Raw genomic sequence first — 72,089 nt, forward strand, 5'->3', positions numbered from 1 at the left:
GTCTTTTTAACAAGTTCGGGAAAAGAATTTTCTAGGAACAGACGCGGTAATGTACCGATATTTTTACAGCCAATTGGGGGGAGTGGGTTACGTCCCAAGGACGCCGTAGTGGAGGTCTACGGAGAATTTTGCCCAACTGGGGATCTTTAACGTGCGCTACGATGCACACGGGCGCCTTCGCAGCTTGCCTCCATTCAAACTGAAATCTCCGGAGCCGGGGATTAGCCCGCAATTTCGAGCCGAGTATACTAGCGCCTTAGCTACTCGGCTACCCCGAAGGGTGATAAGAGTAAGGTTATACAGGCATATGAATGTGATGAGTCCAAGTAGGTGTGCTGCGATTATCCAGCACTGCAGGTTGAAAGTGTATTTGACCCAGGTTGTCGAGCTAGTAGCTGGATATATGGGGGTCGTAATGATAGCGACGGTTTGACATCATTATGGCAGTTTGAGGACTTTGTCAACTTTCTCGCCCACATGTACCATCGGGTCGTCCACTATCCCCTCACTATATCAATGATGAGGGGCTGTCTTTATGGCGAAACGGCATTACTAGCCGATAGGCTGAACAGGTTGTGTCCTAGGTATGTGGCATCACATGTAGAGCTCTCCTCAGCTGACCCATTAGACGCGAACCTGTTTTACTGGCTATATTTCGCTGATTACATGTGGACAATTCGTAAAATCAATGTAACCGCACTTTAAATGCGTTGCCGAGGCTGGGTGTTTGCCACAATTCAATGAAAGTATATAACGGGAATCAGTGTAACTGAAACGGAGACAGTTTTCATGTGGTTTTCTTCAACAAAACGGGTTCCGCCAGACTTGCATGACTGAATAGCTGAAAGCAGGCTAGTGCGAGATTCAATGTACATCTTTGACGTGAATGTCGGTCACATCATAGGTGCCACTGCCATGCGCTTTTCTTCAAACAACCTAACTCACTAAAACTTTCATAAGTGGGCACACCAAACTAGTTGTGTACAAATCTGCAAGGAACTTCCGTGACGAGCATTTGCGTCACTGGAGATGGGCCAAGAGGTATGTGGCCCTCTTCAATAAAGCTTGCTGGCCCCAACATGTACCGCTACGTACGAGCCGCACTTCAATGTAGTGAAATTGGAGGATCAGTCAAGTAGTCAGTTATACAAAAAAGAAAGGCATTCGTGCAACCTTGACAATTTGACTATTCTGTCTGCTCTCAATGGTACGTAAGATAATTGTTAGCCACATGGGCCGATCGCTGTGGCAAAAAATACGCGTCTTTTTAACAAGTTCGGGAAAAGAATTTTCTAGGAACAGACGCGGTAATGTAACGATAGTTTTACAGCCAATTGGGGGGAGTGGGTTACGTCCCAAGGACGCCGTAGTGGAGGTCTACGGACAAATTGCCCAACTGGGGATCTTTAACGTGCGCTAGGATGCACACGGGCGCCTTCGCAGCTTGCCTCCATTCAAACTGAAATCTCCGGAGCCGGGGATTAGCCCGCAATTTCGAGCCGAGTATACTAGCGCCTTAGCTACTCGGCTACCCCGAAGGGTGATAGAGTAAGGTTATACAGGCATATGAATGTGATGAGTCCAGGTAGGTGTTCTGCGATTTTCCAGCACTGCAGGTTGAAAGTGTATTTGACCCAGGTTGTCGAGCTAGTAGCTGGATATATGGGGGTCGTAATGATAGCGACGGTTTGACATCATTATGGCAGTTTGAGGACTTTGTCAACTTTCTCGCCTACATGTACCATCGGGTCGTCCACTCTCCCCTCACTATATCAATGATGAGGGACTGTCTTTATGGCGACACGGCATTACTAGCCGATAGGCTGAACAGGTTGTGTCCTAGGTATGTGGCATTACATGTGCAGCTCTCCTCAGCTGACCCATATGACGCGAACCTGTTTTACTAGCTATATTTCGCTGATTACATGTGGACCTTTCGTAAAATCAATGTAACCGCACTTTAAATGCGTTGCCGAGGCTGGGTGTGCGCCACATTTCAATGAAAGTATATAACGGGAATCAGTGTAACTGAAAAGGAGACAGTTTTCATGTGGTTTTCTTCAACAAAACGGGTTCCGCCAGACTTGCATGACTGAATAGCTGAAAGCAGGCTAGTGCGAGATTCAATGTACATCTTTGACGTGATGTCGGTCACATCATAGGTGCCACTGCCATGTGCTTTTCTTCAAACAACCTAACTCACTAAAACTTGCATAAGTGGGCATACCAAACTAGTTGTGTACCAATCTGCAAGGAACTTCCGTGACGAGCATTTACGTCACTGGAGATGGGCCAAGAGGTATGTGGCCCTCTTCAATAAAGCTTGCTGGCCCCAACATGTACCGCTACGTACGAGCCGCACTTCAATGTAGTGAAATTGGAAGATCAGTCAAGTAGTCAGTTATACAAAAAAGAAAGGCATTCGTTGAAACTTGATAATTTGACTATTCTGTCTGCTCTCACTGGTACGTAAGATAATTGTTAGCCACATGGGCCGATCGGTGTGGCAAAAAATAGGCGTCTTTTTAACAAGTTCGGGAAAAGAATTTTCTAGGAACAGACGCGGTAAACTAAATATAGTTTTATAGCCAATTGGGGGAGTGGGTTACGTCCCAAGGACGCCGTAGTGGAGGTCTACGGAGAATTTTGCCCAACTGGGGATCTTTAACGTGCGCTACGATGCACACGGGCGCCTTCGCAGCTTGCCTCCATTCAAACTCAAATCACCGGAGCCGGGGATTAGCCCGCAATTTCGAGCCGAGTATACTAGCGCCTTAGGTACTCGGCTACCCCGAAGGGTGATAGAGTAAGGTTATACAGGCATATGAATGTGATGAGTCCAGGTAGGTGTGCATCGATTCTCAAGCACTGCAAGTTGAAAGTGTATTTGACCCAGGTTGTCGAGCTAGTAGCTGGATATATAGGGGTCGTAATGATAGCGACGGTTTGACATCATTATGGCAGTTTGAGGACTTTGTCAACTTTCTCGCCTACATGTAACATCGGGTCGTCCACTATCCCCTCACTATATCAATGATGAAGGGCTGTTTTCATGGCGAAACGGCATTACTAGCCGATAGGAGGAACAGGTTGTGTCCTAGGTATGTGGCATTGCATGTGCACCTCTCCTCAGCTGACCCATTTGACGCGAACCTGTTTTACTGGCTATATTTCGCTGATTACATGTGGACCTTTCGTAAAATCAATGTAACCGCACTTTAAATGCGTTGCCGAGGCTGGGTGTTTGCCACAATTCAATGAAAGTACATAACGGGAATCAGTGTAACGGAAAAGAAGACAGTTTTGATGTGGTTTTCTTCAACAAAATGGGTTCCGCCAACTTGCATGACTCAATAGATGAAAGCAGGCTAGTGCCAGATTCAATGTACATCTTTGACGTGAATGTCGGTCACATCATAGGTGCCACTGCCATGTGCTTTTCTTCAAACAACCTAACTCACTAAAACTTTCATAAGTGGGCATACCAAACTAGTTGTGTACCAATCTGCAAGGAACTTCCGTGACGAGCATTTGCGTCACTGGAGATGGGCCAAGAGGTATGTGGCCCTCTTCAATAAAGCTTGCTGGCCCCAACATGTACGGTTATGAGCGAGCCGCACTTAAATGTAGTGAAATTGGAAGATCAGTCAAGTAGTCAGTTTTACAAAAAAGAAAGGCCTTCGTGCAACCTTGACAATTTGACTATTCTGTCTGCTCTCACTGGTACGTAAGATAATTGTTAGCCACATGGGCCGATCGCTGTGGCCAAAAATAGGCGTCTTTTTAACAAGTTCGGGAAAAGAATTTTCTAGGAACAGACGCGGTAATGTACCGATATTTTTACAGCCAATAGGGGGGAGTGGGTTACGTCCCAAGGACGCCGTAGTGGAGGTCTACGGAGAATTTTGCCCAACTGGGGATCTTTAACGTGCGCTACGATGCACACGGGCGCCTTCGCAGCTTGCCTCCATTCAAACTGAAATCTCCGGAGCCGGGGATTAGCCCGCAATTTCGAGCCGAGTATACTAGCGCCTTAGCTACTCGGCTACCCCGAAGGGTGATAAGAGTAAGGTTATACAGGCATATGAATGTGATGAGTCCAAGTAGGTGTGCTGCGATTATCCAGCACTGCAGGTTGAAAGTGTATTTGACCCAGGTTGTCGAGCTAGTAGCTGGATATATGGGGGTCGTAATGATAGCGACGGTTTGACATCATTATGGCAGTTTGAGGACTTTGTCAACTTTCTCGCCCACATGTACCATCGGGTCGTCCACTATCCCCTCACTATATCAATGATGAGGGGCTGTCTTTATGGCGAAACGGCATTACTAGCCGATAGGCTGAACAGGTTGTGTCCTAGGTATGTGGCATCACATGTAGAGCTCTCCTCAGCTGACCCATTAGACGCGAACCTGTTTTACTGGCTATATTTCGCTGATTACATGTGGACAATTCGTAAAATCAATGTAACCGCACTTTAAATGCGTTGCCGAGGCTGGGTGTTTGCCACAATTCAATGAAAGTATATAACGGGAATCAGTGTAACTGAAACGGAGACAGTTTTCATGTGGTTTTCTTCAACAAAACGGGTTCCGCCAGACTTGCATGACTGAATAGCTGAAAGCAGGCTAGTGCGAGATTCAATGTACATCTTTGACGTGAATGTCGGTCACATCATAGGTGCCACTGCCATGCGCTTTTCTTCAAAGAACCTAACTCACTAAAACTTTCATAAGTGGGCACACCAAACTAGTTGTGTACAAATCTGCAAGGAACTTCCGTGACGAGCATTTGCGTCACTGGAGATGGGCCAAGAGGTATGTGGCCCTCTTCAATAAAGCTTGCTGGCCCCAACATGTACCGCTACGTACGAGCCGCACTTCAATGTAGTGAAATTGGAGGATCAGTCAAGTAGTCAGTTATACAAAAAAGAAAGGCATTCGTGCAACCTTGACAATTTGACTATTCTGTCTGCTCTCAATGGTACGTAAGATAATTGTTAGCCACATGGGCCGATCGCTGTGGCAAAAAATACGCGTCTTTTTAACAAGTTCGGGAAAAGAATTTTCTAGGAACAGACGCGGTAATGTAACGATAGTTTTACAGCCAATTGGGGGGAGTGGGTTACGTCCCAAGGACGCCGTAGTGGAGGTCTACGGAGAATTTTGCCCAACTGGGGATCTTTAACGTGCGCTAGGATGCACACGGGTGCCTTCGCAGCTTGCCTCCATTCAAACTGAAATCTCCGGAGCCGGGGATTAGCCCGCAATTTCGAGCCGAGTATACTAGCGCCTTAGCTACTTGGCTACCCCGAAGGGTGATAGAGTAAGGTTATACAGGCATATGAATGTGATGAGTCCAGGTGGGTGTTCTGCGATTCTCCAGCACTGCAGGTTGAAAGTGTATTTGACCCAGGTTGTCGAGCTAGTAGCTGGATATATGGGGGTCGTAATGATTGCGACGGTTTGACATCATTATGGCAGTTTGAGGACTTTGTCAACTTTCTCGCCTACATGTACCATCGGGTCGTCCACTCTCCCCTCACTATATCAATGATGAGGGACTGTCTTTATGGCGACACGGCATTACTAGCCGATACGCTGAACAGGTTGTGTCCTAGGTATGTGGCATTACATGTGCAGCTCTCCTCAGCTGACCCATATGACGCGAACCTGTTTTACTAGCTATATTTCGCTGATTACATGTGGACCTTTCGTAAAATCAATGTAACCGCACTCTAAATGCGTTGCCGAGGCTGGGTGTTTGCCACAATTCAATGAAAGTATATAACGGGAATCAGTGTAACGGAAAAGAAGACAGTTTTCATGTGTTTTTCTTCAACAAAACGGGTTCCGCCAGACTTGCATGACTGAATAGCTGAAAGCAGGCTAGTGCAAGATTCAATGTACATCTTTGACGTGAATGTCGGTCACATCATAGGTGCCACTGCCATGCGCTTTTCTTCAAACAACCTAACTCACTAAAACTTTCATAAGTGGGCACACCAAACTAGTTGTGTACCAATCTGCAAGGAACTTCCGTGACGAGCATTTGCGTCACTGGAGATGGGCCAAGAGGTATGTGGCCCTCTTCAATAAAGCTTGCTGGCCCCAACATGTACCGCTACGTACGAGCCGCACTTCAATGTAGTGAAATTGGAAGATCAGTCAAGTAGTCAGTTATACAAAAAAGAAAGGCATTCGTGCAACCTTGACAATTTGACTATTCTGTCTGCTCTCACTGGTACGTAAGATAATTGTTAGCCACATGGGCCGATCGGTGTGGCAAAAAATAGGCGTCTTTTTAACAAGTTCGGGAAAAGAATTTTCTAGGAAGAGACGCGGTAAACTAAAGATAGTTTTATAGCCAATTGGGGGAGTGGGTTACGTCCCAAGGACGCCGTAGTGGAGGTCTACGGAGAATTTTGCCCAACTGGGGATCTTTAACGTGCGCTAGGATGCACACGGGCGCCTTCGCAGCTTGCCTCCATTCAAACTGAAATCTCCGGAGCCGGGGATTAGCCCGCAATTTCGAGCCGTGTATACTAGCGCCTTAGCTACTCGGCTAACCCGAAGGGTGATAAGAGTAAGGTTATACAGGCATATGAATGTGATGAGTCCAGGTAGGTGTGCTGCGATTCTCCAGCACTGCAGGTTGAAAGTGTATTTGACCCAGGTTGTCGAGCTAGTAGCTGGATATCTGGGGGCCGTAATGATAGCGACGGTTTCACATCATTATGGCAGTTTGAGGACTTTGTCAACTTTCTCGCCTACATGTACCATCGCGTCGTCCACTATCCCCTCACTATATCAATGATGAGGGGCTGTTTTTATGGCGAAACGGCATTACTAGCCGATAGGCTGAACAGGTTGTGTCCTAGGTATGTGGCATTACATGTACAGCTCTCCTCAGCTGACCCATTTGACGCGAACCTGTTTTACTGGCTATATTTCGCTTATTACATGTGGACCTTTCGTAAAATCAATGTAACCGCACTTTAAATGCGTTGCCGAGGCTGGGTGTGCGCCACATTTCAAAGAAAGTATATAACGGGAATCAGTGTAACTGAAAAGGAGACAGTTTTCATGTGGTTTTCTTCAAGAAAACGGGTTCCGCCAGACTTGCATGACTGAATAGCTGAAAGCAGGCTAGTGCGAGATTGAATGTACATCTTTGACGTGAATGTCGGTCACATCATAGGTGCCACTGCCATGTGCTTTTCTTCAAACAACCTAACTCACTAAAACTTGCATAAGTGGGCATACCAAACTAGTTGTGTACCAATCTGCAAGGAACTTCCGTGACGAGCATTTGCGTCACTGGAGATGGGCCAAGAGGTATGTGGCCCTCTTCAATAAAGCTTGCTGGCCCCAACATGTACCGCTACGTACGAGCAGCACTTCAATGTAGTGAAATTGGAAGATCAGTCAAGTAGTCAGTTATACAAAAAAGAAAGGCATTCGTTCAAACTTGATAATTTGACTATTCTGTCTGCTCTCACTGGTACGTAAGATAATTGGTAGCCACATGGGCCGATCGGTGTGGCAAAAAATAGGCGTCTTTTTAACAAGTTCGGGAAAAGAATTTTCTAGGAACAGACGCGGTAAACTAAAGATAGTTTTATAGCCAATTGGGGGAGTGGGTTACGTCCCAAGAACGCCGTAGTGGAGGTCTATGGAGAATTTTGCCCAACTGGGGATCTTTAACGTGCGCTACGATGCAAACGGGCGCCTTCGCAGGTTGCCTCCATTCAAACTCAAATCTCCGGAGCCGGGGATTAGCCCGCAATTTCGAGCCGAGTATACTAGCGCCTTAGCTACTCGGCTACCCCGAAGGGTGATAAGAGTAAGGTTATACAGGCATATGAATGTGATGAGTCCAGGTAGGTGTGCTGCGATTCTCCAGCACTGCAGGTTGAAAGTGTATTTGACCCAGGTTGTCGAGCTAGTAGCTGGATATATAGGGGTCGTAATGATAGCGACGGTTTGACATCATTATGGCAGTTTGAGGACTTTGTCAACTTTCTCGCCTACATGTAACATCGGGTCGTCCACTATCCCCTCACTATATCAATGATGAAGGGCTGTTTTCATGGCGAAACGGCATTACTAGCCGATAGGAGGAACAGGTTGTGTCCTAGGTATGTGGCATTGCATGTGCACCTCTCCTCAGCTGACCCATTTGACGCGAACCTGTTTTACTGGCTATATTTCGCTGATTACATGTGGACCTTTCGTAAAATCAATGTAACCGCACTTTAAATGCGTTGCCGAGGCTGGGTGTTTGCCACAATTCAATGAAAGTACATAACGGGAATCAGTGTAACGGAAAAGAAGACAGTTTTGATGTGGTTTTCTTCAACAAAATGGGTTCCGCCAACTTGCATGACTCAATAGATGAAAGCAGGCTAGTGCCAGATTCAATGTACATCTTTGACGTGAATGTCGGTCACATCATAGGTGCCACTGCCATGTGCTTTTCTTCAAACAACCTAACTCACTAAAACTTTCATAAGTGGGCATACCAAACTAGTTGTGTACCAATCTGCAAGGAACTTCCGTGACGAGCATTTGCGTCACTGGAGATGGGCCAAGAGGTATGTGGCCCTCTTCAATAAAGCTTGCTGGCCCCAACATGTACGGTTATGAGCGAGCCGCACTTAAATGTAGTGAAATTGGAAGATCAGTCAAGTAGTCAGTTTTACAAAAAAGAAAGGCCTTCGTGCAACCTTGACAATTTGACTATTCTGTCTGCTCTCACTGGTACGTAAGATAATTGTTAGCCACATGGGCCGATCGCTGTGGCCAAAAATAGGCGTCTTTTTAACAAGTTCGGGAAAAGAATTTTCTAGGAACAGACGCGGTAATGTACCGATATTTTTACAGCCAATAGGGGGGAGTGGGTTACGTCCCAAGGACGCCGTAGTGGAGGTCTACGGAGAATTTTGCCCAACTGGGGATCTTTAACGTGCGCTACGATGCACACGGGCGCCTTCGCAGCTTGCCTCCATTCAAACTGAAATCTCCGGAGCCGGGGATTAGCCCGCAATTTCGAGCCGAGTATACTAGCGCCTTAGCTACTCGGCTACCCCGAAGGGTGATAAGAGTAAGGTTATACAGGCATATGAATGTGATGAGTCCAAGTAGGTGTGCTGCGATTATCCAGCACTGCAGGTTGAAAGTGTATTTGACCCAGGTTGTCGAGCTAGTAGCTGGATATATGGGGGTCGTAATGATAGCGACGGTTTGACATCATTATGGCAGTTTGAGGACTTTGTCAACTTTCTCGCCCACATGTACCATCGGGTCGTCCACTATCCCCTCACTATATCAATGATGAGGGGCTGTCTTTATGGCGAAACGGCATTACTAGCCGATAGGCTGAACAGGTTGTGTCCTAGGTATGTGGCATCACATGTAGAGCTCTCCTCAGCTGACCCATTAGACGCGAACCTGTTTTACTGGCTATATTTCGCTGATTACATGTGGACAATTCGTAAAATCAATGTAACCGCACTTTAAATGCGTTGCCGAGGCTGGGTGTTTGCCACAATTCAATGAAAGTATATAACGGGAATCAGTGTAACTGAAACGGAGACAGTTTTCATGTGGTTTTCTTCAACAAAACGGGTTCCGCCAGACTTGCATGACTGAATAGCTGAAAGCAGGCTAGTGCGAGATTCAATGTACATCTTTGACGTGAATGTCGGTCACATCATAGTTGCCACTGCCATGCGCTTTTCTTCAAAGAACCTAACTCACTAAAACTTTCATAAGTGGGCACACCAAACTAGTTGTGTACAAATCTGCAAGGAACTTCCGTGACGAGCATTTGCGTCACTGGAGATGGGCCAAGAGGTATGTGGCCCTCTTCAATAAAGCTTGCTGGCCCCAACATGTACCGCTACGTACGAGCCGCACTTCAATGTAGTGAAATTGGAGGATCAGTCAAGTAGTCAGTTATACAAAAAAGAAAGGCATTCGTGCAACCTTGACAATTTGACTATTCTGTCTGCTCTCAATGGTACGTAAGATAATTGTTAGCCACATGGGCCGATCGCTGTGGCAAAAAATACGCGTCTTTTTAACAAGTTCGGGAAAAGAATTTTCTAGGAACAGACGCGGTAATGTAACGATAGTTTTACAGCCAATTGGGGGGAGTGGGTTACGTCCCAAGGACGCCGTAGTGGAGGTCTACGGAGAATTTTGCCCAACTGGGGATCTTTAACGTGCGCTAGGATGCACACGGGTGCCTTCGCAGCTTGCCTCCATTCAAACTGAAATCTCCGGAGCCGGGGATTAGCCCGCAATTTCGAGCCGAGTATACTAGCGCCTTAGCTACTTGGCTACCCCGAAGGGTGATAGAGTAAGGTTATACAGGCATATGAATGTGATGAGTCCAGGTGGGTGTTCTGCGATTCTCCAGCACTGCAGGTTGAAAGTGTATTTGACCCAGGTTGTCGAGCTAGTAGCTGGATATATGGGGGTCGTAATGATTGCGACGGTTTGACATCATTATGGCAGTTTGAGGACTTTGTCAACTTTCTCGCCTACATGTACCATCGGGTCGTCCACTCTCCCCTCACTATATCAATGATGAGGGACTGTCTTTATGGCGACACGGCATTACTAGCCGATACGCTGAACAGGTTGTGTCCTAGGTATGTGGCATTACATGTGCAGCTCTCCTCAGCTGACCCATATGACGCGAACCTGTTTTACTAGCTATATTTCGCTGATTACATGTGGACCTTTCGTAAAATCAATGTAACCGCACTCTAAATGCGTTGCCGAGGCTGGGTGTTTGCCACAATTCAATGAAAGTATATAACGGGAATCAGTGTAACGGAAAAGAAGACAGTTTTCATGTGTTTTTCTTCAACAAAACGGGTTCCGCCAGACTTGCATGACTGAATAGCTGAAAGCAGGCTAGTGCAAGATTCAATGTACATCTTTGACGTGAATGTCGGTCACATCATAGGTGCCACTGCCATGCGCTTTTCTTCAAACAACCTAACTCACTAAAACTTTCATAAGTGGGCACACCAAACTAGTTGTGTACCAATCTGCAAGGAACTTCCGTGACGAGCATTTGCGTCACTGGAGATGGGCCAAGAGGTATGTGGCCCTCTTCAATAAAGCTTGCTGGCCCCAACATGTACCGCTACGTACGAGCCGCACTTCAATGTAGTGAAATTGGAAGATCAGTCAAGTAGTCAGTTATACAAAAAAGAAAGGCATTCGTGCAACCTTGACAATTTGACTATTCTGTCTGCTCTCACTGGTACGTAAGATAATTGTTAGCCACATGGGCCGATCGGTGTGGCAAAAAATAGGCGTCTTTTTAACAAGTTCGGGAAAAGAATTTTCTAGGAAGAGACGCGGTAAACTAAAGATAGTTTTATAGCCAATTGGGGGAGTGGGTTACGTCCCAAGGACGCCGTAGTGGAGGTCTACGGAGAATTTTGCCCAACTGGGGATCTTTAACGTGCGCTAGGATGCACACGGGCGCCTTCGCAGCTTGCCTCCATTCAAACTGAAATCTCCGGAGCCGGGGATTAGCCCGCAATTTCGAGCCGTGTATACTAGCGCCTTAGCTACTCGGCTAACCCGAAGGGTGATAAGAGTAAGGTTATACAGGCATATGAATGTGATGAGTCCAGGTAGGTGTGCTGCGATTCTCCAGCACTGCAGGTTGAAAGTGTATTTGACCCAGGTTGTCGAGCTAGTAGCTGGATATATGGGGGTCGTAATGATAGCGACGATTTGACATCATTATGGCAGTTTGAGGTCTTTGTCAACTTTCTCGCCTACATGTACCATCGGGTCGTCCACTATCCCCTCACTATATCAATGATGAGGGGCTGCTTTTGTGGCGAAACGGCATTACTAGCCGATAGGCTGAACAGGTTGTGTCCTAGGTATGTGGCATTACATGTGCAGCTCTCCTCAGCTGACCCATTTGACGCGAACCTGTTTTACTGGCTATATTTCGCTGATTACATGTGGACCTTTCGTAAAATCAATGTAACCGCACTTTACATGCGTTGCCGAGGCTGGGTGTGCGCCACAATTCAATGAAAGTATATAACGGGAATCAGTGTAACGGAAAAGAAGACAGTTTTCATGTGGTTTTCTTCAACAAAACGGGTTCCGCCAGACTTGCATGACTGAATAGCTGAAAGCAGGCTAGTGCGAGATTCAATGTACATCTTTGACGTGAATGTCGGTCGCATCATAGGTGCCACTGCCATGCGCTTTTCTTCAAACAACCTAACTCACTAAAACTTTCATAAGTGGGCACACCAAACTAGTTGTGTACAAATCTGCAAGGAACTTCCGTGACGAGCATTTGCGTCAATGGAGATGGGCCAAGAGGTATGTGGCCCTCTTCAATAAAGCTTGCTGGCCCCAACATGTACCGCTACGTACGAGCCGCACTTCAATGTAGTGAAATTGGAAGATCAGTCAAGTAGTCAGTTATACAAAAAAGAAAGGCATTCGTGCAACCTTGATAATTTGACTATTCTGTCTGCTCTCACTGGTTCGTAAGATAATTGTTAGCCACATGGGCCGATCGCTGTGGCAAAAAATAGGCGTCTTTTTAACAAGTTCGGGAAAAGTATTTTCTAGGAACAGACGCGGTAATGTAACGATAGTTTTACAGCCAATTGGGGGGAGTGGGTTACGTCCCAAGGACGCCGTAGTGGAGGTCTACGGAGAATTTTGCCCAACTGGGGATCTTTAACGTGCGCTACGATGCAAACGGGCGCCTTCGCAGGTTGCCTCCATTCAAACTCAAATCTCCGGAGCCGGGGATTAGCCCGCAATTTCGAGCCGAGTATACTAGCGCCTTAGCTACTCGGCTACCCCGAAGGGTGATAAGAGTAATGTTATACAGGCATATGAATGTGATGAGTCCAGGTAGGTGTGCTGCGATTCTCCAGCACTGCAGGTTGAAAGTGTATTTGACCCAGGTTGTCGAGCTAGTAGCTGGATATATGGGGGTCGTAATGATAGCGACGGTTTGACATCATTAAGGCAGTTTGAGGACTTTGTCAACTTTCTCGCCTACATGTACCATCGGGTCGTCCACTCTCCCCTCACTATATCAATGATGAGGGACTGTCTTTATGGCGACACGGCCTTACTAGCCGATAGGCTGAACAGGTTGTGTCCTAGGTATGTGGCATTACATGTGCAGCTCTCCTCAGCTGAACCATATGACGCGAACCTGTTTTACTAGCTATATTTCGCTGATTACATGTGGACCTTTCGTAAAATCAATGTAACCGCGCTTTAAATGCGTTGCCGAGGCTGGGTGTGCGCCACATTTCAATGAAAGTATATAACGGGAATCAGTGTAACTGAAAAGGAGACAGTTTTCATGTGGTTTTCTTCAACAAAACGGGTTCCGCCAGACTTGCATGACTGAATAGCTGAAAGCAGGCTAGTGCGAGATTCAATGTACATCTTTGACGTGAATGTCGGTCACATCATAGGTGCCACTGCCATGTGCTTTTCTTCAAACAACCTAACTCACTAAAACTTGCATAAGTGGGCATACCAAACTAGTTGTGTACCAATCTGCAAGGAACTTCCGTGACGAGCATTTGCGTCAATGGAGATGGGCCAAGAGGTATGTGGCCCTCTTCAATAAAGCTTGCTGGCCCCAACATGTACCGCTACGTACGAGCCGCACTTCAATGTAGTGAAATTGGAAGATCAGTCAAGTAGTCAGTTATACAAAAAAGAAAGGCATTCGTTCAAACTTGATAATTTGACTATTCTGTCTGCTCTCACTGGTACGTAAGATAATTGTTAGCCACATGGGCCGATCGGTGTGGCAAAAAATAGGCGTCTTTTTAACAAGTTCGGGAAAAGAATTTTCTAGGAACAGACGCGGTAAACTAAAGATAGTTTTATAGCCAATTGGGGGAGTGGGTTACGTCCCAAGGACGCCGTAGTGGAGGTCTACGGAGAATTTTGCCCAACTGCGGATCTTTAACGTGCGCTACGATGCAAACGGGCGCCTTCGCAGGTTGCCTCCATTCAAACTCAAATCTCCGGAGCCGGGGATTAGCCCGCAATTTCGAGCCGAGTATACTAGCGCCTTAGCTACTCGGCTACCCCGAAGGGTGATAAGTGTAAGGTTATACAGGCATATGAATGTGATGAGTCCAGGTAGGTGTGCTGCGATTCTCCAGCACTGCAGGTTGAAAGTGTATTTGACCCAGGTTGTCGAGCTAGTAGCTGGATATATGGGGGTCGTAATGATAGCGACGGTTTGACATCATTAAGGCAGTTTGAGGACTTTGTCAACTTTCTCGCCTACATGTACCATCGGGTCGTCCACTCTCCCCTCACTATATCAATGATGAGGGACTGTCTTTATGGCGACACGGCCTTACTAGCCGATAGGCTGAACAGGTTGTGTCCTAGGTATGTGGCATTACATGTGCAGCTCTCCTCAGCTGACCCATATGACGCGAACCTGTTTTACTAGCTATATTTCGCTGATTACATGTGGACCTTTCGTAAAATCAATGTAACCGCGCTTTAAATGCGTTGCCGAGGCTGGGTGTGCGCCACATTTCAATGAAAGTATATAACGGGAATCAGTGTAACTGAAAAGGAGACAGTTTTCATGTGGTTTTCTTCAACAAAACGGGTTCCGCCAGACTTGCATGACTGAATAGCTGAAAGCAGGCTAGTGCGAGATTCAATGTACATCTTTGACGTGAATGTCGGTCACATCATAAGTGCCACTGCCATGTGCTTTTCTTCAAACAACCTAACTCACTAAAACTTGCATAAGTGGGCATACCAAACTAGTTGTGTACCAATCTGCAAGGAACTTCCGTGACGAGCATTTGCGTCACTGGAGATGGGCCAAGAGGTATGTGGCCCTCTTCAATAAAGCCTGCTGCCCCAACATGTACCGCTACGAAAGATCCGCACTTCAATGTAGTGAAATTGGAAGATCAGTCAAGTAGTCAGTTATACAAAAAAGAAAGGCATTCGTGCAACCTTGACAATTTGACTATTCTGTCTGCTCTCACTGGTACGTAATATAATTGCTAGCCACATGGGCCGATCGCTGTGGCGAAAAATAGGCGTCTTTTTAACAAGTTCGGGAAAAGAATTTTCTAGGAACAGACGCGTTAATGTAACGATAGTTTTACAGCCAATTGGGGGGAGTGGGTTACGTCCCAAGGACGCCGTAGTGGAGGTCTACGGAGAATTTTGCCCAACTGGGGATCTTTAACGTGCGCTACGATGCACACGGGCGCCTTCGCAGCTTGCCTCCATTCAAACTGAAATCTCCGGAGCCGGGGATTAGCCCGCAATTTCGAGCCGTGTATACTAGCGCCTTAGCTACTCGGCTACCCCGAAGGGTGATAAGAGTAAGGTTATACAGGCATATGAATGTGATGAGTCCAGGTAAGTGTGCTGCGATTCTCCAGCACTGCAGGTTGAAAGTGTATTTGACCCAGGTTGTCGAGCTAGTAGCTGGATATATGGGGGTCGTAATGATAGCGACGGTTTGACATCATTAAGGCAGTTTGAGGACTTTGTCAACTTTCTCGCCTACATGTACCATCGGGTCGTCCACTCTCCCCTCACTATATCAATGATGAGGGACTGTCTTTATGGCGACACGGCCTTACTAGCCGATAGGCTGAACAGGTTGTGTCCTAGGTATGTGGCATTACATGTGCAGCTCTCCTCAGCTGACCCATATGACGCGAACCTGTTTTACTAGCTATATTTCGCTGATTACATGTGGACCTTTCGTAAAATCAATGTAACCGCGCTTTAAATGCGTTGCCGAGGCTGGGTGTGCGCCACATTTCAATGAAAGTATATAACGGGAATCAGTGTAACTGAAAAGGAGACAGTTTTCATGTGGTTTTCTTCAACAAAACGGGTTCCGCCAGACTTGCATGACTGAATAGCTGAAAGCAGGCTAGTGCGAGATTCAATGTACATCTTTGACGTGAATGTCGGTCACATCATAGGTGCCACTGCCATGCGCTTTTCTTCAAACAACCTAACTCACTAAAACTTTCATAAGTGGGCACACCAAACTAGTTGTGTACCAATCTGCAAGGAACTTCCGTGACGAGCATTTGCGTCACTGGAGATGGGCCAAGAGGTATGTGGCCCTCTTCAATAAAGCTTGCTGGCCCCAACATGTACCGCTACGTACGAGCCGCACTTCAATGTAGTGAAATTGGAAGATCAGTCAAGTAGTCAGTTATACAAAAAAGAAAGGCATTCGTGCAACCTTGACAATTTGACTATTCTGTCTGCTCTCACTGGTACGTAAGATAATTGTTAGCCACATGGGCCGATCGGTGTGGCAAAAAATAGGCGTCTTTTTAACAAGTTCGGGAAAAGAATTTTCTAGGAAGAGACGCGGTAAACTAAAGATAGTTTTATAGCCAATTGGGGGAGTGGGTTACGTCCCAAGGACGCCGTAGTGGAGGTCTACGGAGAATTTTGCCCAACTGGGGATCTTTAACGTGCGCTAGGATGCACACGGGCGCCTTCGCAGCTTGCCTCCATTCAAACTGAAATCTCCGGAGCCGGGGATTAGCCCGCAATTTCGAGCCGTGTATACTAGCGCCTTAGCTACTCGGCTAACCCGAAGGGTGATAAGAGTAAGGTTATACAGGCATATGAATGTGATGAGTCCAGGTAGGTGTGCTGCGATTCTCCAGCACTGCAGGTTGAAAGTGTATTTGACCCAGGTTGTCGAGCTAGTAGCTGGATATCTGGGGGCCGTAATGATAGCGACGGTTTCACATCATTATGGCAGTTTGAGGACTTTGTCAACTTTCTCGCCTACATGTACCATCGCGTCGTCCACTATCCCCTCACTATATCAATGATGAGGGGCTGTTTTTATGGCGAAACGGCATTACTAGCCGATAGGCTGAACAGGTTGTGTCCTAGGTATGTGGCATTACATGTAGAGCTCTCCTCAGCTGACCCATTAGACGCGAACCTGTTTTACTGGCTATATTTCGCTGATTACATGTGGACAATTCGTAAAATCAATGTAACCGCACTTTAAATGCGTTGCCGAGGCTGGGTGTTTGCCACAATTCAATGAAAGTATATAACGGGAATCAGTGTAACTGAAACGGAGACAGTTTTCATGTGGTTTTCTTCAACAAAACGGGTTCCGCCAGACTTGCATGACTGAATAGCTGAAAGCAGGCTAGTGCGAGATTCAATGTACATCTTTGACGTGAATGTCGGTCACATCATAGGTGCCACTGCCATGCGCTTTTCTTCAAAGAACCTAACTCACTAAAACTTTCATAAGTGGGCACACCAAACTAGTTGTGTACAAATCTGCAAGGAACTTCCGTGACGAGCATTTGCGTCACTGGAGATGGGCCAAGAGGTATGTGGCCCTCTTCAACAAAGCTTGCTGGCCCCAACATGTACCGCTACGTACGAGCCGCACTTCAATGTAGTGAAATTGGAGGATCAGTCAAGTAGTCAGTTATACAAAAAAGAAAGGCATTCGTGCAACCTTGACAATTTGACTATTCTGTATGCTCTCAATGGTACGTAAGATAATTGTTAGCCACATGGGCCGATCGCTGTGGCAAAAAATACGCGTCTTTTTAACAAGTTCGGGAAAAGAATTTTCTAGGAACAGACGCGGTAATGTAACGATAGTTTTACAGCCAATTGGGGGGAGTGGGTTACGTCCCAAGGACGCCGTAGTGGAGGTCTACGGAGAATTTTGCCCAACTGGGGATCTTTAACGTGCGCTAGGATGCACACGGGTGCCTTCGCAGCTTGCCTCCATTCAAACTGAAATCTCCGGAGCCGGGGATTAGCCCGCAATTTCGAGCCGAGTATACTAGCGCCTTAGCTACTTGGCTACCCCGAAGGGTGATAGAGTAAGGTTATACAGGCATATGAATGTGATGAGTCCAGGTGGGTGTTCTGCGATTCTCCAGCACTGCAGGTTGAAAGTGTATTTGACCCAGGTTGTCGAGCTAGTAGCTGGATATATGGGGGTCGTAATGATTGCGACGGTTTGACATCATTATGGCAGTTTGAGGACTTTGTCAACTTTCTCGCCTACATGTACCATCGGGTCGTCCACTCTCCCCTCACTATATCAATGATGAGGGACTGTCTTTATGGCGACACGGCATTACTAGCCGATACGCTGAACAGGTTGTGTCCTAGGTATGTGGCATTACATGTGCAGCTCTCCTCAGCTGACCCATATGACGCGAACCTGTTTTACTAGCTATATTTCGCTGATTACATGTGGACCTTTCGTAAAATCAATGTAACCGCACTCTAAATGCGTTGCCGAGGCTGGGTGTTTGCCACAATTCAATGAAAGTATATAACGGGAATCAGTGTAACGGAAAAGAAGACAGTTTTCATGTGTTTTTCTTCAACAAAACGGGTTCCGCCAGACTTGCATGACTGAATAGCTGAAAGCAGGCTAGTGCAAGATTCAATGTACATCTTTGACGTGAATGTCGGTCACATCATAGGTGCCACTGCCATGCGCTTTTCTTCAAACGACCTAACTCACTAAAACTTTCATAAGTGGGCACACCAAACTAGTTGTGTACCAATCTGCAAGGAACTTCCGTGACGAGCATTTGCGTCACTGGAGATGGGCCAAGAGGTATGTGGCCCTCTTCAATAAAGCTTGCTGGCCCCAACATGTACCGCTACGTACGAGCCGCACTTCAATGTAGTGAAATTGGAAGATCAGTCAAGTAGTCAGTTATACAAAAAAGAAAGGCATTCGTGCAACCTTGACAATTTGACTATTCTGTCTGCTCTCACTGGTACGTAAGATAATTGTTAGCCACATGGGCCGATCGGTGTGGCAAAAAATAGGCGTCTTTTTAACAAGTTCGGGAAAAGAATTTTCTAGGAAGAGACGCGGTAAACTAAAGATAGTTTTATAGCCAATTGGGGGAGTGGGTTACGTCCCAAGGACGCCGTAGTGGAGGTCTACGGAGAATTTTGCCCAACTGGGGATCTTTAACGTGCGCTAGGATGCACACGGGCGCCTTCGCAGCTTGCCTCCATTCAAACTGAAATCTCCGGAGCCGGGGATTAGCCCGCAATTTCGAGCCGTGTATACTAGCGCCTTAGCTACTCGGCTAACCCGAAGGGTGATAAGAGTAAGGTTATACAGGCATATGAATGTGATGAGTCCAGGTAGGTGTGCTGCGATTCTCCAGCACTGCAGGTTGAAAGTGTATTTGACCCAGGTTGTCGAGCTAGTAGCTGGATATCTGGGGGCCGTAATGATAGCGACGGTTTCACATCATTATGGCAGTTTGAGGACTTTGTCAACTTTCTCGCCTACATGTACCATCGCGTCGTCCACTATCCCCTCACTATATCAATGATGAGGGGCTGTTTTTATGGCGAAACGGCATTACTAGCCGATAGGCTGAACAGGTTGTGTCCTAGGTATGTGGCATTACATGTACAGCTCTCCTCAGCTGACCCATTTGACGCGAACCTGTTTTACTGGCTATATTTCGCTTATTACATGTGGACCTTTCGTAAAATCAATGTAACCGCACTTTAAATGCGTTGCCGAGGCTGGGTGTGCGCCACATTTCAAAGAAAGTATATAACGGGAATCAGTGTAACTGAAAAGGAGACAGTTTTCATGTGGTTTTCTTCAAGAAAACGGGTTCCGCCAGACTTGCATGACTGAATAGCTGAAAGCAGGCTAGTGCGAGATTGAATGTACATCTTTGACGTGAATGTCGGTCACATCATAGGTGCCACTGCCATGTGCTTTTCTTCAAACAACCTAACTCACTAAAACTTGCATAAGTGGGCATACCAAACTAGTTGTGTACCAATCTGCAAGGAACTTCCGTGACGAGCATTTGCGTCACTGGAGATGGGCCAAGAGGTATGTGGCCCTCTTCAATAAAGCTTGCTGGCCCCAACATGTACCGCTACGTACGAGCAGCACTTCAATGTAGTGAAATTGGAAGATCAGTCAAGTAGTCAGTTATACAAAAAAGAAAGGCATTCGTTCAAACTTGATAATTTGACTATTCTGTCTGCTCTCACTGGTACGTAAGATAATTGGTAGCCACATGGGCCGATCGGTGTGGCAAAAAATAGGCGTCTTTTTAACAAGTTCGGGAAAATAATTTTCTAGGAACAGACGCGGTAAACTAAAGATAGTTTTATAGCCAATTGGGGGAGTGGGTTACGTCCCAAGGACGCCGTAGTGGAGGTCTATGGAGAATTTTGCCCAACTGGGGATCTTTAACGTGCGCTACGATGCAAACGGGCGCCTTCGCAGGTTGCCTCCATTCAAACTCAAATCTCCGGAGCCGGGGATTAGCCCGCAATTTCGAGCCGAGTATACTAGCGCCTTAGCTACTCGGCTACCCCGAAGGGTGATAAGAGTAAGGTTATACAGGCATATGAATGTGATGAGTCCAGGTAGGTGTGCTGCGATTCTCCAGCACTGCAGGTTGAAAGTGTATTTGACCCAGGTTGTCGAGCTAGTAGCTGGATATATGGGGGTCGTAATGATAGCGACGATTTGACATCATTATGGCAGTTTGAGGTCTTTGTCAACTTTCTCGCCTACATGTACCATCGGGTCGTCCACTATCCCCTCACTATATCAATGATGAGGGGCTGCTTTTGTGGCGAAACGGCATTACTAGCCGATAGGCTGAACAGGTTGTGTCCTAGGTATGTGGCATTACATGTGCAGCTCTCCTCAGCTGACCCATTTGACGCGAACCTGTTTTACTGGCTATATTTCGCTGATTACATGTGGACCTTTCGTAAAATCAATGTAACCGCACTTTACATGCGTTGCCGAGGCTGGGTGTGCGCCACAATTCAATGAAAGTATATAACGGGAATCAGTGTAACGGAAAAGAAGACAGTTTTCATGTGGTTTTCTTCAACAAAACGGGTTCCGCCAGACTTGCATGACTGAATAGCTGAAAGCAGGCTAGTGCGAGATTCAATGTACATCTTTGACGTGAATGTCGGTCGCATCATAGGTGCCACTGCCATGCGCTTTTCTTCAAACAACCTAACTCACTAAAACTTTCATAAGTGGGCACACCAAACTAGTTGTGTACAAATCTGCAAGGAACTTCCGTGACGAGCATTTGCGTCAATGGAGATGGGCCAAGAGGTATGTGGCCCTCTTCAATAAAGCTTGCTGGCCCCAACATGTACCGCTACGTACGAGCCGCACTTCAATGTAGTGAAATTGGAAGATCAGTCAAGTAGTCAGTTATACAAAAAAGAAAGGCATTCGTGCAACCTTGATAATTTGACTATTCTGTCTGCTCTCACTGGTTCGTAAGATAATTGTTAGCCACATGGGCCGATCGCTGTGGCAAAAAATAGGCGTCTTTTTAACAAGTTCGGGAAAAGTATTTTCTAGGAACAGACGCGGTAATGTAACGATAGTTTTACAGCCAATTGGGGGGAGTGGGTTACGTCCCAAGGACGCCGTAGTGGAGGTCTACGGAGAATTTTGCCCAACTGGGGATCTTTAACGTGCGCTACGATGCAAACGGGCGCCTTCGCAGGTTGCCTCCATTCAAACTCAAATCTCCGGAGCCGGGGATTAGCCCGCAATTTCGAGCCGAGTATACTAGCGCCTTAGCTACTCGGCTACCCCGAAGGGTGATAAGAGTAATGTTATACAGGCATATGAATGTGATGAGTCCAGGTAGGTGTGCTGCGATTCTCCAGCACTGCAGGTTGAAAGTGTATTTGACCCAGGTTGTCGAGCTAGTAGCTGGATATATGGGGGTCGTAATGATAGCGACGGTTTGACATCATTAAGGCAGTTTGAGGACTTTGTCAACTTTCTCGCCTACATGTACCATCGGGTCGTCCACTCTCCCCTCACTATATCAATGATGAGGGACTGTCTTTATGGCGACACGGCCTTACTAGCCGATAGGCTGAACAGGTTGTGTCCTAGGTATGTGGCATTACATGTGCAGCTCTCCTCAGCTGACCCATATGACGCGAACCTGTTTTACTAGCTATATTTCGCTGATTACATGTGGACCTTTCGTAAAATCAATGTAACCGCGCTTTAAATGCGTTGCCGAGGCTGGGTGTGCGCCACATTTCAATGAAAGTATATAACGGGAATCAGTGTAACTGAAAAGGAGACAGTTTTCATGTGGTTTTCTTCAACAAAACGGGTTCCGCCAGACTTGCATGACTGAATAGCTGAAAGCAGGCTAGTGCGAGATTCAATGTACATCTTTGACGTGAATGTCGGTCACATCATAGGTGCCACTGCCATGTGCTTTTCTTCAAACAACCTAACTCACTAAAACTTGCATAAGTGGGCATACCAAACTAGTTGTGTACCAATCTGCAAGGAACTTCCGTGACGAGCATTTGCGTCAATGGAGATGGGCCAAGAGGTATGTGGCCCTCTTCAATAAAGCTTGCTGGCCCCAACATGTACCGCTACGTACGAGCCGCACTTCAATGTAGTGAAATTGGAAGATCAGTCAAGTAGTCAGTTATACAAAAAAGAAAGGCATTCGTTCAAACTTGATAATTTGACTATTCTGTCTGCTCTCACTGGTACGTAAGATAATTGTTAGCCACATGGGCCGATCGGTGTGGCAAAAAATAGGCGTCTTTTTAACAAGTTCGGGAAAAGAATTTTCTAGGAACAGACGCGGTAAACTAAAGATAGTTTTATAGCCAATTGGGGGAGTGGGTTACGTCCCAAGGACGCCGTAGTGGAGGTCTACGGAGAATTTTGCCCAACTGCGGATCTTTAACGTGCGCTACGATGCAAACGGGCGCCTTCGCAGGTTGCCTCCATTCAAACTCAAATCTCCGGAGCCGGGGATTAGCCCGCAATTTCGAGCCGAGTATACTAGCGCCTTAGCTACTCGGCTACCCCGAAGGGTGATAAGTGTAAGGTTATACAGGCATATGAATGTGATGAGTCCAGGTAGGTGTGCTGCGATTCTCCAGCACTGCAGGTTGAAAGTGTATTTGACCCAGGTTGTCGAGCTAGTAGCTGGATATATGGGGGTCGTAATGATAGCGACGGTTTGACATCATTAAGGCAGTTTGAGGACTTTGTCAACTTTCTCGCCTACATGTACCATCGGGTCGTCCACTCTCCCCTCACTATATCAATGATGAGGGACAGTCTTTATGGCGACACGGCCTTACTAGCCGATAGGCTGAACAGGTTGTGTCCTAGGTATGTGGCATTACATGTGCAGCTCTCCTCAGCTGACCCATATGACGCGAACCTGTTTTACTAGCTATATTTCGCTGATTACATGTGGACCTTTCGTAAAATCAATGTAACCGCGCTTTAAATGCGTTGCCGAGGCTGGGTGTGCGCCACATTTCAATGAAAGTATATAACGGGAATCAGTGTAACTGAAAAGGAGACAGTTTTCATGTGGTTTTCTTCAACAAAACGGGTTCCGCCAGACTTGCATGACTGAATAGCTGAAAGCAGGCTAGTGCGAGATTCAATGTACATCTTTGACGTGAATGTCGGTCACATCATAAGTGCCACTGCCATGTGCTTTTCTTCAAACAACCTAACTCACTAAAACTTGCATAAGTGGGCATACCAAACTAGTTGTGTACCAATCTGCAAGGAACTTCCGTGACGAGCATTTGCGTCACTGGAGATGGGCCAAGAGGTATGTGGCCCTCTTCAATAAAGCCTGCTGCCCCAACATGTACCGCTACGAAAGATCCGCACTTCAATGTAGTGAAATTGGAAGATCAGTCAAGTAGTCAGTTATACAAAAAAGAAAGGCATTCGTGCAACCTTGACAATTTGACTATTCTGTCTGCTCTCACTGGTACGTAAGATAATTGTTAGCCACATGGGCCGATCGGTGTGGCAAAAAATAGGCGTCTTTTTAACAAGTTCGGGAAAAGAATTTTCTAGGAACAGACGCGGTAAACTAAAGATAGTTTTATAGCCAATTGGGGGAGTGGGTTACGTCCCAAGGACGCTGTAGTGGAGGTCTACGGAGAATTTTGCCCAACTGGGGATCTTTAACGTGCGCTACGATGCAAACGGGCGCCTTCGCAGGTTGCCTCCATTCAAACTCAAATCTCCGGAGCCGGGGATTAGCCCGCAATTTCGAGCCGAGTATACTAGCGCCTTAGCTACTCGGCTACCCCGAAGGGTGATAAGAGTAAGGTTATACAGGCATATGAATGTGATGAGTCCAGGTAGGTGTGCTGCGATTCTCCACCACTGCAGGTTGAAAGTGTATTTGACCCAGGTTGTCGAGCTAGTAGCTGGATATCTGGGGGTCGTAATGATAGCGACGGTTTCACATCATTATGGCAGTTTCAGGACTTTGTCAACTTTCTCGCCTACATGTACCATCGCGTCGTCCACTATCCCCTCACTATATCAATGATGAGGGGCTGTTTTTATGGCGAAACGGCATTACTAGCCGATAGGCTGAACAGGTTGTGTCCTAGGTATGTGGCATTACATGTACAGCTCTCCTCAGCTGACCCATTTGACGCGAACCTGTTTTACTGGCTATATTTCGCTTATTACATGTGGACCTTTCGTAAAATCAATGTAACCGCACTTTAAATGCGTTGCCGAGGCTGGGTGTGCGCCACATTTCAATGAAAGTATATAACGGGAATCAGTGTAACTGAAAAGGAGACAGTTTTCATGTGGTTTTCTTCAACAAAACGGGTTCCGCCAGACTTGCATGACTGAATAGCTGAAAGCAGGCTAGAGCGAGATTCAATGTACATCTTTGACGGGAATGTCGGTCACATCATAGGTGCCACTGCCATGTGCTTTTCTTCAAACAACCTAACTCACTAAAACTTGCATAAGTGGGCATACCAAACTAGTTGTGTACCAATCTGCAAGGAACTTCCGTGACGAGCATTTGCGTCACTGGAGATGGGCCAAGAGGTATGTGGCCCTCTTCAATAAAGCTTGCTGGCCCCAACATGTACCGCTACGTACGAGCAGCACTTCAATGTAGTGAAATTGGAAGATCAGTCAAGTAGTCAGTTATACAAAAAAGAAAGGCATTCGTTCAAACTTGATAATTTGACTATTCTGTCTGCTCTCACTGGTACGTAAGATAATTGTTAGCCACATGGGCCGATCGGTGTGGCAAAAAATAGGCGTCTTTTTAACAAGTTCAGGAAAAGAATTTTCTAGGAACAGACGCGGTAAACTAAAGATAGTTTTATAGCCAATTGGGGGAGTGGGTTTCGTCCCAAGGACGCCGTAGTGGAGGTCTATGGAGAATTTTGCCCAACTGGGGATCTTTAACGTGCGCTACGATGCAAACGGGCGCCTTCGCAGGTTGCCTCCATTCAAACTCAAATCTCCGGAGCCGGGGATTAGCCCGCAATTTCGAGCCGAGTATACTAGCGCCTTAGCTACTCGGCTACCCCGAAGGGTGATAAGAGTAAGGTTATACAGGCATATGAATGTGATGAGTCCAGGTAGGTGTGCTGCGATTCTCCAGTACTGCAGGTTGAAAGTGTATTTGACCCAGGTTGTCGAGCTAGTAGCTGGATATATGGGGGTCGTAATGATAGCGACGATTTGACATCATTATGGCAGTTTGAGGTCTTTGTCAACTTTCTCGCCTACATGTACCATCGGGTCGTCCACTATCCCCTCACTATATCAATGATGAGGGGCTGTTTTTGTGGCGAAACGGCATTACTAGCCGATAGGCTGAACAGGTTGTGTCCTAGGTATGTGGCATTACATGTGCAGCTGTCCTCAGCTGACCCATTTGACGCGAACCTGTTTTACTGGCTATATTTCGCTGATTACATGTGGACCTTTCGTAAAATCAATGTAACCGCACTTTACATGCGTTGCCGAGGCTGGGTGTGCGCCACAATTCAATGAAAGTATATAACGGGAATCAGTGTAACGGAAAAGAAGACAGTTTTCATGTGGTTTTCTTCAACAAAACGGGTTCCGCCAGACTTGCATGACTGAATAGCTGAAAGCAGGCTAGTGCAAGATTCAATGTACATCTTTGACGTGAATGTCGGTCGCATCATAGGTGCCACTGCCATGCGCTTTTCTTCAAACAACCTAACCCACTAAAACTTTCATAAGTGGGCACACCAAACTAGTTGTGTACAAATCTGCAAGGAACTTCCGTGACGAGCATTTGCGTCACTGGAGATGGGCCAAGAGGTATGTGGCCCTCTTCAATAAAGCTTGCTGGCCCCAACATGTACCGCTACGTACGAGCCGCACTTTCATGTAGTGAAATTGGAAGATCAGCCAAGTAGTCAGTTATACAAAAAAGAAAGGCGTTCGTGCAACCTTGAGAATTTGACTATTCTGTCTGCTCTCACTGGTACGTAAGATAATTGTTAGCCACATGGGCCGATCGCTGTGGCAAAAAATAGGCGTCTGTTTAACAAGTTCGGGAAAAGAATTTTCTAGGAACAGACGCGGTAATGTAACGATAGTTTTACAGCCAATTGGGGGGAGTGGGTTACGTCCCAAGGACGCCGTAGTGGAGGTCTACGGAGAATTTTGCCCAACTGGGGATCTTTAACGTGCGCTAGGATGCACACGGGCGCCTTCGCAGCTTGCCTCCATTCAAACTGAAATCTCCGGAGCCGGGGATTAGCCCGCAATTTCGAGCCGAGTATACTAGCGCCTTAGCTACTCGGCTACCCCGAAGGGTGAGAGAGTAAGGTTATACAGGCATATGAATGTGATGAGTCCAGGTAGGTGTTCTGCGATTCTCCAGCACTGCAGGTTGAAAGTGTATTTGACCCAGGTTGTCGAGCTAGTAGCTGGATATATGGGGGTCGTAATGATAGCGACGGTTTGACATCATTATGGCAGTTTGAGGACTTTGTCAACTTTCTCGCCTACATGTACCATCGGGTCGTCCACTCTCCCCTCACTATATCAATGATGAGGGACTGTCTTTATGGCGACACGGCATTACTAGCCGATAGCCTGAACAGGTTGTGTCCTAGGTATGTGGCATTACATGTGCAGCTCTCCCCAGCTGACCCATATGACGCGAACCTGTTTTACTAGCTATATTTCGCTGATTACATGTGGACCTTTCGTAAAATCAATGTAACCGCACTTTACATGCGTTGCCGAGACTGGGTGTGCGCCACAATTCAATGAAAGTATATAACGGGAATCAGTGTAACGGAAAAGAAGACAGTTTTCATGTGGTTTTCTTCAACAAAACGGGTTCCGCCAGACTTGCATGACTGAATAGCTGAAAGCAGGCTAGTGCGAGATTCAATGTACATCTTTGACGTGAATGTCAGTCGCATCATAGGTGCCACTGCCATGCGCTTTTCTTCAAACAACCTAACTCACTAAAACTTTCATAAGTGGGCACACCAAACTAGTTGTGTACAAATCTGCAAGGAACTTCCGTGACGAGCATTTGCGTCACTGGAGATGGGCCAAGAGGTATGTGGCCCTCTTCAATAAAGCTTGCTGGCCCCAACATGTACCGCTACGTACGAGCCGCACTTCAATGTAGTGAAATTGGAAGATCAGTCAAGTAGTCAGTTATACAAAAAAGAAAGGCATTCGTGCAACCTTGAGAATTTGACTATTCTGTCTGCTCTCACTGGTACGTAAGATAATTGTTAGCCACATGGGCCGATCGCTGTGGCAAAAAATAGGCGTCTTTTTAACAAGTTCGGGAAAAGAATTTTCTAGGAACAGACGTGGTATTGTAACGATAGTTTTACAGCCAATTGGGGGGAGTGGGTTACGTCCCAAGGACGCCGTAGTGGAGGTCTACGGAGAATTTTGCCCAACTGGGGATCTTTAACGTGCGCTAGGATGCACACGGGCGCCTTCGCAGCTTGCCTCCATTCAAACTGAAATCTCCGGAGCCGGGGATTAGCCCGCAATTTCGAGCCGAGTATACTAGCGCCTTAGCTACTCGGCTACCCCGAAGGGTGAGAGAGTAAGGTTATACAGGCATATGAATGTGATGAGTCCAGGTAGGTGTTCTGCGATTCTCCAGCACTGCAGGTTGAAAGTGTATTTGACCCAGGTTGTCGAGCTAGTAGCTGGATATATGGGGGTCGTAATGATAGCGACGGTTTGACATCATTATGGCAGTTTGAGGACTTTGTCAACTTTCTCGCCTACATGTACCATCGGGTCGTCCACTCTCCCCTCACTATATCAATGATGAGGGACTGTCTTTATGGCGACACGGCATTACTAGCCGATAGGCTGAACAGGTTGTGTCCTAGGTATGTGGCATTACATGTGCAGCTCTCCTCAGCTGACCCATATGACGCGAACCTGTTTTACTAGCTATATTTCGCTGATTACATGTGGACCTTTCGTAAAATCAATGTAACCGCACTTTAAATGCGTTGCCGAGGCTGGGTGTGCGCCACATTTCAATGAAAGTATATAACGGGAATCAGTGTAACTGAAAAGGAGACAGTTTTCATTTGGTTTTCTTCAACAAAACGGGTTCCGCCAGACTTGCACGACTGAATAGCTGAAAGCAGGCTAGTGCGAGATTCAATGTACATCTTTGACGTGAATGTCGGTCACATCATAGGTGCCACTGCCATGCGCTTTTCTTCAAACAACCTAACTCACTAAAACTTTCATAAGTGGGCACACCAAACAAGTTGTGTACAAATCTGTAAGGAACTTCCGTGACGAGTATTTGCGTCACTGGAGATGGGCCAAGAGGTATGTGGCCCTCTTCAATAAAGCTTGCTGGCCCCAACATGTACCGCTACGTACGAGCCGCACTTCAATGTAGTGAAATTGGAAGATCAGTCAAGTAGTCAGTTATACAAAAAAGAAAGGCATTCGTGCAACCTTGACAATTTGACTATTCTGTCTGCTCTCACTGGTACGTAATATAATTGTTAGCCACATGGGCCGATCGCTGTGGCAAAAAATAGGCGTCTTTTTAACAAGTTCGGGAAAAGAATTTTCTAGGAACTGACGCGTTAATGTAACGATAGTTTTACAGCCAATTGGGGGGAGTGGGTTACGTCCCAAGGACGCCGTAGTGGAGGTCTACGGAGAATTTTGCCCAACTGGGGATCTTTAACGTGCGCTACGATGCACACGGGCGCCTTCGCAGCTTGCCTCCATTCAAACTGAAATCTCCGGAGCCGGGGATTAGCCCGCAATTTCGAGCCGTGTATACTAGCGCCTTAGCTACTCGGCTACCCCGAAGGGTGATAAGAGTAAGGTTATACAGGCATATGAATGTGATGAGTCCAGGTAGGTGTGCTGCGATTCTCCAGCACTGCAGGTTGAAAGTGTATTTGACCCAGGTTGTCGAGCTAGTAGCTGGATATATGGGGGTCGTAATGATAGCGACGGTTTGACATCATTAAGGCAGTTTGAGGACTTTGTCAACTTTCTCGCCTACATGTACCATCGGGTCGTCCACTCTCCCCTCACTATATCAATGATGAGGGACTGTCTTTATGGCGACACGGCATTACTAGCCGATAGGCTGAACAGGTTGTGTCCTAGGTATGTGGCATTACATGTGCAGCTCTCCTCAGCTGACCCATATGACGCGAACCTGTTTTACTAGCTATATTTCGCTGATTACATGTGGACCTTTCGTAAAATCAATGTAACCGCACTTTAAATGCGTTGCCGAGGCTGGGTGTGCGCCACATTTCAATGAAAGTATATAACGGGAATCAGTGTAACTGAAAAGGAGACAGTTTTCATGTGGTTTTCTTCAACAAAACGGGTTCCGCCAGACTTGCATGACTGAATAGCTGAAAGCAGGCTAGTGCGAGATTCAATGTACATCTTTGACGTGAATGTCGGTCACATCATAGGTGCCACTGCCATGTGCTTTTCTTCAAACAACCTAACTCACTAAAACTTGCATAAGTGCGCATACCAAACTAGTTGTGTACCAATCTGCAAGGAACTTCCGTGACGAGCATTTGCGTCACTGGAGATGGGCCAAGAAGTATGTGGCCCTCTTCAATAAAGCTTGCTGGCCCCAACATGTACGGTTATGAGCGAGCCGCACTTCAATGTAGTGAAATTGGAAGATCAGTCAAGTAGTCAGTTATACAAAAAAGAAAGGCATTCGTTCAAACTTGATAATTTGACTATTCTGTCTGCTCTCACTGGTACGTAAGATAATTGTTAGCCACATGGGCCGATCGGTGTGGCAAAAAATAGGCGTCTTTTTAACAAGTTCGGGAAAAGAATTTTCTAGGAACAGACGCGGTAAACTAAAGATAGTTTTATAGCCAATTGGGGGAGTGGGTTACGTCCCAAGGACGCCGTAGTGGAGGTCTACGGAGAATTTTGCCCAACTGGGGATCTTTAACGTGCGCTACGATGCAAACGGGCGCCTTCGCAGGTTGCCTCCATTCAAACTCAAATCTCCGGAGCCGGGGATTAGCCCGCAATTTCGAGCCGAGTATACTAGCGCCTTAGCTACTCGGCTACCCCGAAGGGTGATAAGAGTAAGGTTATACAGGCATATGAATGTGATGAGTCCAGGTAGGTGTGCTGCGATTCTCCAGCACTGCAGGTTGAAAGTGTATTTGACCCAGGTTGTCGAGCTAGTAGCTGGATATATGGGGGTCGTAATGATAGCGACGGTTTGACATCATTATGGCAGTTTGAGGTCTTTGTCAACTTTCTCGCCTACATGTACCATCGGGTCGTCCACTATCCCCTCACTATATCAATGATGAGGAGCTGTTTTTATGGCGAAACGGCATTACTAGCCGATAGGCTGAACAAGTTGTGTCCTAGGTATGTGGCATCACATGTGCAGCTCTCCTCAGCTGACCCATTTGACGCGAACCTGTTTTACTAGCTATATTTCGCTGATTACATGTGGACCTTTCGTAAAATCAATGTAACCGCGCTTTAAATGCGTTGCCGAGGCTGGGTGTGCGCCACATTTCAATGAAAGTATATAACGGGAATCAGTGTAACTGAAAAGGAGACAGTTTTCATGTGGTTTTCTTCAACAAAACGGGTTCCGCCAGACTTGCATGACTGAATAGCTGAAAGCAGGCTAGTGCGAGATTCAATGTACATCTTTGACGTGAATGTCGGTCACATCATAGGTGCCACTGCCATGTGCTTTTCTTCAAACAACCTAACTCACTAAAACTTGCATAAGTGGGCATACCAAACTAGTTGTGTACCAATCTGCAAGGAACTTCCGTGACGAGCATTTGCGTCACTGGAGATGGGCCAAGAGGTATGTGGCCCTCTTCAATAAAGCTTGCTGGCCCCAACATGTACCGCTACGTACGAGCAGCACTTCAATGTAGTGAAATTGGAAGATCAGTCAAGTAGTCAGTTATACAAAAAAGAAAGGCATTCGTTCAAACTTGATAATTTGACTATTCTGTCTGCTCTCACTGGTACGTAAGATAATTGTTAGCCACATGGGCCGATCGGTGTGGCAAAAAATAGGCGTCTTTTTAACAAGTTCAGGAAAAGAATTTTCTAGGAACAGACGCGGTAAACTAAAGATAGTTTTATAGCCAATTGGGGGAGTGGGTTACGTCCCAAGGACGCCGTAGTGGAGGTCTATGGAGAATTTTGCCCAACTGGGGATCTTTAACGTGCGCTACGATGCAAACGGGCGCCTTCGCAGGTTGCCTCCATTCAAACTCAAATCTCCGGAGCCGGGGATTAGCCCGCAATTTCGAGCCGAGTATACTAGCGCCTTAGCTACTCGGCTACCCCGAAGGGTGATAAGAGTAAGGTTATACAGGCATATGAATGTGATGAGTCCAGGTAGGTGTGCTGCGATTCTCCAGCACTGCAGGTTGAAAGTGTATTTGACCCAGGTTGTCGAGCTAGTAGCTGGATATATGGGGGTCGTAATGATAGCGACGGTTTGACATCATTATGGCAGTTTGAGGTCTTTGTCAACTTTCTCGCCTACATGTACCATCGGGTCGTCCACTATCCCCTCACTATATCAATGATGAGGAGCTGTTTTTATGGCGAAACGGCATTACTAGCCGATAGGCTGAACAAGTTGTGTCCTAGGTATGTGGCATCACATGTGCAGCTCTCCTCAGCTGACCCATTTGACGCGAACCTGTTTTACTAGCTATATTTCGCTGATTACATGTGGACCTTTCGTAAAATCAATGTAACCGCGCTTTAAATGCGTTGCCGAGGCTGGGTGTGCGCCACATTTCAATGAAAGTATATAACGGGAATCAGTGTAACTGAAAAGGAGACAGTTTTCATGTGGTTTTCTTCAACAAAACGGGTTCCGCCAGACTTGCATGACTGAATAGCTGAAAGCAGGCTAGTGCGAGATTCAATGTACATCTTTGACGTGAATGTCGGTCACATCATAGGTGCCACTGCCATGTGCTTTTCTTCAAACAACCTAACTCACTAAAACTTGCATAAGTGGGCATACCAAACTAGTTGTGTACCAATCTGCAAGGAACTTCCGTGACGAGCATTTGCGTCACTGGAGATGGGCCAAGAGGTATGTGGCCCTCTTCAATAAAGCTTGCTGGCCCCAACATGTACCGCTACGTACGAGCAGCACTTCAATGTAGTGAAATTGGAAGATCAGTCAAGTAGTCAGTTATACAAAAAAGAAAGGCATTCGTTCAAACTTGATAATTTGACTATTCTGTCTGCTCTCACTGGTACGTAAGATAATTGTTAGCCACATGGGCCGATCGGTGTGGCAAAAAATAGGCGTCTTTTTAACAAGTTCAGGAAAAGAATTTTCTGGGAACAGACGCGGTAAACTAAAGATAGTTTTATAGCCAATTGGGGGAGTGGGTTACGTCCCAAGGACGCCGTAGTGGAGGTCTATGGAGAATTTTGCCCAACTGGGGATCTTTAACGTGCGCTACGATGCAAACGGGCGCCTTCGCAGGTTGCCTCCATTCAAACTCAAAACTCCGGAGCCGGGGATTAGCCCGCAATTTCGAGCCGAGTATACTAGCGCCTTAGCTACTCGGCTACCCCGAAGGGTGATAAGAGTAAGGTTATACAGGCATATGAATGTGATGAGTCCAGGTAGGTGTGCTGCGATTCTCCAGTACTGCAGGTTGAAAGTGTATTTGACCCAGGTTGTCGAGCTAGTAGCTGGATATATGGGGGTCGTAATGATAGCGACGATTTGACATCATTATGGCAGTTTGAGGTCTTTGTCAACTTTCTCGCCTACATGTACCATCGGGTCGTCCACTATCCCCTCACTATATCAATGATGAGGGGCTGTTTTTGTGGCGAAACGGCATTACTAGCCGATAGGCTGAACAGGTTGTGTCCTAGGTATGTGGCATTACATGTGCAGCTCTCCTCAGCTGACCCATATGACGCGAACCTGTTTTACTAGCTATATTTCGCTGATTACATGTGGACCTTTCGTAAAATCAATGTAACCGCGCTTTAAATGCGTTGCCGAGGCTGGGTGTGCGCCACATTTCAATGAAAGTATATAACGGGAATCAGTGTAACTGAAAAGGAGACAGTTTTCATGTGGTTTTCTTCAACAAAGCGGGTTCCGCCAGACTTGCATGACTGAATAGCTGAAAGCAGGCTAGTGCAAGATTCAATGTACATCTTTGACGTGAATGTCGGTCACATCATAGGTGCCACTGCCATGCGCTTTTCTTCAAACAACCTAACTCACTAAAACTTTCATAAGTGGGCACACCAAACTAGTTGTGTACCAATGTGCAAGGAACTTCCGTGACGAGCATTTGCGTCACTGGAGATGGGCCAAGAGGTATGTGGCCCTCTTCAATAAAGCTTGCTGGCCCCAACATGTACCGCTACGTACGAGCCGCACTTCAATGTAGTGAAATTGGAAGATCAGTCAAGTAGTCAGTTATACAAAAAAGAAAGGCATTCGTGCAACCTTGACAATTTGACTATTCTGTCTGCTCTCACTGGTACGTAAGATAATTGTTAGCCACATGGGCCGATCGGTGTGGCAAAAAATAGGCGTCTTTTTAACAAGTTCGGGAAAAGAATTTTCTAGGAACAGACGCGGTAAACTAAAGATAGTTTTATAGCCAATTGGGGGAGTGGGTTACGTCCCAAGGACGCCGTAGTGGAGGTCTACGGAGAATTTTGCCCAACTGGGGATCTTTAACGTGCGCTAGGATGCACACGGGCGCCTTCGCAGCTTGCCTCCATTCAAACTGAAATCTCCGGAGCCGGGGATTAGCCCGCAATTTCGAGCCGTGTATACTAGCGCCTTAGCTACTCGGCTACCCCGAAGGGTGATAAGAGTAAGGTTATACAGGCATATGAATGTGATGAGTCCAGGTAGGTGTGCTGCGATTCTCCAGCACTGCAGGTTGAAAGTGTATTTGACCCAGGTTGTCGAGCTAGTAGCTGGATATCTGGGGGTCGTAATGATAGCGACGGTTTCACATCATTATGGCAGTTTCAGGACTTTGTCAACTTTCTCGCCTACATGTACCATCGCGTCGTCCACTATCCCCTCACTATATCAATGATGAGGGGCTGTTTTTATGGCGAAACGGCATTACTAGCCGATAGGCTGAACAGGTTGTGTCCTAGGTATGTGGCATTACATGTACAGCTCTCCTCAGCTGACCCATTTGACGCGAACCTGTTTTACTGGCTATATTTCGCTTAATACATGTGGACCTTTCGTAAAATCAATGTAACCGCACTTTAAATGCGTTGCCGAGGCTGGGTGTGCGCCACATTTCAATGAAAGTATATAACGGGAATCAGTGTAACTGAAAAGGAGACAGTTTTCATGTGGTTTTCTTCAACAAAACGGGTTCCGCCAGACTTGCATGACTGAATAGCTGAAAGCAGGCTAGTGCGAGATTCAATGTACATCTTTGACGGGAATGTCGGTCACATCATAGGTGCCACTGCCATGTGCTTTTCTTCAAACAACCTAACTCACTAAAACTTGCATAAGTGGGCATACCAAACTAGTTGTGTACCAATCTGCAAGGAACTTCCGTGACGAGCATTTGCGTCACTGGAGATGGGCCAAGAGGTATGTGGCCCTCTTCAATAAAGCTTGCTGGCCCCAACATGTACCGCTACGTACGAGCAGCACTTCAATGTAGTGAAATTGGAAGATCAGTCAAGTAGTCAGTTATACAAAAAAGAAAGGCATTCGTTCAAACTTGATAATTTGACTATTCTGTCTGCTCTCACTGGTACGTAAGATAATTGTTAGCCACATGGGCCGATCGGTGTGGCAAAAAATAGGCGTCTTTTTAACAAGTTCAGGAAAAGAATTTTCTAGGAACAGACGCGGTAAACTAAAGATAGTTTTATAGCTAATTGGGGGAGTGGGTTACGTCCCAAGGACGCCGTAGTGGAGGTCTACGGAGAATTTTGCCCAACTGGGGATCTTTAACGTGCGCTAGGATGCACACGGGCGCCTTCGCAGCTTGCCTCCATTCAAACTGAAATCTCCGGAGTCGGGGATTAGCCCGCAATTTCGAGCCGAGTATACTAGCGCCTTAGCTACTCGGCTACCACGAAGGGTGAGAGAGTAAGGTTATACAGGCATATGAATGTGATGAGTCCAGGTAGGTGTTCTGCGATTCTCCAGCACTGCAGGTTGAAAGTGTATTTGACCCAGGTTGTCGAGCTAGTAGCTGGATATATGGGGGTCGTAATGATAGCGACGGTTTGACATCATTATGGCAGTTTGAGGACTTTGTCAACTTTCTCGCCTACATGTACCATCGGGTCGTCCACTCTCCCCTCACTATATCAATGATGAGGGACTGTCTTTATGGCGACACGGCATTACTAGCCGATAGGCTGAACAGGTTGTGTCCTAGGTATGTGGCATTACATGTGCAGCTCTCCTCAGCTGACCCATATGACGCGAACCTGTTTTACTAGCTATATTTCGCTGATTACATGTGGACCTTTCGTAAAATCAATGTAACCGCACTTTAAATGCGTTGCCGAGGCTGGGTGTGCGCCACATTTCAATGAAAGTATATAACGGGAATCAGTGTAACTGAAAAGGAGACAGTTTTCATGTGGTTTTCTTCAACAAAACGGGTTCCGCCAGACTTGCATGACTGAATAGCTGAAAGCAGGCTAGTGCGAGATTCAATGTACATCTTTGACGTGAATGTCGGTCACATCATAGGTGCCACTGCCATGTGCTTTTCTTCAAACAACCTAACTCACTAAAACTTGCATAAGTGGGCATACCAAACTAGTTGTGTACCAATCTGCAAGGAACTTCCGTGACGAGCATTTGCGTCACTGGAGATGGGCCAAGAAGTATGTGGCCCTCTTCAATAAAGCTTGCTGGCCCCAACATGTACGGTTATGAGCGAGCCGCACTTCAATGTAGTGAAATTGGAAGATCAGTCAAGTAGTCAGTTATACAAAAAAGAAAGGCATTCGTTCAAACTTGATAATTTGACTATTCTGTCTGCTCTCACTGGTACGTAAGATAATTGTTAGCCACATGGGCCGATCGGTGTGGCAAAAAATAGGCGTCTTTTTAACAAGTTCGAGAAAAGAATTTTCTAGGAACAGACGCGGTAAACTAAAGATAGTTTTATAGCCAATTGGGGGAGTGGGTTACGTCCCAAGGACGCCGTAGTGGAGGTCTACGGAGAATTTTGCCCAACTGGGGATCTTTAACGTGCGCTACGATGCAAACGGGCGCCTTCGCAGGTTGCCTCCATTCAAACTCAAATCTCCGGAGCCGGGGAAGCCCGCAATTTCGAGCCGAGTATACTAGCGCCTTAGCTACTCGGCTACCCCGAAGGGTGATAAGAGTAAGGTTATACAGGCATATGAATGTGATGAGTCCAGGTAGGTGTGCTGCGATTCTCCAGCACTGCAGGTTGAAAGTGTATTTGACCCAGGTTGTCGAGCTAGTAGTTGGATATATGGGGGTCGTAATGATAGCGACGGTTTGACATCATTATGGCAGTTTGAGGTCTTTGTCAACTTTCTCGCCTACATGTACCATCGGGTCGTCCACTATCCCCTCACTATATCAATGATGAGGAGCTGTTTTTATGGCGAAACGGCATTACTAGCCGATAGGCTGAACAAGTTGTGTCCTAGGTATGTGGCATCACATGTGCAGCTCTCCTCAGCTGACCCATTTGACGCGAACCTGTTTTACTGGCTATATTTCGCTGATTACATGTGGACCTTTCGTAAAATCAATGTAACCGCACTTTACATGCGTTGCCGAGGCTGGGTGTGCGCCACATTTCAATGAAAGTATATAACGGGAATCAGTGTAACTGAAAAGGAGACAGTTTTCATGTGGTTTTCTTCAACAAAACGGGTTCCGCCAGACTTGCATGACTGAATAGCTGAAAGCAGGCTAGTGCGAGATTCAATGTACATCTTTGACGTGAATGTCGGTCACATCATAGGTGCCACTGCCATGTGCTTTTCTTCAAACAACCTAACTCACTAAAACTTGCATAAGTGGGCATACCAAACTAGTTGTGTACCAATCTGCAAGGAACTTCCGTGACGAGCATTTGCGTCACTGGAGATGGGCCAAGAGGTATGTGGCCCTCTTCAATAAAGCTTGCTGCCCCAACATGTACCGCTACGAAAGATCCGCACTTCAATGTAGTGAAATTGGAAGATCAGTCAAGTAGTCAGTTATACAAAAAAGAAAGGCATTCGTTCAAACTTGATAATTTGACTATTCTGTCTGCTCTCACTGGTACGTAAGATAATTGTTAGCCACATGGGCCGATCGGTGTGGCAAAAAATAGGCGTCTTTTTAACAAGTTCGGGAAAAGAATTTTCTAGGAACAGACGCGGTAAACTAAAGATAGTTTTATAGCCAATTGGGGGAGTGGGTTACGTCCCAAGGACGCCGTAGTGGAGGTCTACGGAGAATTTTGCCCAACTGGGGATCTTTAACGTGCGCTACGATGCAAACGGGCGCCTTCGCAGGTTGCCTCCATTCAAACTCAAATCTCCGGAGCCGGGGATTAGCCCGCAATTTCGAGCCGAGTATACTAGCGCCTTAGCTACTCGGCTACCCCGAAGGGTGATAAGAGTAAGGTTATACAGGCATATGAATGTGATGAGTCCAGGTAGGTGTGCTGCGATTCTCCAGCACTGCAGGTTGAAAGTGTATTTGACCCAGGTTGTCGAGCTAGTAGCTGGATATATGGGGGTCGTAATGATAGCGACGGTTTGACATCATTATGGCAGTTTGAGGTCTTTGTCAACTTTCTCGCCTACATGTACCATCGGGTCGTCCACTATCCCCTCACTATATCAATGATGAGGAGCTGTTTTTATGGCGAAACGGCATTACTAGCCGATAGGCTGAACAAGTTGTGTCCTAGGTATGTGGCATCACATGTGCAGCTCTCCTCAGCTGACCCATTTGACGCGAACCTGTTTTACTGGCTATATTTCGCTGATTACATGTGGACCTTTCGTAAAATCAATGTAACCGCACTTTACATGCGTTGCCGAGGCTGGGTGTGCGCCACATTTCAATGAAAGTATATAACGGGAATCAGTGTAACTGAAAAGGAGACAGTTTTCATGAGGTTTTCTTCAACAAAACGGGTTCCGCCAGTCTTGCATGACTGAATAGCTGAAAGCAGGCTAGTGCGAGATTCAATGTACATCTTTGACGTGAATGTCGGTCACATCATAGGTGCCACTGCCATGTGCTTTTCTTCAAACAACCTAACTCACTAAAACTTGCATAAGTGGGCATACCAAACTAGTTGTGTACCAATCTGCAAGGAACTTCCGTGACGAGCATTTGCGTCACTGGAGATGGGCCAAGAGGTATGTGGCCCTCTTCAATAAAGCTTGCTGGCCCCAAAATGTACCGCTACGTACGAGCCGCACTTCAATGTAGTGAAATTGGAAGATCAGTCAAGTAGGCAGTTATACAAAAAAGAAAGGCATTCGTTCAAACTTGATAATTTGACTATTCTGTCTGCTCTCACTGGTACGTAAGATAATTGTTAGCCACATGGGCCGATCGGTGTGGCAAAAGTAGGCGTCTTTTTAACAAGTTCGGGAAAAGAATTTTCTAGGAACAGACGCGGTAAACTAAATATAGTTTTATAGCCAATTGGGGGAGTGGGTTACGTCCCAAGGACGCCGTAGTGGAGGTCTACGGAGAATTTTGCCCAACTGGGGATCTTTAACGTGCGCCACGATGCGCACGGGCGCCTTCGCAGCTTGCCTCCATTCAAACTCAAATCTCCGGAGCCGGGGATTAGCCCGCAATTTCGAGCCGAGTATACTAGCGCCTTAGGTACTCGGCTACCCCGAAGGGTGATAGAGTAAGGTTATACAGGCATATGAATGTGATGAGTCCAGGTAGGTGTGCATCGATTCTCAAGCACTGCAAGTTGAAAGTGTATTTGACCCAGGTTGTCGAGCTAGTAGCTGGATATATAGGGGTCGTAATGATAGCGACGGTTTGACATCATTATGGCAGTTTGAGGACTTTGTCAACTTTCTCGCCTACATGTAACATCGGGTCGTCCACTATCCCCTCACTATATCAATGATGAAGGGCTGTTTTCATGGCGAAACGGCATTACTAGCCGATAGGAGGAACAGGTTGTGCCCTAGGTATGTGGCATTGCATGTGCAGCTCTCCTCAGCTGACCCATTTGACGCGAACCTGTTTTACTGGCTATAATTCTCTGATTACATGTGGACCTTTCGTAAAATCGATGTAACCGCACTTTAAATGCGTTGCCGAGGCTGGGTGTTTGCCACAATTCAATGAAAGTATATAACGGGAATCAGTGTAACGGAAAAGGAGACAGTTTTCATGTGGTTTTCTTCAACAAAATGGGTTCCGCCAACTTGCATGACTCAATAGATGAAAGCAGGCTAGTGCCAGATTCAATGTACATCTTTGACGTGAATGTCGGTCACATCATAGGTGCCACTGCCATGTGCTTTTCTTCAAACAACCTAACTCACTAAAACTTTCATAAGTGGGCATACCAAACTAGTTGTGTACCAATCTGCAAGGAACTTCCGTGACGAGCATTTGCGTCACTGGAGATGGGCCAAGAGGTATGTGGCCCTCTTCAATAAAGCTTGCTGGCCCCAACATGTACCGCTACGTACGAGCCGCACTTCAATGTAGTGAAATTGGAAGATCAGTCAAGTAGTCAGTTATACAAAAAAGAAAGGCATTCGTTCAAACTTGATAATTTGACTATTCTGTCTGCTCTCACTGGTACGTAAGATAATTGTTAGCCACATGGGCCGATCGCTGTGGCAAAAAATAGGCGTCTTTTTAACAAGTTCGGGAAAAGAATTTTCTAGGAACAGACGCGGTAATGTAACGATAGTTTTACAGCCAATTGGGGGGAGTGGGTTACGTCCCAAGGACGCCGTAGTGGAGGTCTACGGAGAATTTTGCCCAACTGGGGATCTTTAACGTGCGCTACGATGCACACGGGCACCTTCGCAGCTTGCCTCCATTCAAACTGAAATCTCCGGAGCCGGGGATTAGCCCGCAATTTCGAGCCGTGTATACTAGCGCCTTAGCTACTCGGCTACCCCGAAGGGTGATAAGAGTAAGGTTATACAGGCATATGAATGTGATGAGTCCAGGTAGGTGTGCTGCGATTCTCCAGCACTGCAGGTTGAAAGTGTATTTGACCCAGGTTGTCGAGCTAGTAGCTGGATATCTGGGGGTCGTAATGATAGCGACGGTTTGACATCATTATGGCAGTTGGAGGACTTTGTCAACTTTCTCGCCTACATGTACCATCGGGTCGTCCACTATCCCCTCACTATATCAATGATGAGGGGCTGTTTTTATGGCGAAACGGCATTGCTAGCTGATAGGCTGAACAGGTTGTGTCCTAGGTATGTGGCATTACATGTACAGCTCTCCTCAGCTGACCCATTTGACGCGAACCTGTTTTACTGGCTATATTTCGCTGATTACATGTGGACCTTTCGTAAAATCAATGTAACCGCACTTTAAATGCGTTGCCGAGGCTGGGTGTTTGCCACAATTCAATGAAAGTATATAACGGGAATCAGTGTAACTGAAACGGAGACAGTTTTCATGTGGTTTTCTTCAACAAAACGGGTTCCGCCAGACTTGCATGACTGAATAGCTGAAAGCAGGCTAGTGCGAGATTCAATGTACATCTTTGACGTGAATGTCGGTCACATCATAGGTGCCACTGCCATGTGCTTTTCTTCAAACAACCTAACTCACTAAAACTTGCATAAGTGGGCATACCAAACTAGTTGTGTACCAATCTGCAAGGAACTTCCGTGACGAGCATTTGCGTCACTGGAGATGGGCCAAGAGGTATGTGGCCCTCTTCAATAAAGCTTGCTGGCCCCAACATGTACCGCTACGTACGAGCCGCACTTCAATGTAGTGAAATTGGAAGATCAGTCAAGTAGTCAGTTATACAAAAAAGAAAGGCATTCGTTCAAACTTGATAATTTGACTATTCTGTCTGCTCTCACTGGTACGTAAGATAATTGTTAGCCACATGGGCAGATCGGTGTGGCAAAAAATAGGCGTCTTTTTAACAAGTTCGGGAAAAGAATTTTCTAGGAACAGACGCGGTAAACTAAATATAGTTTTATAGCCAATTGGGGGAGTGGGTTACGTCCCAAGGACGCCGTAGTGGAGGTCTACGGAGAATTTTGCCCAACTGGGGATCTTTAACGTGCGCTACGATGCACACGGGCGCTTTCGCAGCTTGCCTCCATTCAAACTCAAATCTCCGGAGCCGGGGATTAGCCCGCAATTTCGAGCCGAGTGTACTAGCGCCTTAGCTACTCGGCTACCCCGAAGGGTGATAGAGTAAGGTTATACAGGCATATGAATGTGATGAGTCCAGGCAGGTGTGCATCGATTCTCAAGCACTGCAAGTTGAAAGTGTATTTGACCCAGGTTGTCGAGCTAGTAGCTGGATATATAGGGGTCGTAATGATAGCGACGGTTTGACATCATTATGGCAGTTTGAGGACTTTGTCAACTTTCTCGCCTACATGTAACATCGGGTCGTCCACTATCCCCTCACTATATCAATGATGAAGGGCTGTTTTCATGGCGAAACAGCATTACTAGCCGATAGGAGGAACAGGTTGTGTCCTAGGTATGTGGCATTGCATGTGCAGCTCTCCTCAGCTGACCCATTTGACGCGAACCTGTTTTACTGGCTATATTTCTCTGATTACATGTGGACCTTTCGTAAAATCAATGTAACCGCACTTTAAATGCGTTGCCGAGGCTGGGTGTTTGCCACAATTCAATGAAAGTATATAACGGGAATCAGTGTAACGGAAAAGAAGACAGTTTTCATGTGGTTTTCTTCAACAAAATGGGTTCCGCCAACTTGCATGACTCAATAGATGAAAGCAGGCTAGTGCCAGATTCAATGTACATCTCTGACGTGAATGTCGGTCACATCATAGGTGCCACTGCCATGTGCTTTTCTTCAAACAACCTAACTCACTAAAACTTTCATAAGTGGGCATACCAAACTAGTTGTGTACCAATCTGCAAGGAACTTCCGTGACGAGCATTTGCGTCACTGGAGATGGGCCAAGAATAATGTGGCCCTCTTCAATAAAGCTTGCTGGCCCCAACATGTACCGCTACGTACGAGCCGCACTTCAATGTAGTGAAATTGGAAGATCAGTCATGTAGTCAGTTATACAAAAAAGAAAGGCATTCGTTCAAACTTGATAATTTGACTATTCTGTCTGCTCTCACTGGTACGTAAGATAATTGTTAGCCACATGGGCCGATCGGTGTGGCAAAAAATAGGCGTCTTTTTAACAAGTTCGGGAAAAGAATTTTCTAGGAACAGACGCGGTAAACCAAAGATAGTTTTATAGCCAATTGGGGGAGTGGGTTACGTCCCAAGGACGCGTAGTGGAGGTCTACGGAGAATTTTGCCCAACTGGGGATCTTTAACGTGCGCTACGATGCAAACGGGCGCCTCCGCAGGTTGCCTCCATTCAAACTCAAATCTCCGGAGCCGGGGATTAGCCCGCAATTTCGAGCCGAGTATACTAGCGCCTTAGCTACTCGGCTACCCCGAAGGGTGATAAGAGTAAGGTTATACAGGCATATGAATGTGATGAGTCCAGGTAGGTGTGCTGCGATTCTCCAGCACTGCAGGTTGAAAGTGTATTTGACCCAGGTTGTCGAGCTAGTAGCTGGATATATGGGGGTCGTAATGATAGCGACGGTTTGACATCATTATGGCAGTTTGAGGTCTTTGTCAACTTTCTCGCCTACATGTACCAGCGGGTCGTCCACTATCCCCTCACTATATCAATGATGAGGAGCTGTTTTTATGGCGAAACGGCATTACTAGCCGATAGGCTGAACAAGTTGTGTCCTAGGTATGTGGCATTACATGTGCAGCTCTCCTCAGCTGACCCATTTGACGCGAACCTGTTTTACTGGCTATATTTCGCTGATTACATGTGGACCTTTCGTAAAATCAATGTAACCGCACTTTACATGCGTTGCCGAGGCTGGGTGTGCGCCACAATTCAATGAAAGTATATAACGGGAATCAGTGTAACTGAAAAGAAGACAGTTTTCATGTGGTTTTCTTCAACAAAACGGGTTCCGCCAGACTTGCATGACTGAATAGCTGAAAGCAGGCTAGTGCGAGATTCAATGTACATCTTTGACGTGAATGTCGGTCACATCATAGGTGCCACTGCCATGTGCTTTTCTTCAAACAACCTAACTCACTAAAACTTGCATAAGTGGGCATACCAAACTAGTTGTGTACCAATCTGCAAGGAACTTCCGTGACGAGCATTTGCGTCACTGGAGATGGGCCAAGAGGTATGTGGCCCTCTTCAATAAAGCTTGCTGGCCCCAACATGTACCCCTACGTACGAGCCGCACTTCAATGTAGTGAAATTGGAAGATCAGTCAAGTAGTCAGTTATACAAAAAAGAAAGGCATTCGTTCAAACTTGATAATTTGACTATTCTGTCTGCTCTCACTGGTACGTAAGATAATTGTTAGCCACATGGGCCGATCGGTGTGGCAAAAAATAGGCGTATTTTTAACAAGTTCGGGAAAAGAATTTTCTAGGAACAGACGCGGTAAACTAAAGATAGTTTTATAGCCAATTAGGAGAGTGGGTTACGTCCCAAGGACGCCGTAGTGGAGGTCTACGGAGAATTTTGCCCAACTGGGGATCTTTAACGTGCGCTAGGATCCACACGGGCGCCTTCGCAGCTTGCCTCCATTCAAACTGAAATCTCCGGAGCCGGGGATTAGCTCGCAATTTCGAGCCGAGTATACTAGCGCCTTAGGTACTCGGCTACCCCGAAGGGTGATAGAGTAAGGTTATACAGCCATATGAATATGATGAGTCCAGGTAGGTGTGCATCGATTCTCAAGCACTGCAAGTTGAATGTGTATTTGACCCAGGTTGTCGAGCTAGTAGCTGGATATATAGGGGTCGTAATGATAGCGACGGTTTGACATCATTATGGCAGTTTGAGGACTTTGTCAACTTTCTCGCCTACATGTAACATCGGGTCGTCCACTATCCCCTCACTATATCAATGATGAAGGGCTGTTTTCATGGCGAAACGGCATTACTAGCCGATAGGAGGAACAGGTTGTGTCCTAGGTATGTGACATTGCATGTGCAGCTCTCCTCAGCTGACCCATTTGACGCGAACCTGTTTTATTGGCTATATTTCTCTGATTACATGTGGAGCTTTCGTAAAAATCAATGTAACCGCACTTTAAATGCGTTGCCGAGGCTGGGTGTTTGCCACAATTCAATGAAAGTATATAACGGGAATCAGTGTAACGGAAAAGAAGACAGTTTTCATGTGGTTTTCTTCAACAAAATGGGTTCCGCCAACTTGCATGACTCAATAGATGAAAGCAGGCTAGTGCCAGATTCAATGTACATCTTTGACGTGAATGTCGGTCACATCATAGGTGCCACTGCCATGTGCTTTTCTTCAAACAACCTAACTCACTAAAACTTTCATAAGTGGGCATACCAAACTAGTTGTGTACCAATCTGCAAGGAACTTCCGTGACGAGCATTTGCGTCACTGGAGATGGGCCAAGAGGTATGTGGCCCTCTTCAATAAAGCTTGCTGGCCCCAACATGTACGGTTATGAGCGAGCCGCACTTCAATGTAGTGAAATTGGAAGATCAGTCAAGTAGTCAGTTTTACAAAAAAGAAAGGCCTTCGTGCAACCTTGACAATTTGACTATTCTGTCTGCTCTCACTGGTACGTAAGATAATTGTTAGCCACATGGGCCGATCGCTGTGGCCAAAAATAGGCGTCTTTTTAACAAGTTCGGGAAAAGAATTTTCTAGGAACAGACGCGGTAATGTAACGATATTTTTACAGCCAATTGGGGGGAGTAGGTTACGTCCCAAGGACGCCGTAGTGGAGGTCTACGGAGAATTTTGCCCAACTGGGGATCTTTAACGTGCGCTACGATGCACACGGGCGCCTTCGCAGCTTGCCTCCATTCAAACTGAAATCTCCGGAGCCGGGGATTAGCCCGCAATTTCGAGCCGAGTATACTAGCGCCTTAGCTACTCGGCTACCCCGAAGGGTGATAAGAGTAAGGTTATACAGGCATATAAATGTGATGAGTCCAGGTAGGTGTGCTGCGATTCTCCAGCACTGCAGGTTGAAAGTGTATTTGACCCAGGTTGTCGAGCTAGTAGCTGGATATATGGGGGTCGTAATGATAGCGACGGTTTGACATCATTATGGCAGTTTGAGGACTTTGTCAACTTTCTCGCCTACATGTACCATCGGGTCGTCCACTATCCCCTCACTATATCAATGATGAGGGGCTGTCTTTATGGCGAAACGGCATTACTAGCCGATAGGCTGAACAGGTTGTGTCCTAGGTATGTGGCATTACATGTAGAGCTCTCCTCAGCTGACCCATTTGACGCGAACCTGTTTTACTGGCTATATTTCGCTGATTACATGTGGACCATTAGTAAAATCAATGTAACCGCACTTTAAATGCGTTGCCGAGGCTGGGTGTGCGCCACAATTCAATGAAAGTATATAACGGGAATCAGTGTAACGGAAAAGAAGACAGTTTTCATGTGGTTTTCTTCAACAAAACGGGTTCCGCCAGACTTGCATGACTGAATAGCTGAAAGCAGGCTAGTGCCAGATTCAATGTACATCTTTGACGTGAATGTCGGTCACATCATAGGTGCCACTGCCATGTGCTTTTCTTCAAACAACCTAACTCACTAAAACTTTCATAAGTGGGCATACCAAACTAGTTGTGTACCAATCTGCAAGGAACTTCCGTGACGAGCATTTGCGTCACTGGAGATGGGCCAAGAAGTATGTGGCCCTCTTCAATAAAGCTTGCTGGCCCCAACATGTACGGTTATGAGCCAGCCGCACTTCAATGTAGTGAAATTGGAAGATCAGTCAAGTAGTCAGTTTTACAAAAAAGAAAGGCATTCGTGCAACCTTGACAATTTGACTATTTTGTCTGCTCTCACTGGTACGTAAGATAATTGTTAGCCACATGGGCCGATCGCTGTGGCAAAAAATAGGCGTCTTTTTAACAAGTTCGGGAAAAGAATTTTCTAGGAACAGACGCGTTAATGTAACGATAGTTTTACAGCCAATTGGGGGGAGTGGGTTACGTCCCAAGGACGCCGTAGTGGAGGTCTACGGAGAATTTTGCCCAACTGGGGATCTTTAACGTGCGCTACGATGCACACGGGCGCCTTCGCAGCTTGCCTCCATTCAAGCTCAAATCTCCGGAGCCGGGGATCAGCCCGCAATTTCGAGCCGAGTATACTAGCGCCTTAGCTACTCGGCTACCCCGAAGGGTGATAAGAGTAAGGTTTTACAGGCATATGAATGTGATGAGTCCAGGTAGGTGTTCTGCGATTCTCCAGCACTGCAGGTTGAAAGTGTATTTGACCCAGGTTGTCGAGCTATTAGCTGGATATATGGGGGTCGTAATGATAGCGACGGTTTGACATCATTATGGCAGTTTGAGGACTTTGTCAACTTTCTCGCCTACATGTACCATCGGGTCGTCCACTCTCCCCTCACTATATCAATGATGAGGGACTGTCTTTATGGCGACACGGCATTACTAGCCGATAGGCTGAACAGGTTGTGTCCTAGGTATGTGGCATTACATGTGCAGCTCTCCTCAGCTGACCCATATGACGCGAACCTGTTTTACTGGCTATATTTCGCTGATTACATGTGGACCTTTCGTAAAATCAATGTAACCGCGCTTTAAATGCGTTGCCGAGGCTGGGTGTGCGCCACATTTCAATGAAAGTATATAACGGGAATCAGTGTAACTGAAAAGGAGACAGTTTTCATGTGGTTTTATTCAACAAAACGGGTTCCGCCAGACTTGCATGACTGAATAGCTGAAAGCAGGCTAGTGCAAGATTCAATGTACATCTTTGACGTGAATGTCGGTCACATCATAGGTGCCACTGCCATGCGCTTTTCTTCAAACAACCTAACTCACTAAAACTTTCATAAGTGGGCACACCAAACTAGTTGTGTACCAATCTGCAAGGAACTTCCGTGACGAGCATTTGCGTCACTGGAGAAGGGCCAAGAGGTATGTGGCCCTCTTCAATAAAGCTTGCTGGCCCCAACATGTACCGCTACGTACGAGCCGCACTTCAATGTAGTGAAATTGGAAGATCAGTCAAGTAGTCAGTTATACAAAAAAGAAAGGCATTCGTTCAAACTTGATAATTTGACTATTCTGTCTGCTCTCACTGGTACGTAAGATAATTGTTAGCCACATGGGCCGATCGGTGTGGCAAAAAATAGGCGTCTTTTTAACAAGTTCGGGAAAAGAATTTTCTAGGAACAGACGCGGTAAACTAAAGATAGTTTTATAGCCAATTGGGGGAGTGGGTTACGTCCCAAGGACGCCATAGTGGAGGTCTACGGAGAATTTTGCCCAACTGGGGATCTTTAACGTGCGCTAGGATGCACACGGGCGCCTTCGCAGCTTGCCTCCATTCAAACTGAAATCTCCGGAGCCGGGGATTAGCCCGCAATTTCGAGCCGTGTATACTAGCGCCTTAGCTACTCGGCTACCCCGAAGGGTGATAAGAGTAAGGTTATACAGGCATATGAATGTGATGAGTCCAGGTAGGTGTGCTGCGATTCTCCAGCACTGCAGGTTGAAAGTGTATTTGACCCAGGTTGTCGAGCTAGTAGCTGGATATCTGGGGGTCGTAATGATAGCGACGGTTTCACATCATTATGGCAGTTTGAGGACTTTGTCAACTTTCTCGCCTACATGTACCATCGCGTCGTCCACTATCCCCTCACTATATCAATGATGAGGGGCTGTTTTTATGGCGAAACGGCATTACTAGCCGATAGGCTGAACAGGTTGTGTCCTAGGTATGTGGCATTACATGTACAGCTCTCCTCAGCTGACCCATTTGACGCGAACCTGTTTTACTGGCTATATTTCGCTTATTACATGTGGACCTTTCGTAAAATCAATGTAACCGCACTTTAAATGCGTTGCCGAGGCTGGGTGTGCGCCACATTTCAATGAAAGTATATAACGGGAATCAGTGTAACTGAAAAGGAGACAGTTTTCATGTGGTTTTCTTCAACAAAACGGGTTCCGCCAGACTTGCATGACTGAATAGCTGAAAGCAGGCTAGTGCGAGATTCAATGTACATCTTTGACGTGAATGTCGGTCACATCATAGGTGCCACTGCCATGTGCTTTTCTTCAAACAACCTAACTCACTAAAACTTGCATAAGTGGGCATACCAAACTAGTTGTGTACCAATCTGCAAGGAACTTCCGTGACGAGCATTTGCGTCACTGGAGATGGGCCAAGAGGTATGTGGCCCTCTTCAATAAAGCTTGCTGGCCCCAACATGTACCGCTACGTACGAGCAGCACTTCAATGTAGTGAAATTGGAAGATCAGTCAAGTAGTCAGTTATACAAAAAAGAAAGGCATTCGTTCAAACTTGATAATTTGACTATTCTGTCTGCTCTCACTGGTACGTAAGATAATTGTTGGCCACATGGGCCGATCGGTGTGGCAAAAAATAGGCGTCTTTTTAACAAGTTCGGGAAAAGAATTTTCTAGGAACAGACGCGGTAAACAAAAGATAGTTTTATAGCCAATTGGGGGAGTGGGTTACGTCCCAAGGACGCCGTAGTGGAGGTCTATGGAGAATTTTGCCCAACTGGGGATCTTTAACGTGCGCTACGATGCAAACGGGCGCCTTCGCAGGTTGCCTCCATTCAAACTCAAATCTCCGGAGCAGGGGATTAGCCCGCAATTTCGAGCCGAGTATGCTAGCGCCTTAGCTACTCGGCTACCCCGAAGGGTGATAAGAGTAAGGTTATACAGGCATATGAATGTGATGAGTCCAGGTAGGTGTGCTGCGATTCTCCAGCACTGCAGGTTGAAAGTGTATTTGACCCAGGTTGTCGAGCTAGTAGCTGGATATATGGGGGTCGTAATGATAGCGACGATTTGACATCATTATGGCAGTTTGAGGTCTTTGTCAACTTTCTCGCCTACATGTACCATCGGGTCGTCCACTATCCCCTCACTATATCAATGATGAGGGGCTGTTTTTTTGGCGAAACGGCATTACTAGCCGATAGGCTGAACAGGTTGTGTCCTAGGTATGTGGCATTACATGTGCAGCTCTCCTCAGCTGACCCATTTGACGCGAACCTGTTTTACTGGCTATATTTCGCTGATTACATGTGGACCTTTCGTAAAATCAATGTAACCGCACTTTACATGCGTTGCCGAGGCTGGGTGTGCGCCACAATTCAATGAAAGTATATAACGGGAATCAGTGTAACGGAAAAGAAGACAGTTTTCATGTGGTTTTCTTCAACAAAACGGGTTCCGCCAGACTTGCATGACTGAATAGCTGAAAGCAGGCTAGTGCGAGATTCAATGTACATCTTTGACGTGAATGTCGGTCGCATCATAGGTGCCACTGCCATGCGCTTTTCTTCAAGCAACCTAACTCACTAAAACTTTCATAAGTGGGCACACCAAACTAGTTGTGTACAAATCTGCAAGGAACTTCCGTGACAAGCATTTGCGTCACTGGAGATGGGCCAAGAGGTATGTGGCCCTCTTCAATAAAGCTTGCTGGCCCCAACATGTACCGCTACGTACGAGCCGCACTTCCATGTAGTGAAATTGGAAGATCAGTCAAGTAGTCAGTTATACAAAAAAGAAAGGCATTCGTGCAACCTTGACAATTTGACTATTCTGTCTGCTCTCACTGGTACGTAAGATAATTGTTAGCCACATGGGCCGATCGCTGTGGCAAAAAATAGGCGTCTTTTTAACAAGTTCGGGAAAAGAATTTTCTAGGAACAGACGCGGTAATGTAACGATAGTTTTACAGCCAATTGGGGGGAGTGGGTTACGTCCCAAGGACGCCGTAGTGGAGGTCTACGGAGAAATTGCCCAACTGGGGATCTTTAACGTGCGCTAGGATGCACACGGGCGCCTTCGCAGCTTGCCTCCATTCAAACTGAAATCTCAGGAGCCGGGGATTAGCCCGCAATTTCGAGCCGAGTATACTAGCGCCTTAGGTACTCGGCTACCCCGAAGGGTGATAGAGTAAGGTTATACAGGCATATGAATGTGATGAGTCCAGGTAGGTGTGCATCGATTCTCAAGCACTGCAAGTTGAAAGTGTATTTGACCCAGGTTGTCGAGCTAGTAGCTGGATATATAGGGGTCGTAATGATAGCGACGGTTTGACATCATTATGGCAGTTTGAGGACTTTGTCAACTTTCTCGCCTACATGTAACATCGGGTCGTCCACTATCCCCTCACTATATCAATGATGAAGGGCTGTTTTCATGGCGAAACGGCATTACTAGCCGATAGGAGGAACAGGTTGTGTCCTAGGTATGTGGCATTGCATGTGCAGCTCTCCTCAGCTGACCCATTTGACGCGAACCTGTTTTACTGGCTATATTTCGCTGATTACATGTGGACCTTTCGTAAAATCAATGTAACCGCACTTTAAATGCGTTGCCGAGGCTGGGTGTTTGCCACAATTCAATGAAAGTACATAACGGGAATCAGTGTAACGGAAAAGAAGACAGTTTTGATGTGGTTTTCTTCAACAAAATGGGTTCCGCCAACTTGCATGACTCAATAGATGAAAGCAGGCTAGTGCCAGATTCAATGTACATCTTTGACGTGAATGTCGGTCACATCATAGGTGCCACAGCCATGTGCTTTTCTTCAAACAACCTAACTCACTAAAACTTTCATAAGTGGGCATACCAAACTAGTTGTGTACCAATCTGCAAGGAACTTCCGTGACGAGCATTTGCGTCACTGGAGATGGGCCAAGAGGTATGTGGCCCTCTTCAATAAAGCTTGCTGGCCCCAACATGTACGGTTATGAGCGAGCCGCACTTAAATGTAGTGAAATTGGAAGATCAGTCAAGTAGTCAGTTTTACAAAAAAGAAAGGCCTTCGTGCAACCTTGACAATTTGACTATTCTGTCTGCTCTCACTGGTACGTAAGATAATTGTTAGCCACATGGGCCGATCGCTGTGGCCAAAAATAGGCGTCTTTTTAACAAGTTCGGGAAAAGAATTTTCTAGGAACAGACGCGGTAATGTACCGATATTTTTACAGCCAATTGGGGGGAGTGGGTTACGTCCCAAGGACGCCGTAGTGGAGGTCTACGGAGAATTTTGCCCAACTGGGGATCTTTAACGTGCGCTACGATGCACACGGGCGCCTTCGCAGCTTGCCTCCATTCAAACTGAAATCTCCGGAGCCGGGGATTAGCCCGCAATTTCGAGCCGAGTATACTAGCGCCTTAGCTACTCGGCTACCCCGAAGGGTGATAAGAGTAAGGTTATACAGGCATATGAATGTGATGAGTCCAAGTAGGTGTGCTGCGATTCTCCAGCACTGCAGGTTGAAAGTGTATTTGACCCAGGTTGTCGAGCTAGTAGCTGGATATATGGGGGTCGTAATGATAGCGACGGTTTGACATCATTATGGCAGTTTGAGGACTTTGTCAACTTTCTCGCCCACATGTACCATCGGGTCGTCCACTATCCCCTCACTATATCAATGATGAGGGGCTGTCTTTATGGCGAAACGGCATTACTAGCCGATAGGCTGAACAGGTTGTGTCCTAGGTATGTGGCATCACATGTAGAGCTCTCCTCAGCTGACCCATTAGACGCGAACCTGTTTTACTGGCTATATTTCGCTGATTACATGTGGACAATTCGTAAAATCAATGTAACCGCACTTTAAATGCGTTGCCGAGGCTGGGTGTTTGCCACAATTCAATGAAAGTATATAACGGGAATCAGTGTAACTGAAACGGAGACAGTTTTCATGTGGTTTTCTTCAACAAAACGGGTTCCGCCAGACTTGCATGACTGAATAGCTGAAAGCAGGCTAGTGCGAGATTCGATGTACATCTTTGACGTGAATGTCGGTCACATCATAGGTGCCACTACCATGCGCTTTTCTTCAAACAACCTAACTCACTAAAACTTTCATAAGTGGGCACACCAAACTAGTTGTGTACAAATCTGCAAGGAACTTCCGTGACGAGCATTTGCGTCACTGGAGATGGGCCAAGAGGTATGCGGCCCTCTTCAATAAAGCTTGCTGGCCCCAACACGTACCGCTACGTACGAGCCGCACTTCAATGTAGTGAAATTGGAGGATCAGTCAAGTAGTCAGTTATACAAAAAAGAAAGGCATTCGTGCAACCTTGACAATTTGACTATTCTGTCTGCTCTCAATGTTACGTAAGATAATTGTTAGCCACATGGGCCGATCGCTGTGGCAAAAAATACGCGTCTTTTTAACAAGTTCGGGAAAAGAATTTTCTAAGAACAGACGCGGTAATGTAACGATAGTTTTACAGCCAATTGGGGGGAGTGGGTTACGTCCCAAGGACGCCGTAGTGGAGGTCTACGGAGAATTTTGCCCAACTGGGGATCTTTAACGTGCGCTAGGATGCACACGGGTGCCTTCGCAGCTTGCCTCCATTCAAACTGAAATCTCCGGAGCCGGGGATTAGCCCGCAATTTCGAGCAGAGTATACTAGCGCCTTAGCTACTCGGCTACCCCGAAGGGTGATAGAGTAAGGTTATACAGGCATATGAATGTGATGAGTCCAGGTGGGTGTTCTGCGATTCTCCAGCACTGCAGGTTGAAAGTGTATTTGACCCAGGTTGTCCAGCTAGTAGCTGGATATATGGGGGTCGTAATGATTGCGACGGTTTGACATCATTATGGCAGTTTGAGGACTTTGTCAACTTTCTCGCCTACATGTACCATCGGGTCGTCCACTCTCCCCTCACTATATCAATGATGAGGGACTGTCTTTATGGCGACACGGCATTACTAGCCGATAGGCTGAACAGGTTGTGTCCTAGGTATGTGGCATTACATGTGCAGCTCTCCTCAGCTGACCCATTTGACGCGAACCTGTTTTACTGGCTATATTTCGCTGATTACATGTGGACCTTTCGTAAAATCAATGTAACCGCACTTTACATGCGTTGCCGAGGCTGGGTGTGCGCCACAATTCAATGAAAGTATATAACGGGAATCAGTGTAACGGAAAAGAAGACAGTTTTCATGTGGTTTTCTTCAACAAAACGGGTTCCGCCAGACTTGCATGACTGAATAGCTGAAAGCAGGCTAGTGCGAGATTCAATGTACATCTTTGACGTGAATGTCGGTCGCATCATAGGTGCCACTGCCATGCGCTTTTCTTCAAGCAACCTAACTCACTAAAACTTTCATAAGTGGGCACACCAAACTAGTTGTGTACAAATCTGCAAGGAACTTCCGTGACAAGCATTTGCGTCACTGGAGATGGGCCAAGAGGTATGTGGCCCTCTTCAATAAAGCTTGCTGGCCCCAACATGTACCGCTACGTACGAGCCGCACTTCCATGTAGTGAAATTGGAAGATCAGTCAAGTAGTCAGTTATACAAAAAAGAAAGGCATTCGTGCAACCTTGACAATTTGACTATTCTGTCTGCTCTCACTGGTACGTAAGATAATTGTTAGCCACATGGGCCGATCGCTGTGGCAAAAAATAGGCGTCTTTTTAACAAGTTCGGGAAAAGAATTTTCTAGGAACAGACGCGGTAATGTAACGATAGTTTTACAGCCAATTGGGGGGAGTGGGTTACGTCCCAAGGACGCCGTAGTGGAGGTCTACGGAGAAATTGCCCAACTGGGGATCTTTAACGTGCGCTAGGATGCACACGGGCGCCTTCGCAGCTTGCCTCCATTCAAACTGAAATCTCAGGAGCCGGGGATTAGCCCGCAATTTCGAGCCGAGTATACTAGCGCCTTAGGTACTCGGCTACCCCGAAGGGTGATAGAGTAAGGTTATACAGGCATATGAATGTGATGAGTCCAGGTAGGTGTGCATCGATTCTCAAGCACTGCAAGTTGAAAGTGTATTTGACCCAGGTTGTCGAGCTAGTAGCTGGATATATAGGGGTCGTAATGATAGCGACGGTTTGACATCATTATGGCAGTTTGAGGACTTTGTCAACTTTCTCGCCTACATGTAACATCGGGTCGTCCACTATCCCCTCACTATATCAATGATGAAGGGCTGTTTTCATGGCGAAACGGCATTACTAGCCGATAGGAGGAACAGGTTGTGTCCTAGGTATGTGGCATTGCATGTGCAGCTCTCCTCAGCTGACCCATTTGACGCGAACCTGTTTTACTGGCTATATTTCGCTGATTACATGTGGACCTTTCGTAAAATCAATGTAACCGCACTTTAAATGCGTTGCCGAGGCTGGGTGTTTGCCACAATTCAATGAAAGTACATAACGGGAATCAGTGTAACGGAAAAGAAGACAGTTTTGATGTGGTTTTCTTCAACAAAATGGGTTCCGCCAACTTGCATGACTCAATAGATGAAAGCAGGCTAGTGCCAGATTCAATGTACATCTTTGACGTGAATGTCGGTCACATCATAGGTGCCACAGCCATGTGCTTTTCTTCAAACAACCTAACTCACTAAAACTTTCATAAGTGGGCATACCAAACTAGTTGTGTACCAATCTGCAAGGAACTTCCGTGACAAGCATTTGCGTCACTGGAGATGGGCCAAGAGGTATGTGGCCCTCTTCAATAAAGCTTGCTGGCCCCAACATGTACGGTTATGAGCGAGCCGCACTTAAATGTAGTGAAATTGGAAGATCAGTCAAGTAGTCAGTTTTACAAAAAAGAAAGGCCTTCGTGCAACCTTGACAATTTGACTATTCTGTCTGCTCTCACTGGTACGTAAGATAATTGTTAGCCACATGGGCCGATCGCTGTGGCCAAAAATAGGCGTCTTTTTAACAAGTTCGGGAAAAGAATTTTCTAGGAACAGACGCGGTAATGTACCGATATTTTTACAGCCAATTGGGGGGAGTGGGTTACGTCCCAAGGACGCCGTAGTGGAGGTCTACGGAGGATTTTGCCCAAATGGGGATCTTTAACGTGCGCTACGATGCACACGGGCGCCTTCGCAGCTTGCCTCCATTCAAACTGAAATCTCCGGAGCCGGGGATTAGCCCGCAATTTCGAGCCGAGTATACTAGCGCCTTAGCTACTCGGCTACCCCGAAGGGTGATAAGAGTAAGGTTATACAGGCATATGAATGTGATGAGTCCAAGTAGGTGTGCTGCGATTCTCCAGCACTGCAGGTTGAAAGTGTATTTGACCCAGGTTGTCGAGCTAGTAGCTGGATATATGGGGGTCGTAATGATAGCGACGGTTTGACATCATTATGGCAGTTTGAGGATTTTGTCAACTTTCTCGCCCACATGTACCATCGGGTCGTCCACTATCCCCTCACTATATCAATGATGAGGGGCTGTCTTTATGGCGAAACGGCATTACTAGCCGATAGGCTGAACAGGTTGTGTCCTAGGTATGTGGCATCACATGTAGAGCTCTCCTCAGCTGACCCATTAGACGCGAACCTGTTTTACTGGCTATATTTCGCTGATTACATGTGGACAATTCGTAAAATCAATGTAACCGCACTTTAAATGCGTTGCCGAGGCTGGGTGTTTGCCACAATTCAATGAAAGTATATAACGGGAATCAGTGTAACTGAAACGGAGACAGTTTTCATGTGGTTTTCTTCAACAAAACGGGTTCCGCCAGACTTGCATGACTGAATAGCTGAAAGCAGGCTAGTGCGAGATTCAATGTACATCTTTGACGTGAATGTCGGTCACATCATAGGTGCCACTGCCATGCGCTTTTCTTCAAACAACCTAACTCACTAAAACTTTCATAAGTGGGCACACCAAACTAGTTGTGTACAAATCTGCAAGGAACTTCCGTGACGAGCATTTGCGTCACTGGAGATGGGCCAAGAGGTATGCGGCCCTCTTCAATAAAGCTTGCTGGCCCCAACATGTACCGCTACGTACGAGCCGCACTTCAATGTAGTGAAATTGGAGGATCAGTCAAGTAGTCAGTTATACAAAAAAGAAAGGCATTCGTGCAACCTTGACAATTTGACTATTCTGTCTGCTCTCAATGTTACGTAAGATAATTGTTAGCCACATGGGCCGATCGCTGTGGCAAAAAATACGCGTCTTTTTAACAAGTTCGGGAAAAGAATTTTCTAAGAACAGACGCGGTAATGTAACGATAGTTTTACAGCCAATTGGGGGGAGTGGGTTACGTCCCAAGGACGCCGTAGTGGAGGTCTACGGAGAATTTTGCCCAACTGGGGATCTTTAACGTGCGCTAGGATGCACACGGGTGCCTTCGCAGCTTGCCTCCATTCAAACTGAAATCTCCGGAGCCGGGGATTAGCCCGCAATTTCGAGCCGAGTATACTAGCGCCTTAGCTACTCGGCTACCCCGAAGGGTGATAGAGTAAGGTTATACAGGCATATGAATGTGATGAGTCCAGGTGGGTGTTCTGCGATTCTCCAGCACTGCAGGTTGAAAGTGTATTTGACCCAGGTTGTCCAGCTAGTAGCTGGATATATGGGGGTCGTAATGATTGCGACGGTTTGACATCATTATGGCAGTTTGAGGACTTTGTCAACTTTCTCGCCTACATGTACCATCGGGTCGTCCACTCTCCCCTCACTATATCAATGATGAGGGACTGTCTTTATGGCGACACGGCATTACTAGCCGATAGGCTGAACAGGTTGTGTCCTAGGTATGTGGCATTACATGTGCAGCTCTCCTCAGCTGACCCATTTGACGCGAACCTGTTTTACTGGCTATATTTCGCTGATTACATGTGGACCTTTCGTAAAATCAATGTAACCGCACTTTACATGCGTTGCCGAGGCTGGGTGTGCGCCACAATTCAATGAAAGTATATAACGGGAATCAGTGTAACGGAAAAGAAGACAGTTTTCATGTGGTTTTCTTCAACAAAACGGGTTCCGCCAGACTTGCATGACTGAATAGCTGAAAGCAGGCTAGTGCGAGATTCAGTGTACATCTTTGACGTGAATGTCGGTCGCATCATAGGTGCCACTGCCATGCGCTTTTCTTCAAACAACCTAACTCACTAAAACTTTCATAAGTGGGCACACCAAACTAGTTGTGTACAAATCTGCAAGGAACTTCCGTGACGAGCATTTGCGTCAATGGAGATGGGCCAAGAGGTATGTGGCCCTCTTCAATAAAGCTTGCTGGCCCCAACATGTACGGTTATGAGCGAGCCGCACTTAAATGTAGTGAAATTGGAAGATCAGTCAAGTAGTCAGTTTTACAAAAAAGAAAGGCATTCGTGCAACCTTGATAATTTGACTATTCTGTCTGCTCTCACTGGTTCGTAAGATAATTGTTAGCCACATGGGCCGATCGCTGTGGCAAAAAATAGGCGTCTATATAACAAGTTCGGAAAAAGTATTTTCTAGGAACAGACGCGGTAATGTAACGATAGTTTTACAGCCAATTGGGGGGAGTGGGTTACGTCCCAAGGACGCCGTAGTGGAAGTCTACGGAGAATTTTGCCCAACTGGGGATCTTTAACGTGCGCTACGATGCAAACGGGCGCCTTCGCAGGTTGCCTCCATTCAAACTCAAATCTCCGGAGCCGGGGATTAGCCCGCAATTTCGAGCCGAGTATACTAGCGCCTTAGCTACTCGGCTACCCCGAAGGGTGATAAGAGTAATGTTATACAGGCATATGAATGTGATGAGTCCAGGTAGGTGTGCTGCGATTCTCCAGCACTGCAGGTTGAAAGTGTATTTGACCCAGGTTGTCGAGCTAGTAGCTGGATATATGGGGGTCGTAATGATAGCGACGGTTTGACATCATTAAGGCAGTTTGAGGACTTTGTCAACTTTCTCGCCTACATGTACCATCGGGTCGTCCACTCTCCCCTCACTATATCAATGATGAGGGACTGTCTTTATGGCGACACGGCCTTACTAGCCGATAGGCTGAACAGGTTGTGTCCTAGGTATGTGGCATTACATGTGCAGCTCTCCTCAGCTGACCCATATGACGCGAACCTGTTTTACTAGCTATATTTCGCTGATTACATGTGGACCTTTCGTAAAATCAATGTAACCGTGCTTTAAATGCGTTGCCGAGGCTGGGTGTGCGCCACATTTCAATGAAAGTATATAACGGGAATCAGTGTAACTGAAAAGGAGACAGTTTTCATGTGGTTTTCTTCAACAAAACGGGTTCCGCCAGACTTGCATGACTGAATAGCTGAAAGCAGGCTAGTGCGAGATTCAATGTACATCTTTGACGTGAATGTCGGTCACATCATAGGTGCCACTGCCATGTGCTTTTCTTCAAACAACCTAACTCACTAAAACTTGCATAAGTGGGCATACCAAACTAGTTGTGTACCAATCTGCAAGGAACTTCCGTGACGAGCATTTGCGTCACTGGAGATGGGCCAAGAGGTATGTGGCCCTCTTCAATAAAGCTTGCTGCCCCAACATGTACCGCTACGAAAGATCCGCACTTCAATGTAGTGAAATTGGAAGATCAGTCAAGTAGTCAGTTATACAAAAAAGAAAGGCATTCGTTCAAACTTGATAATTTGACTATTCTGTCTGCTCTCACTGGTGCGTAAGATAATTGTTAGCCACATGGGCCGATCGGTGTGGCAAAAAATAGGCGTCTTTTTAACAAGTTCGGGAAAAGAATTTTCTAGGAACAGACGCGGTAAACTAAAGATAGTTTTATAGCCAATTGGGGGAGTGGGTTACGTCCCAAGGACGCCGTAGTGGAGGTCTACGGAGAATTTTGCCCAACTGGGGATCTTTAACGTGCGCTACGATGCAAACGGGCGCCTTCGCAGGTTGCCTCCATTCAAACTCAAATCTCCGGAGCCGGGGATTAGCCCGCAATTTCGAGCCGAGTATACTAGCGCCTTAGCTACTCGGCTACCCCGAAGGGTGATAAGTGTAAGGTTATACAGGCATATGAATGTGATGAGTCCAGGTAGGTGTGCTGCGATTCTCCAGCACTGCAGGTTGAAAGTGTATTTGACCCAGGTTGTCGAGCTAGTAGCTGGATATATGGGGGTCGTAATGATAGCGACGGTTTGACATCATTAAGGCAGTTTGAGGACTTTGTCAACTTTCTCGCCTACATGTACCATCGGGTCGTCCACTCTCCCCTCACTATATCAATGATGAGGGACTGTCTTTATGGCGACACGGCCTTACTAGCCGATAGGCTGAACAGGTTGTGTCCTAGGTATGTGGCATTACATGTGCAGCTCTCCTCAGCTGACCCATATGACGCGAACCTGTTTTACTAGCTATATTTCGCTGATTACATGTGGACCTTTCGTAAAATCAATGTAACCGCGCTTTAAATGCGTTGCCGAGGCTGGGTGTGCGCCACATTTCAATGAAAGTATATAACGGGAATCAGTGTAACTGAAAAGGAGACAGTTTTCATGTGGTTTTCTTCAACAAAACGGGTTCCGCCAGACTTGCATGACTGAATAGCTGAAAGCAGGCTAGTGCGAGATTCAATGTACATCTTTGACGTGAATGTCGGTCACATCATAGGTGCCACTGCGATGTGCTTTTCTTCAAACAACCTAACTCACTAAAACTTGCATAAGTGGGCATACCAAACTAGTTGTGTACCAATCTGCAAGGAACTTCCGTGACGAGCATTTGCGTCACTGGAGATGGGCCAAGAGGTATGTGGCCCTCTTCAATAAAGCCTGCTGCCCCAACATGTACCGCTACGAAAGATCCGCACTTCAATGTAGTGAAATTGGAAGATCAGTCAAGTAGTCAGTTATACAAAAAAGAAAGGCATTCGTGCAACCTTGACAATTTGACTATTCTGTCTGCTCTCACTGGTACGTAATATAATTGTTAGCCACATGGGCCGATCGGTGTGGCAAAAAATAGGCGTCTTTTTAACAAGTTCGGGAAAAGAATTTTCTAGGAACAGACGCGGTAAACTAAAGATAGTTTTATAGCCAATTGGGGGAGTGGGTTACGTCCCAAGGACGCCGTAGTGGAGGTCTACGGAGAATTTTGCCCAACTGGGGATCTTTAACGTGCGCTACGATGCAAACGGGCGCCTTCGCAGGTTGCCTCCATTCAAACTCAAATCTCCGGAGCCGGGGATTAGCCCGCAATTTCGAGCCGAGTATACTAGCGCCTTAGCTACTCGGCTACCCCGAAGGGTGATAAGTGTAAGGTTATACAGGCATATGAATGTGATGAGTCCAGGTAGGTGTGCTGCGATTCTCCAGCACTGCAGGTTGAAAGTGTATTTGACCCAGGTTGTCGAGCTAGTAGCTGGATATATGGGGGTCGTAATGATAGCGACGGTTTGACATCATTATGGCAGTTTGAGGTCTTTGTCAACTTTCTCGCCTACATGTACCATCGGGTCGTCCACTATCCCCTCACTATATCAATGATGAGGAGCTGTTTTTATGGCGAAACGGCATTACTAGCCGATAGGCTGAACAAGTTGTGTCCTAGGTATGTGGCATCACATGTGCAGCTCTCCTCAGCTGACCCATTTGACGCGAACCTGTTTTACTGGCTATATTTCGCTGATTACATGTGGACCTTTCGTAAAATCAATGTAACCGCACTTTACATGCGTTGCCGAGGCTGGGTGTGCGCCACATTTCAATGAAAGTATATAACGGGAATCAGTGTAACTGAAAAGGAGACAGTTTTCATGTGGTTTTCTTCAACAAAACGGGTTCCGCCAGACTTGCATGACTGAATAGCTGAAAGCAGGCTAGTGCGAGATTCAATGTACATCTTTGACGTGAATGTCGGTCACATCATAGGTGCCACTGCCATGTGCTTTTCTTCAAACAACCTAACTCACTAAAACTTGCATAAGTGGGCATACCAAACTAGTTGTGTACCAATCTGCAAGGAACTTCCGTGACGAGCATTTGCGTCACTGGAGATGGGCCAAGAGGTATGTGGCCCTCTTCAATAAAGCCTGCTGCCCCAACATGTACCGCTACGAAAGATCCGCACTTCAATGTAGTGAAATTGGAAGATCAGTCAAGTAGTCAGTTATACAAAAAAGAAAGGCATTCGTTCAAACTTGATAATTTGACTATTCTGTCTGCTCTCACTGGTACGTAAGATAATTGTTAGCCACATGGGCCGATCGGTGTGGCAAAAAATAGGCGTCTTTTTAACAAGTTCGGGAAAAGAATTTTCTAGGAACAGACGCGGTAAACTAAAGATAGTTTTATAGCCAATTGGGGGAGTGGGTTACGTCCCAAGGACGCCGTAGTGGAGGTCTACGGAGAATTTTGCCCAACTGGGGATCTTTAACGTGCGCTACGATGCAAACGGGCGCCTTCGCAGGTTGCCTCCATTCAAACTCAAATCTCCGGAGCCGGGGATTAGCCCGCAATTTCGAGCCGAGTATACTAGCGCCTTAGCTACTCGGCTACCCCGAAGGGTGATAAGAGTAAGGTTATACAGGCATGTGAATGTGATGAGTCCAGGTAGGTGTGCTGCGATTCTCCAGCACTGCAGGTTGAAAGTGTATTTGACCCAGGTTGTCGAGCTAGTAGCTGGATATATGGGGGTCGTAATGATAGCGACGGTTTGACATCATTATGGCAGTTTGAGGTCTTTGTCAAATTTCTCGCCTACATGTACCATCGGGTCGTCCACTATCCCCTCACTATATCAATGATGAGGAGCTGTTTTTATGGCGAAACGGCATTACTAGCCGATAGGCTGAACAAGTTGTGTCCTAGGTATGTGGCATCACATGTGCAGCTCTCCTCAGCTGACCCATTTGACGCGAACCTGTTTTACTGGCTATATTTCGCTGATTACATGTGGACCTTTCGTAAAATCAATGTAACCGCACTTTACATGCGTTGCCGAGGCTGGGTGTGCGCCACATTTCAATGAAAGTATATAACGGGAATCAGTGTAACTGAAAAGGAGACAGTTTTCATGTGGTTTTCTTCAACAAAACGGGTTCCGCCAAACTTGCATGACTGAATAGCTGAAAGCAGGCTAGAGCGAGATTCAATGTACATCTTTGACGTGAATGTCGGTCACATCATAGGTGCCACTGCCATGCGCTTTTCTTCAAACAACCTAACTCACTAAAACTTTCATAAGTGGGCACACCAAACTAGTTGTGTACAAATCTGTAAGGAACTTCCGTGACGAGCATTTGCGTCACTGGAGATGGGCCAAGAGGTATGTGGCCCTCTTCAATAAAGCTTGCTGGCCCCAACATGTACCGCTACGTACGAGCCGCACTTCAATGTAGTGAAATTGGAAGATCAGTCAAGTAGTCAGTTATACAAAAAAGAAAGGCATTCGTGCAACCTTGACAATTTGACTATTCTGTCTGCTCTCACTGGTACGTAATATAATTGTTAGCCACATGGGCCGATCGCTGTGGCAAAAAATAGGCGTCTTTTTAACAAGTTCGGGAAAAGAATTTTCTAGGAACAGACGCGTTAATGTAACGATAGTTTTACAGCCAATTGGGGGGAGTGGGTTACGTCCCAAGGACGCCGTAGTGGAGGTCTACGGAGAATTTTGCCCAACTGGGGATCTTTAACGTGCGCTACGATGCACACGGGCGCCTTCGCAGCTTGCCTCCATTCAAACTGAAATCTCCGGAGCCGGGGATTAGCCCGCAATTTCGAGCCGTGTATACTAGCGCCTTAGCTACTCGGCTACCCCGAAGGGTGATAAGAGTAAGGTTATACAGGCATATGAATGTGATGAGTCCAGGTAGGTGTGCTGCGATTCTCCAGCACTCCAGGTTGAAAGTGTATTTGACCCAGGTTGTCGAGCTAGTAGCTGGATATATGGGGGTCGTAATGATAGCGACGGTTTGACATCATTAAGGCAGTTTGAGGACTTTGTCAACTTTCTCGCCTACATGTACCATCGGGTCGTCCACTCTCCCCTCACTATATCAATGATGAGGGACTGTCTTTATGGCGACACGGCATTACTAGCCGATAGGCTGAACAGGTTGTGTCCTAGGTATGTGGCATTACATGTGCAGCTCTCCTCAGCTGACCCATATGACGCGAACCTGTTTTACTAGCTATATTTCGCTGATTACATGTGGACCTTTCGTAAAATCAATGTAACCGCACTTTAAATGCGTTGCCGAGGCTGGGTGTGCGCCACATTTCAATGAAAGTATATAACGGGAATCAGTGTAACTGAAAAGGAGACAGTTTTCATGTGGTTTTCTTCAACAAAACGGGTTCCGCCAGACTTGCATGACTGAATAGCTGAAAGCAGGCTAGTGCGAGATTCAATGTACATCTTTGACGTGAATGTCGGTCACATCATAGGTGCCACTGCCATGTGCTTTTCTTCAAACAACCTAACTCACTAAAACTTGCATAAGTGGGCATACCAAACTAGTTGTGTACCAATCTGCAAGGAACTTCCGTGACGAGCATTTGCGTCACTGGAGATGGGCCAAGAGGTATGTGGCCCTCTTCAATAAAGCTTGCTGGCCCCAACATGTACCGCTACGTACGAGCCGCACTTCAATGTAGTGAAATTGGAAGATCAGTCAAGTAGTCAGTTATACAAAAAAGAAAGGCGTTCGTGCAACCTTGACAATTTGACTATTCTGTCTGCTCTCACTGGTACGTAATATAATTGTTAGCCACATGGGCCGATCGCTGTGGCAAAAAATAGGCGTCTTTTTAACAAGTTCGGGAAAAGAATTTTCTAGGAACAGACGCGTTAATGTAACGATAGTTTTACAGCCAATTGGGGGGAGTGGGTTATGTCCCAAGGACGCCGTAGTGGAGGTCTACGGAGAATTTTGCCCAACTGGGGATCTTTAACGTGCGCTACGATGCACACGGGCGCCTTCGCAGCTTGCCTCCATTCAAACTGAAATCTCCGGAGCCGGGGATTAGCCCGCAATTTCGAGCCGTGTATACTACCGCCTTAGCTACTCGGCTACCCCGAAGGGTGATAAGAGTAAGGTTATACAGGCATATGAATGTGATGAGTCCAGGTAGGTGTGCTGCGATTCTCCAGCACTGCAGGTTGAAAGTGTATTTGACCCAGGTTGTCGAGCTAGTAGCTGGATATATGGGGGTCGTAATGATAGCGACGGTTTGACATCATTAAGGCAGTTTGAGGACTTTGTCAACTTTCTCGCCTACATGTACCATCGGGTCGTCCACTCTCCCCTCACTATATCAATGATGAGGGACTGTCTTTATGGCGACACGGCATTACTAGCCGATAGGCTGAACAGGTTGTGTCCTAGGTATGTGGCATTACATGTGCAGCTCTCCTCCGCTGACCCATATGACGCGAACCTGTTTTACTAGCTATATTTCGCTGATTACATGTGGACCTTTCGTAAAATCAATGTAACCGCACTTTAAATGCGTTGCCGAGGCTGGGTGTGCGCCACATTTCAATGAAAGTATATAACGGGAATCAGTGTAACTGAAAAGGAGACAGTTTTCATGTGGTTTTCTTCAACAAAACGGGTTCCGCCAGACTTGCATGACTGAATAGCTGAAAGCAGGCTAGTGCGAGATTCAATGTACATCTTTGACGTGAATGTCGGTCACATCATAGGTGCCACTGCCATGTGCTTTTCTTCAAACAACCTAACTCACTAAAACTTGCATAAGTGGGCATACCAAACTAGTTGTGTACCAATCTGCAAGGAACTTCCGTGACGAGCATTTGCGTCACTGGAGATGGGCCAAGAGGTATGTGGCCCTCTTCAATAAAGCTTGCTGGCCCCAACATGTACCGCTACGTACGAGCCGCACTTCAATGTAGTGAAATTGGAAGATCAGTCAAGTAGGCAGTTATACAAAAAAGAAAGGCATTCGTTCAAACTTGATAATTTGACTATTCTGTCTGCTCTCACTGGTACGTAAGATAATTGTTAGCCACATGGGCCGATCGGTGTGGCAAAAAATAGGCGTCTTTTTAACAAGTTCGGGAAAAGAATTTTCTAGGAACAGACGCGGTAAACTAAATATAGTTTTATAGCCAATTGGGGGAGTGGGTTACGTCCCAAGGACGCCGTAGTGGAGGTCTACGGAGAATTTTGCCCAACTGGGGATCTTTAACGTGCGCTACGATGCGCACGGGCGCCTTCGCAGCTTGCCTCCATTCAAACTCAAATCTCCGGAGCCGGGGATTAGCCCGCAATTTCGAGCCGAGTATACTAGCGCCTTAGGTACTCGGCTACCCCGAAGGGTGATAGAGTAAGGTTATACAGGCATATGAATGTGAGGAGTCCAGGTAGGTGTGCATCGATTCTCAAGCACTGCAAGTTGAAAGTGTATTTGACCCAGGTTGTCGAGCTAGTAGCTGGATATATAGGGGTCGTAATGATAGCGACGGTTTGACATCATTATGGCAGTTTGAGGACTTTGTCAACTTTCTCGCCTACATGTAACATCGGGTCGTCCACTATCCCCTCACTATATCAATGATGAAGGGCTGTTTTCATGGCGAAACGGCATTACTAGCCGATAGGAGGAACAGGTTGTGCCCTAGGTATGTGGCATTGCATGTGCAGCTCTCCTCAGCTGACCCATTTGATGCGAACCTGTTTTACTGGCTATAATTCTCTGATTACATGTGGACCTTTCGTAAAATCAATGTAACCGCACTTTAAATGCGTTGCCGAGGCTGGGTGTTTGCCACAATTCAATGAAAGTATATAACGGGAATCAGTGTAACTGAAACGGAGACAGTTTTCATGTGGTTTTCTTCAACAAAACGGGTTCCGCCAGACTTGCATGACTGAATAGCTGAAAGCAGGCTAGTGCGAGATTCAATGTACATCTTTGACGTGAATGTCGGTCACATCATAGGTGCCACTGCCATGTGCTTTTCTTCAAACAACCTAACTCACTAAAACTTGCATAAGTGGGCATACCAAACTAGTTGTGTACCAATCTGCAAGGAACTTCCGTGACGAGCATTTGCGTCACTGGAGATGGGCCAAGAGGTATGTGGCCCTCTTCAATAAAGCTTGCTGGCCCCAACATGTACCGCTACGTACGAGCCGCACTTCAATGTAGTGAAATTGGAAGATCAGTCAAGTAGTCAGTTATACAAAAAAGAAAGGCATTCGTTCAAACTTGATAATTTGACTATTCTGTCTGCTCTCACTGGTACGTAAGATAATTGTTAGCCACATGGGCAGGTCGGTGTGGCAAAAAATAGGCGTCTTTTTTTGAACAAGTTCGGGAAAAGAATTTTCTAGGAACAGACGCGGTAAACTAAAGATAGTTTTATAGCCAATTGGGGGAGTGGGTTACGTCCCAAGGACGCCGTAGTGGAGGTCTACGGAGAATTTTGCCCAACTGGGGATCTTTAACGTGCGCTACGATGCAAACGGGCGCCTTCGCAGGTTGCCTCCATTCAAACTCAAATCTCCGGAGCCGGGGATTAGCCCGCAATTTCGAGCCGAGTATACTAGCGCCTTAGCTACTCGGCTACCCCGAAGGGTGATAAGAGTAAGGTTATACAGGCATATGAATGTGATGAGTCCAGGTAGGTGTGCTGCGATTCTCCAGCACTGCAGGTTGAAAGTGTATTTGACCCAGGTTGTCGAGCTAGTAGCTGGATATATGGGGGTCGTAATGATAGCGACGGTTTGACATCATTATGGCAGTTTGAGGTCTTTGTCAACTTTCTCGCCTACATGTACCATCGGGTCGTCCACTATCCCCTCACTATATCAATGATGAGGAGCTGTTTTTATGGCGAAACGGCATTACTAGCCGATAGGCTGAACAAGTTGTGTCCTAGGTATGTGGCATCACATGCGCAGCTCTCCTCAGCTGACCCATTTGACGCGAACCTGTTTTACTGGCTATATTTCGCTGATTACATGTGGACCTTTCGTAAAATCAATGTAACCGCACTTTACATGCGTTGCCGAGGCTGGGTGTGCGCCACATTTCAATGAAAGTATATAACGGGAATCAGTGTAACTGAAAAGGAGACAGTTTTCATGTGGTTTTCTTCAACAAAACGGGTTCCGCCAGACTTGCATGACTGAATAGCTGAAAGCAGGCTAGTGCGAGATTCAATGTACATCTTTGACGTGAATGTCGGTCACATCATAGGTGCCACTGCCATGTGCTTTTCTTCAAACAACCTAACTCACTAAAACTTGCATAAGTGGGCATACCAAACTAGTTGTGTACCAATCTGCAAGGAACTTCCGTGACGAGCATTTGCGTCACTGGAGATGGGCCAAGAGGTATGTGGCCCTCTTCAATAAAGCTTGCTGCCCCAACATGTACCGCTACGAAAGATCCGCACTTCAATGTAGTGAAATTGGAAGATCAGTCAAGTAGTCAGTTATACAAAAAAGAAAGGCATTCGTTCAAACTTGATAATTTGACTATTCTGTCTGCTCTCACTGGTACGTAAGATAATTGTTAGCCACATGGGCCGATCGGTGTGGCAAAAAATAGGCGTCTTTTTAACAAGTTCGGGAAAAGAATTTTCTAGGAACAGACGCGGTAAACTAAAGATAGTTTTATAGCCAATTGGGGGAGTGGGTTACGTCCCAAGGACGCCGTAGTGGAGGTCTACGGAGAATTTTGCCCAACTGGGGATCTTTAACGTGCGCTACGATGCAAACGGGCGCCTTCGCAGGTTGCCTCCATTCAAACTCAAATCTCCGGAGCCGGGGATTAGCCCGCAATTTCGAGCCGAGTATACTAGCGCCTTAGCTACTCGGCTACCCCGAAGGGTGATAAGAGTAAGGTTATACAGGCATATGAATGTGATGAGTCCAGGTAGGTGTGCTGCGATTCTCCAGCACTGCAGGTTGAAAGTGTATTTGACCCAGGTTGTCGAGCTAGTAGCTGGATATATGGGGGTCGTAATGATAGCGACGGTTTGACATCATTATGGCAGTTTGAGGTCTTTGTCAACTTTCTCGCCTACATGTACCATCGGGTCGTCCACTATCCCCTCACTATATCAATGATGAGGAGCTGTTTTTATGGCGAAACGGCATTACTAGCCGATAGGCTGAACAAGTTGTGTCCTAGGTATGTGGCATCACATGTGCAGCTCTCCTCAGCTGACCCATTTGACGCGAACCTGTTTTACTGGCTATATTTCGCTGATTGCATGTGGACCTTTCGTAAAATCAATGTAACCGCACTTTACATGCGTTGCCGAGGCTGGGTGTGCGCCACATTTCAATGAAAGTATATAACGGGAATCAGTGTAACTGAAAAGGAGACAGTTTTCATGAGGTTTTCTTCAACAAAACGGGTTCCGCCAGTCTTGCATGACTGAATAGCTGAAAGCAGGCTAGTGCGAGATTCAATGTACAGGCTCGTCCACTCTTAGGGTGAACACGGCTCACCGTGGCCGCGCTCCGCGGGGCGCCAGTGCGTCCGGCGCGGCGGCGCATCGAAGCGAAGCGGCGCAGGCGCACACGGACCCAGGGGAGGTGCTTCGCGTCGTCTGCTACAGAGCTGGAGCGCGCCGCTCCGGCTTTGCTGCAAAGTACACTTCGCTAGACCCAGGTGACTGAGCGACCGGGGCGGCGTTGCGGGAAGGCGCACTTCACTAAATGGAGCATCTTCTAGCTGGTTCGGTCTACAGTTTGTGAACAGCCTGCTTAATCAATATACATTAACAGAAACAAGCTTATCACCACTTAAATCATTTAGCATGTTTTTAAGAAGTGATGAGGGTAAAAATAGTCATTTCTTCGCGCTCTTTATTAGGCTGGTGCCATTTTATTTTACTCTCGCAGCACTTGGCGTAGTGCATACCGAGAAACCTATTAGGCGCGCTCTTCTTCGTTGAAGTCATCATGTGATGAGCCTAGCGCGCCATTTCGCGCATGTCTTGATGCTAGAACGAATTTGCTTAATTGACCTAAAGAAGACCTAAACCCGCAATAAATTCCACAGAAAGTTAGAGAGCGATTGTTCAATCATGCATCATCATGTTTGCCATCGATTTTACCATTAAGGAGGGCAATAATATTACTTCGACAGCAACTAAGAAGTGACATCCGCTACTTCGCAGCTTTCTTATTGACGCGTTAATGTCGCTGGTAGGGGTGCATGGAGCGCTTTACGCGATGTAGGAAAGGGCTCTCCCCTGCATAGCAACTGATTTGGCGGCAGTTTTACTCCCCCTTTTCATCTTTCTACATCATATAAAAAAAATTCATTTTTGTTGTCACAGATTGGTTAAAATCGCCGAAGCGGTGCCGGTCCTGTGACGGCTACCTGACGTGAGAAGTCGCATTCTTATTTAGAGGAATCGTCGGTCAGTTATTTGATTACATTGATTAGGTGGAGTGAAACATGTGGCGCCGTCGTTTATTTGGTTGTTTGTTTTTTTTCTCCTTGGAGTCGATGCATTCCGCATGCGAATGCCCTTTCTGTCCGTTTTGAATAGGTAATTTAAGTGGAAAATCTATAATCTACATGTCTGTTTTCTAGCTTAAATTACGTCTTGCCGGGTAATTAAGTCGTTACTCGCTTGTATTTCATTTCAGTACTTCCTCGGAATAGGTCATATGCATATTCTCACTAGCATATAATTGTGCGATATGCGTCCCGAAGCGGCACATGGCCTCTGCGTTACGCCATATAGGTGGGCATCGGATAAATTTGGAGAAAAGGAGGAATTGATTTCTCTTTTTTTTTTAGGGGTTAGGGGGGTGGCGAGGCTGAGTGGGTAAAACCAAATATGAATACGGCACAGGAACCCTTGCCTTGAACAAGCGATGCTGTTGCCGTCGTGGGGAAGTGGCCGGTCCGTGTGTTGGACGAACGTGGCCACGATAATTAAACCGGCGGTCATGAGGCCGGCCCGGTGTCGTCTGCCGACGGCATGCCGGTGGTCGGCAAACGGGCTCGACATTTATCGACTTCGGCGACAAAATCGCTGTAACAGTGCAGGATTTTATTTCCCCGGTGCACTTTCGGAAACTGGCCATGTCGCGGGTACCGGAAAAAGAAAGACGACGCATTGTTGATCTGTGCCTACAAAACTATCCTCAACGCTTTATATCATAGATGACAAAAAGGCCACTGAAAACAGCGAATCGAATAGTCCAGGCTTACAAGAAGGATGGAAGAATTGCGGATGCTCCCCGTAAAGCCCGGCAAACAGTGACCACTGAAGCTGAATACATGACCATTGTGGCGGCGGCTGCTGCAAACCCGACCTTTATCGCTCGGGAAATTAAGAACAGCCTCTGGCTGGGTGACGTCTCTGACACAACTATCAAGCGTCGCCTCTACGCCCCAGCCTAATAAAGAGCGCGAAAAAATGACTGTATTTTTACCCTCATCACTTATAAAAACATGCTAAGTGATTTATGTGGTGATAAGCTTGTTTCTGTTAATGTATATCGATTGAGCAGGCTGTTCACAAGCTGTAGACGGAACCAGCTGGAAAATGCTCCAGTAAGTGAAGTGCACCTTCCCGCAACGCCGCCTCGGTCGCACAGTCACCTGGGTGTAGCGAAGTGTACTTTACAGCAAAGACAGAGCGGCGCGCTCCAGCTCTGTAGCAGACGACGCGAAGCACCTCCCCTGGGTCCGTGTGCGCCTGCGCCGCTTCGCTTCGATGCGCCGCCGCGCCGGACGCACTGGCGCCCCGCGGAGCGCGGCCACGGTGAGCCGTGTTCACCCTAAGAGTGGACGAGCCTGTACATCTTTGACGTGAATGTCGGTCACATCATAGGTGCCACTGCCATGTGCTTTTCTTCAAACAACCTAACTCACTAAAACTTGCATAAGTGGGCATACCAAACTAGTTGTGTACCAATCTGCAAGGAACTTCCGTGACGAGCATTTGCGTCACTGGAGATGGGCCAAGAGGTATGTGGCCCTCTTCAATAAAGCTTGCTGGCCCCAACATGTACCGCTACGTACGAGCCGCACTTCAATGTAGTGAAATTGGAAGATCAGTCAAGTAGTCAGTTATACAAAAAAGAAAGGCATTCGTTCAAACTTGATAATTTGACTATTCTGTCTGCTCTCACTGGTACGTAAGATAATTGTTAGCCACATGGGCAGATCGGTGTGGCAAAAAATAGGCGTCTTTTTAACAAGTTCGGGAAAAGAATTTTCTAGGAACAGACGCGGTAAACTAAAGATAGTTTTATAGCCAATTGGGGGAGTGGGTTACGTCCCAAGGACGCCGTACTGGAGGTCTACGGAGAATTTTGCCCAACTGGGGATCTTTAACGTGCGCTACGATGCAAACGGGCGCCTTCGCAGGTTGCCTCCATTCAAACTCAAATCTCCGGAGCCGGGGATTAGCCCGCAATTTCGAGCCGAGTATACTAGCGCCTTAGCTACTCGGCTACCCCGAAGGGTGATAAGAGTAAGGTTATACAGGCATATGAATGTGATGAGTCCAGGTAGGTGTGCTGCGATTCTCCAGCGCTGCAGGTTGAAAGTGTATTTGACCCAGGTTGTCGAGCTAGTAGCTAGATATATGGGGGTCGTAATGATAGCGACGGTTTGACATAATTATGGCAGT

This window comes from Dermacentor variabilis, chromosome 2, assembly GCF_050947875.1.
Source record: "Dermacentor variabilis isolate Ectoservices chromosome 2, ASM5094787v1, whole genome shotgun sequence".
In the NCBI taxonomy this organism is placed as follows: Eukaryota; Metazoa; Arthropoda; class Arachnida; order Ixodida; family Ixodidae; genus Dermacentor; species Dermacentor variabilis.